This window comes from Neomonachus schauinslandi, chromosome 8 (assembly GCF_002201575.2).
Source record: "Neomonachus schauinslandi chromosome 8, ASM220157v2, whole genome shotgun sequence".
NCBI classification, from domain to species: Eukaryota; Metazoa; Chordata; class Mammalia; order Carnivora; family Phocidae; genus Neomonachus; species Neomonachus schauinslandi.
This window is the reverse complement of record NC_058410.1, coordinates 47,671,284-47,743,372: the sequence shown is the minus strand read 5'-3', so window position 1 is coordinate 47,743,372 and position 72,089 is coordinate 47,671,284. Positions and strand designations below refer to the sequence as shown.

The 72,089-nt window shown below is 37.7% G+C and overlaps 1 protein-coding gene across 1 annotated transcript; it reads right to left on the bottom strand.

Annotated features, from left to right (window-relative positions):
- Positions 1 to 27,052: 27,052 nt before the first annotated feature.
- HDAC2 (histone deacetylase 2) lies at positions 27,053 to 57,965 on the bottom strand. Its single transcript, XM_021693689.1, has 14 exons — positions 57,804 to 57,965; positions 47,834 to 47,946; positions 46,640 to 46,757; positions 43,823 to 43,897; positions 43,074 to 43,212; positions 40,891 to 41,032; positions 37,217 to 37,309; positions 37,030 to 37,138; positions 33,720 to 33,860; positions 33,390 to 33,498; positions 32,641 to 32,771; positions 31,342 to 31,497; positions 28,605 to 28,662; positions 27,053 to 27,936 (listed from the first exon to the last, which is right to left on the bottom strand). The coding sequence occupies exons 1-14, from the start codon at positions 57,853 to 57,855 to the stop codon at positions 27,906 to 27,908; spliced, it is 1,467 nt and encodes a 488-aa protein (XP_021549364.1). The 5' UTR covers positions 57,856 to 57,965; the 3' UTR covers positions 27,053 to 27,905.
- Positions 57,966 to 72,089: the final 14,124 nt, after the last annotated feature.

Here is a 72,089-nt window from a genome sequence, read left to right as displayed (position 1 = left end):
GCAGAAAGGTGATGTGATCAACATGAAAATGAGTCTGAAAGTGATGTACAAAGTCAGTTGCATTTGAAGGACATGAGGCAGGGTTGGTCAGTGGAGGTGGGGAGACCAATAAAGAAACTACCATGAAAGGGAGCCTGGGTGGCTCAGTCCGTTAAGCGTCTGCCTTGGGCTCGGGTCATGATCCCAGGGTCCTGGGATCGAGCCCCAAGTCGGGCTCCCTGCTCAGCGGGGAGTCTGCTTCTCCCTCTACCCCTCCCCCCTTGTGATCTCATTCTCTCTCTCTCTCAAATAAATAAAATCTTAAAAACAAATAAGTAAAAGAAATTAAAAAAAAAAAAAAGAAACTATCATGAAAATCCAGGGGAGAACAAAGAATCCTTAAGCCAAAGCTGTAGTAGTGAGAACAGGGTAAAGAGAATAGATTTAAGAGACATTCCAAAGATTGATATGACCCTGAAACATTACTTGTTTCACATACATGTAATGATAAAATTATTAACACAAATTCCCCCATGCCTTGAATAAGTGAAAGCAAAATAAATAATTCCACAGCTTTCGCTTTTGAAAGAAATGTGTGGTTTTTTTCCTTAAAGAAAGTATCTTTAAGAAATACTTTACGTTCTGGGAGAAAAAAGTACATTGAATCCATAAGTTAATGTATGTATGATTACAGATATTTCTTCTGAACATTTTTCGCTCAGTTCTAATATATTTACATTGATATACAATTTTTGTCACTTATTCATCCCTCTGAAACGTTAGTAGTGTAAGACACTTTCCCCCTCCCACCCCCCCAAAAAAATCAGGGCAATAGCATTACTGATTTCAAAACCCACAGTGGCCCCTGTTGGGACAATGTCGTTGCTCCAAACATTTTTTAAAGTATGAGCTCCCTCTAGTGGTCAAAATAGTCTTTACACTTGATCAAATCTGCCCCATGCATTTATATTTAAATAATTTATGTGAGTAAAGTTTAACTTCATCTGGAACTGAATTTGCACTTTAAAATTTTTCTTTGCTTTGTATTGAAGAGGATCCATAATACTCATGGTTAATCTCAACATCTACTATTATTGTGGTAATTTGTAATTATCAGTTTTCAATAGTGTGTTTATCGAGTTTCAGACCACACCAAAACACAATTATCACCTAATTAATGTAGAGCTCATTTACTCTAAATTTTCCAAGAAAGTGAAGTCATCATTTATCACTCTATACAATGTCCTCTCACAACGAGCTCAAGTTGAAACGATTCCTAAAATAAACATTTCCCATCTGAATCCCACCTGAATTCCTTCCGAAAGGGGTCGCGCTCAGCAGATTCCACTGAAATCACCTCTCACACCAAGGAGGAGGGTCGGGCAAAGCCCCCGAGAAGAAGGCATTGGCAAGGGTTGTGGGGAGAGAAAGGAAAGCCTGAGCAGCGACTCTGACAGGTAGTAGGTTTCACGTTTTACATTTGCTATTTCATTTAAAGCCCGGGAGAGATATCATTCTATTTCTCTTGTATTCAACATATTATTTTCAAACTCTTACAAGTCATAATAAGGCACCAAAGTAAAGGAGACGCCATCTCTGCCTTTCGAGGTGCTCAGAGCCCTGGAAGAACCCCAGGTGTGGCTCTCCATCCCAACTCCGGCGGGGGGCGGGGTGGGGGAAGCAACAGGGAAGGCTTGCCTTCTTGGAGGAGGGGATCCTAAGTGCAATCCTGAAGGATGCTGAGGAGCCGGACAGGCAGAGGGACAGTAAGTCCAAAGGCCCAGAGTCAGGACGGGACATTAGTTCAGGTTGGCGGACACGCAGGGAGTGGGTGAACGATTAATCTCCCATTTTCCACACGACCTATTTGACTCTGAGATGGTAATTAAGAATCCCGCTGAGACAAAAGTGGGGCCCCAGTGATTGCGTCGCTGCCTGCTGTTCACCTCGACCTTTTTTACTGAGGGAAACGACAGACCCGATCAAGGCGAATGCCAGGAGGAGTTGATGCCGAAGTAAGGAATTATGGCCCACCTCTGAAAATGCCAGAGTTGTTTGTTTTCAGCAAAAGTAGACACCAGAAGGGGTTTGGTAGCCAGTTATGATGAAAATATACAGCTAGCTTTAGGAGTGCAAAGAGCGGGTGGCTTTTCCACTCAAAGGCTGTCCAGCCTTGGATCGGGACCGTAAGTTCAGATACAGCTGCCTCGTTCCGGCGCAATGACCCCCGCAGCCGTGTCATCTGGTAGCTGGCTCCCTAAAGGGAGCAGTGTGTAGTCAAAATTACCTTTGAAATATCCATAAAATGATCCATATAAACACAGATTTGTACATACCTCCAGTACCATGAATCCTACAAACCCTGACATGTGAAGAGGACTCCTCTATACTATGAGGAGCACAAAATTAGAGCCTAGATGCAGATGTGCGGGTATTCGATCTATCCCGCCTTTAAGATAGCTGTCAAATCCCAGTGAATGGGATAATCAGTGGAAAATTCTAAATATTCCTGCTTGCCTGCATAGCTTATTTCATTCTGTATTAACACAAATCCTCTTCAACTTTGTATATTACTTTATTCAGTGTTCTAATTCAATTCTTTCCATTTAGGACAGATGAACTGTTGCTGTTGTAAGGATCAAACCAGAGGTTATAGAGGACTGTAACTTGCACATTAACTATCACATAATAGATGCTCAATAATGTTTGCTGGATTTAAGTCTGAATTTTGTTCCCTTAGGCCCATATTCACATATTCTTTGTGAAGTTGTAGAAAAGAATTTGGCCACCTTCTTCCTGTCTTCCTGGTTGGCATTTCATGGATGGTTCCCCTGCATATCAATCAACTTCATAAACTACAGCATTAATTGTCTATCTTCCTGAGTGTAGTTGGACCTACTTGCTGTTGCTAAAGTCAGCTTTAAGTTACATGGACATGTGTGGACTTTAATTATAGCTCCCTTTCTTTGAATTTAGAGGACAATTATTTAGTTATATACATATATTGATCAATGTCAATAAGCATTATCCGACACTGTAAGAGAAAGGCAGGGAGTTTAATTCTCTAATCAAGCCTTTGCCCTGCCTTTTCTAAAGTAACTACAAATACCACGGCACATTAAAATTCTATCCAACAAACTTTCTATGTCCCAAGTGCTCCCAGAAGCACAACAGGGGACAAAGAAATTAATAATAGATGGCTCTCTAACCCTAAAGAGAATATGTCTTTCTTTTTCTCCTTTTCAAACATAAAAGCAGTTATTTTTGGTAAGATGCACTCACCACAGTCTGCTTCTCTCTGCTCATTAAATTAAATAATTGATCATAAAATTATTATTGAATTAATCAACATTTCTATAACAATTCTTTTTAATTTAATGACTAGATTAAGGATATTTTTTCAATATTCTAGCTTCATGATTGCTAACATTACTAATAAAAGTTAATATAATTTAATTTATCCAGTGTTCTAGTTCATCTGTTCTAATTAAGAACATCTCACAACTCACTAATAAGGAAATCAGTTTATAGGAATTTTTATGTAAACTCTTCTATCATCTCAATACATTGTTATCACTTTATCAGGGGGAAAAATAAGAATCTATTTTTATTGAATAGAAAAGTATTAAAAAATATTTTTTTCTCTTTACACAAATCAGAAAAAGAATGATAAAGTATGGACTTTTAAGTTTTTCTCCAATCACAGAGGTGTTTAATGATATGGTTGTAATTTGTAATTCTCAGGTTACTTACATATTTTGATATCTTTCATATATTTATCAACCATTTGATTTCTCCTTTTGTGAAGAGCCTATTTAGTTCTTCTGGCCATTTCACTTATTGATTTATACTACTATTTAACATTCTGGATACCAGACTTTTTGTTATTGTTGTATGTATTCTAAATACTTTCTCCATTCTGTTTCTGTCTGTTTAGTTTTTAAAGAAATAGACATTTTTTTTTTAATTTAACATCTAAAAAAAGTTCTTAGCTTTTGTTTTAAAAGGTATCTTTGCTGGGTATAGAATTCTAGCTGGACAGTTTTTCTTTCATGTTTTAAAGATGCTGCTTCATTCTCTCCTGGCTTGCATTGTTTCTAGTGAGATGTCTACTGTCATTCTCATCTTTGTTTCTCTGTAAATAATGTGCCTTCTTTCTGTAGCTGCTTTTAAGATTTTTATCTTTCTCACTGGTTGTAATCAATCTGTTTACTATATTCCTTGGTGACCTTTTCCCCATGTTTCTTGGACTAGAGGTTTATTGAACTTCTTGGATATGTAGGTTTATAGTTTTTGTCAAAATTTAAAATTATTTTTGTCATTATTTTATTAATTATTGTTTCTACTCTCACTCTTCTCCTTCAGAGACTAGAATTACAGGTCTATTAGACCACTTAATGCAGTCCTACAGTACAGTAAAATTCTCAGTTTTCCCCACTCTTCCTCTATATTTCATTTTGAATAGTTTCTATTGCTTATCTGCAAGTTTACTAATGTCTTCATCTGCAGTGTTTAATTTGCTCTTACTCCCAGACAGTATTTTTTCATCTAAGACATTGTATTTTTTCATCTCTGGAAGTTCTACTTGCATTTTTTCCATATCTTTGATGTCCTCACAAAACATGTTCAATCCTGTTTCTACCACCTTAGACATGTGGAACATAGTTATAATAATGGTTTTAATTCCTTGTCTACATATCTAATTTTCTTATCTGTATAGTTTATGGGTCTGTCTCCAATGATTAATTTTTCTTTTCATTTTGTGTCTTTATTTTTTTATTTTATTTTTTTGCTTGCCAGACATTATGAACTGTACCTTGTTAGAGACTAGATTTTTGTGTTCCGATAAATAATCATAACTTTGCTCTGAGATGTATTTTATGGAAAAAAAAACTTGATCTTTCAAGGCTTGTTTTTCAATTTTGTTAGATGACATTGAGCAACCATTAGTCTGGAGTTGATTTTGGCCCATTACTGAGGTGATGCCCTTCTGAGAGCTTTACTTGATGCTGAATTATGTGGTTTTCTAGTCTGGCTAAAAGAAACACAAACTTTCTGCCCTGTCTGAGCTCCAAGTATTATTCTCTCTGCTTCTTTTGGAAGGTTCTTTCTCTGGTCTCAGGTATTTTCTCACAAGCATACGCTGATCAGTACTTAGCTGAAAACTTGGTGCAGATCTCTGAGGCTCTCTCTTTATACACATATACGTGTGTATATATGCTCTGTCCTGTGAACTCTAGTCATCTGACCTCCTGTCACTGCCAGCTCCATCTTTTCAACTCAGGGAGACTACTGAACTCCGCTTGTGTTTTCCCTTCCCTGGGCTGTAGCCTAAAAACTCTCTCTAGGAAGTAAATAGGGGCAATTGTGTTTATATTAATTTGCTAGGCTGCCTTAACAAAATACCACAGATTGGGTGGTTTGAACAGCAGAAATTTATTTTCTCATAATTCAGGGGCTAGAAGTCCAAATCAAGGTGCTGATAGGTTTCTCTTCAGGCATCTCTCCTTGGCTTACAGATGGCTGCCTTCTTGCTGTGTCCTCATGTAGTCTTTTCTCTCTGTTGTGTGTATGCATGATCCCGGTGTCTCTCAGTGTGTCCCAATTTTCTCTTCTTAAGGACAAGTCAGATTAAATTAGGGCCCACTCTACTTGCTTCATTTTAATCTAATCCCCCCTTTAAATAAAGGCCCTAACTTCAAATACAGTCACATTCAGAGACTCCTGAGGTTCAGACTTCAACATATGAATTTGTGGGGGCAGGGGACACAAGTTAGCCAGAGCAACATTTGTTTTCTGTCTCTCATGGATCACTCTTCTGTCTGATATCTGAAAACTGTTATTTCATATGTTTCATCCAATTTTTAACTTGTTTCAGGAGAGAGGTTAAATCTGGTACCTGTCACATCATCTTGGCTAGAAGTAAAATTTTGAAACTATTACTTTTATTTATTTTTTATTTCTTTAAGAAACTATTAATTTTTTTAAAAAGATTCTATTTATTTATTTGAGAAAGAGAGAGAGAGAACAAGAGCAGGCAGAGGGAGAAGCATGCTCCCCGCTGAGCAGGGAGCCCAATGTGGGGCTTGATCCCAGCACCCTGGGATCATGAACTGAGCCTAAGGCAGACACTTAACCAACTGAACCACCCAGATGCCCCAAGAAACTATTAATTTTAAAGTAATAAAATTCATTAATTTTTTTCTTGCTTACCCCAAGTTGTGAAAATATTCTTTTATATAGTTTTCTAAAAGGTTTATATTGTGGCCTCCCCTGTTTAAGTCTTTAATCCACCTGGAATTGATTTTTGTTTATGGTGTGAAATTGGAGTCCAATTTCCCCCATAAGGATTTCTAATTGTGTCAGCATTATTTACCAAAAAGCCCATTCTATTTCCCCCCTTGCTAAGAAGTATATTCTCATCATAAATAGTTTATAAATGTGAGAATCTGTTTCTGAGCCCTCTTCTCTGTTCCATTGGTATAATTTTTATTCTTGTACCAATCCTATATGCTCTTAATTACAACAAGTAAAAGTTTGAAAATATCAATTGTTGATGACGATGCACAGGAAAAGAAATACTCATAAATGCTATTGAGAATAGAATCAATACGATCACTGTTTTTGTTTCCTAGAGCTGCTGTAACAAATTACCACATCTGAGTGGCTTAAAATAACATTATCTCATAGTTCTGGAGGCTAGAAGTCCAAGATCAAGGTGTCAGCAAGGCCAAGCTCCTCCTAAAGGCTCTAGAGAGGACTCCTTCTATGTCTTTGCTAATTTCTTGTGGTTGCCAACAGTGTAGCTGCATCACTCCAATTTCTGCCTGTCTTCACTTGGCCAAATTCCCTCTGGGTATGTCTGCTTGTCTCCCCGTCACTCTCTCCTTATAAGGACCCTAGTCAATGGATTTAGTATCCACCCTAATCCAGTATGACCTTATCGTAACTTGATTACATCTGCAAAGACCCAGTTTTCAAATAAGGTTCCATTGACAGGTACCAGGGCTTAGCACTTCAACATATCTCTTTGGGGGACACAATTCACCCCCCCAAAATGACTTTGAAAAATAATGTGACATTTATTAATATAGTTGAATACATATATATCTATGATTAGCAGCAATTCCATTCCTAAATATATATCCTAAAGACATGATCACTATGTGCACCAGACTATAAGAATATGTTTAGTGATATCATTTATACATTACATAAAGGTGATAAGGATAAACACATTGTGACATATTTGTGTAGTGGAATACTATAATGCAATGAAAATAAACAAAAGGCACATCTATTTACCAACTTGAATGAATCTTATAAACATACTACTAGGCAAAAAATACTAGTCACAAATGAATACATATAGTGTAATCCTACCAAAATGGGCAATTTGTGCCTATATTTTGGGCCTCAAGCTTCTACATGTAAGTTAAAGAAACTCGTACAAGAATTTCGACAAGAACATGTAAGTATAAATTCTCTGCTAATTCAAGCTGTTTTGAGGGAAAAAAAGAGTTTTTCACTTTCCAAAGAGTCTGACAGGTTGGTTCATCCAAAGTAGAGCAGAGGTCAGCAAACTTTTTCTGTAAAAAACCAGTCAGAACCCGCAGCCATCGACATTACATAAGAGAATGAGCATGGCTTACTCCAATATAACTTCACTGATGAGAACAGGCGGTGGGCTGCATTTGGTCCACAGACCAGAATTAGTTGCCTCCTGATCAAAAGCACAAATCACATTACATTGCCAACAACCCATGACACCCTTTGTGCTGTTGCTCAAAAACCTTTATTTTATGTATTTATATCCTTTTTGCCAAATTAAGTCCAATCTCCTTCCGTTCCATTCACAGCACTGCAGGATTTGGGCCCCAACCTATGTCTCCAATCTCAGCTTTCTCCTCTACTCCTCAGGCACACAACTTGAATTTGAATCAAGCTGGGGTCTTAGGTATTCCCTCAGCATTGCCCCAAGATCCTGTTCCACGCTGACACTGTACCCATCCAATGGACCATTCCCATAAAAACAATTCCATGTCTACATTCCACTCTTCCTTCCAGAGTCAGCCCACATATGCCACCTCCTCAGTAACAACTTTTTAAATCATCAAGCTAACTTTCTCTTCTCGATTTCCATAACGCTTATTTCTCTCTCACCTGCTGTAAGGCTCTTTTGTCCCCCTCCTTTTTGTTGAGATATAATTTACACATAATAAAATTCACCCATTTTAAGTGCACAGTTGATGAGTTTTGACCACTACATACAACTGTATAATCACTACCACAATCAAGATATAAAACATTTCTATTATTCCCCAAAGTTTGTTTGTGCCTCTTTGAAGTCGACCCCCTCCTCCAAACTCTGGCCAAAGGCAACCTCTGGTCTTCTTGTTGTTATAGTTTTGCCTGTTCTAGAATTTCATGTAAGTGGACTCATAGAGTATGATGTCTTTTTATATGGCTTTCAATTTGGATGAAGTTTCTGAGGTTCATCCATGCTGTTTGTATCAGTATTTTGTTCCTTTTTAAAAAGATATATCACAAAATGTGCTGGTAGACAGACATTTGAATTGCTTCTGTTTTTAATTCCTATGAATAGTGTTGCAATGAACATTTGCATATAGTTCTCTGTGTAGACCTGTGTTTTCACTTTTCTTTGGTAAATACCTAGGAGTGGGATTGTTGGGTCATATGAAAATGCCACTCATCTGTTTCCCACCATCACCACATGAGAGTTCCAGTTGCTCCACATCCTCATTAGCACTTGATCATCAGTCTTTAATTTTAGCCATACTAGTGGATGTGGTGGTATCTCACTATGGTCTTCACTTGCACTTCTCTCATGACTAATTGTGTTCAGCTACTTTTCATGGTGTTTATTAGCCATCTGTATATCTTCCTTCATGAAATGCCTAAGTGCTTTACCCATTTTTTGAATTGGGTTGTTCGTCTTATTGAGTTGTAAGAGTTCTTTATAAATTCTGGATAAAAGTCCTTTGTCAGATATGCTTTGCAGATATTTTCTCCTACTCTGTGGCTTGCCTTTTTGATTCCTTAGCTGTTTTTCTCTATGAAAAAAAAGTTAAATGTAATGAATTCCATCCTCCCTGTTATTTGCAAACTCCATAAGGGTAGGGATCCTGAGTTACACATCTTGAGTGCATAGCACATCATAGGTACCTGTAAATATATGATAATAAGACTAGAAACTAATTATGTGGTGGGCACTATGATCAGTGTTTTTTATATGTTTCTTTGCATTTAATTGTCACACACCTGTAGGTGGACATTCTTTTCCTCATTTTGATGCTGAGGAAATGAAGGCACAGAGAGGTTTAGTAACTTCATCAGTTAAATGACTAGAAAGCGAGGGGGCTAGAATTCAAACCTGGGTCTGTTTGACTAAAGTCCATGTCATTAGACACATTATGATGCCCCCCTTCGTTGGATGACTAGGTAAATGAATGGATGAATACTGCCTCATTTGTTCTTAAGGATTATGTGTATGTGCACATGTGTATTAGTATTTGCCTTTCTATGCACTAAAAGCTCTGCAACAATACAAAGTTCAGAAAATAATCATTAGCCATGATGACAAGGGAAAGTTGGGGAACCGAAGTAGGAAAGAAAGTTTATGTGTTTTATATCTTTTATTTTTGAACAAGGTGAATGTATTATGTACTACATCGAAGTATTAAGTAAGAAGAAAAATGAAGCCCCATATTTAGGACAATGGTATATATTAGAAATCAATGGAAAAATAGTTTACACATTTATTAAGGAAATGGTTATTAATGATTCTGCAAAAAAGAAAGAAAAAGAAATAATTGCATTTCTGGGTCTCCAGAGTAGAGGATTCCTCTTTCAACATTTTAAAATTCAAAGCCTCTGTGACTATAGACACGCATGCAAATCTAGGCCAGGGGAGAGAGGCCATGGCTTTAGAATTCCCTCTTCATTCACTGTATCAGTTCTAATGTCCAGTAGCCAAACCCATCTGCCTGTGTACTCTTGGCCCTCAACAGGGGAAGAATCAATTACTATTGAGAGCTTTGGGTTACTAACATAGAATTTGTACCTGGAGTTGGTTGCTGCCCAGATTCACAAAAGGACAAATTATAATGAATTTTGAAAGACTCCTCTGTAGTTAATGAAAACACCAGGTGTAACAGACCTTACTGGCCTTAATGAGAAGGTCTGAGATCGATTTAATTACCCGGCCAGGCAACGCCTACCCCAGATGCTCTGTCAGTTTCACAACTTGTAAGCACCAACGTGGATTGGGTTGAGTGTGGACACGGCATCCATAAGACTCGTCGAAGCTATTCATCACTCTGAAGCTATTCATCACTCTGAAGTTTCATTAAAGCTGTGACAGCAACCACACACTCCCACAGGACTGGCTGGCTATCTCACTGTGCTCCTAAGAAGGCAGCTTCTGCAGGCCTGGGCGAGCAGGTGAAACAGTGGCCGTGTGTCTTTTGTCTTCTCTCTCCAGCTGCCTGGTGGCCTGGGTCACAGCATGCATCGTCTGTGGATCCAAGTTAAGACTCTTACCCAGAAGGCTGGGTGCAAAGGTGGATGAGGCCACAGCCAGCACCAGTGACACTGTAGAATGAGCCAGGTGGAGAGAAGCGAAGGAGGAAGGGGAGACTTAGGAGTAGGCGTAGGAAGAACAGTGGTGGGGTATTTATGCTGAAGGGATGGATAGTGAAGTCGTTATTAATGATTCTGAGAGACAAACACAGAGAGAGAGAGAGAGAAGCCACTGCAAACACCCCACCCAGGACAACCCAGGACCTGCACTGTAGAGAGCACACTCTGTAAGTACAGTACATTTCGTCGATAGGAAGCTCTGTGCAAAAGTCCCAAAGCGATTCCTTAAAAGTCGTATCTAGTCATGAGTTTAGAAAGATCTAGACATGGAAATGTGGCAATGGCTGTAATGGGTATAATAAACGCCATTGGCAGGCCTGGGTTTTAACTCCCAGCAATGGTGGTCCTCTTCAAATAAGAAGCCCTGAGCAACATTATCCCCCCCTTAAGTGTTTATAGAATTATCTTATTATAAAGTAATAATAGCTTGCATAGTACAGAAAAGAACAGTGAAAGATAAATGCCCATAAGTAGTGTGGTGCAGTAATTAAGAGTCCAGGATCTGGTAAAAATCTCAGCTCTGCGCTTTCTACCCTTAAAGCGATGGAAGCCAAGTAAACACTTTGTACTCCAATCTTCTCACCTCAAAGATAGAATAATAATGGTAATAATAGCATTTGCCTCGATAATGTTGTTGGGGAGGAGAAACAAAGTGATTATATAATGTGTTTCGCATGATCCTGGGAAATAGGTAGCCTCCAGTAAACTCCAGCTGTCTTCATGATCACCATCATTGTTGCCATCATTATTACTAATATTGTTATGACTCTAGTTTATCTTCCACTTCCCGTATTTAGTCTGTTAACAAATCACACAATACAAAATCTGATGTCCACCTTGGCTCAAATTTTTGTCATCTGGACTGAAAATACATATGCTTGTTGGTCCCCAGCCTCATTGTCCCGCATCTCAGACTTTTGACCGGGTGTATATCCGGAGGTAAGTAAGGGTATGGCAAATACACTTGTCATTTACATTATGTGACAGTGCGAGTATTTGCTTCCTAGGACCCTGATATTGAAAACGCATAGCACTGCTAAAAGCATTAAGTAAAATAAGAATTGGTACAGCTACACTAAACTGTGCTTTCTAAATTTACTGATGGAGGTGAAGAAAATAAGCTGGCATGGACTTTGTACAATTTCTGGATCGCACTAACCTAAATGCAAACAGTGTATTCAGCTAAAAATATTGTTTCCTCCCATGAGGTTCCCAATCTTGCAGAGAAAAATGCCTCTGTGAAGTACAGTACTTGAGACAGTGAGTGACCTTGCATTCTGGAGGAGAAATTACCCAGGAACGTCACCACCACCATCTCCAGAAGTAAAAATTCTCTGTCACCGAGTCAAAACCAACATGGAGTCCCCAGAAGGACAGAACAGATGGCACCAGGAGTGCAGCCAGCCTCAGGAGAGTGGACAATAGAGGGTGTCCTCGCGTGGTCAGTGTGGACTTCCGGTTGTGGCCTGGCCGACTGAGATGAGGTGACAGAAGGCAGGAAAGAAACGAGACCCACAATTGACAGATTGGCCAACGCTCCAGGGAGAAAATAACCATCTCAGAAACTTCACAGCAAATATTTGCCTCAGAGGCTCTTCCTTAGAAAGATGTTGTGAGTTGTTAAATGTGTCCTGAGTTAGGAAAATGAGAATTTTACTTTTTTCTTATACAGAAAGAAAAACCAAGAAGAAAAGCACTGCTCTTAAGAACAGTTTATTAATTATAAAAGTAGAGAACCTGTTTCTTTCCAACCCTTACATTGAACTTCATCATCTCATAGGCAACCTTGTGGATTTAAGGTTGGATTGGTATTTTAAGCCCTTGGGAATCACCTGTACACATTCTCGTGTGCTCCCTCTGTTCAACAGGAAGACATTTGAAGCCACATGTGTGTCTGCTTCACTTCTGTAGTAATGTAGGTTAGCATCACACACTTTGTAGGCGGCTCAATAGATATCGATGGAATTAACGTTTTTTTTTTTTTTTTAAAGATTTTATTTATTTATTTGAGAGAGAGAGAATGAGAGAGAGCACATGAGAGGGGGGAGGGTCAGAGGGAAAAGCAGACTCCCTGCCGAGCAGGGAGCCCGATGTGGGACTCGATCCAGGGACTCCAGGATCATGACCTGAGCCGAAGGCAGTCGCTTAACCAACTGAGCCACCCAGGCGCCCGGAATTAACGTTTTAAAATGAAACCATCAGCTCTGCTGTTACCATCATCCTTATTTCAGTTCACTGACCATTATACTGAAGCCAAATACATTATCGTCTTTACATTTTGTTAGAGCCATCTATGTAAAGTCGGCAGAAAAACCCACAGTAAACTAGAGTTAGTAATTGTCTCCACATGTATTTTGTTTTTTTAACCCCAGATCTCAAAGCATTTTAGGAAGAAACACTATTGCATCTTTTATTTTTAATGGAAAAATAAAATAACCATAAAAAATGAATGCAATCTAAATAATAGCCAGTAAAAAGTTAGTAAATGATGCTAATTGATAAAATGGTATACTATGTAGTCATTAAAATTATGATATAATTTTTATAATTTTATAATTTATAACTTTTTCTATATTAACAGAACACTTCCCTTGGACAATTTTTTATTTACAAAAATAAAAGCAACTTAAAACATGTAAAATACAATACCTTTTTTGTAAAAATAGGTATGGTTATATGCGTAAAAATATGTATTTGTATGTGTGTTTGTAAATAGGAAAGTATTTGAAAGGTATTAACCGTTGGCTTTTTACCATGCATGGGGAAAGGGGCACATTACAACTGATTCTTGTTTTTATATTTTATATATTACCACATTTTCTGTTTTGATAACAATGGAGAAGTATTACTTTACACACAGAAAAAAATATAGCCAATTTAAAAGAGTATGTAGCAACAATCCTAAAGTATTTTTTAATTATTCAAAATCTTATCACCAATAATTGTTTAAAATTTTTTTTCATGCTAGTTGTAATGTTTTGTAACAAAGCACACCAAAATTCATTGCCTTAAAATGCAGATCTATTATTATTATTATAAGTGATGAATCTGTTTGACACTTGAGGATTTCCTGATCTAGGCTGAGTTTGGTTGATGTTATGGGCTGAATTGCATCCCCTCAAAATTCATACGTTGAAGTCCTAACCCCTAGTACCTCAAAATGTGACTGTATTTGGAGAAAGACTCTTTAAAGAAGTAATTAAGTTAAAATTAGGTCATTATGGTGGGCCTAATCCAGTATGATTGGTGTCCTTACAAGAAGAGGAAATTTGGACACAGACATGCCTAGAGAGAGAATGCTATGTGAACATTAAGATGGTCAACCTACAAGTCAAGAAGAGAAGCCTCAGAAGAAACCAAATCTGTCAACCCATCTTGATCTCAGACTTCGAGACTCTGGAACTGTGAAAGAATAAATTTCTCTTGTTTAAGCCCCATAGTCTGTGGCATTCAGTTATGGCTGCTCTGGCAATAATACGATAATAATAATAAGGCTATATTATATATTGGCCAAGGCAATTCACATGACTAAGCCAAAGGTAGAGATCAAACACAATGTAAATTATAGTCAATAAGAAGTATATCTACTGTAGGAGAGCATTGCAAAGTGGCATAGCACAGAGTATGGATATGGCAGTGGGAAAGGGGGGATGGAGGGAACTGGGTCAAATAATGTAATCTATCATATCTTAGATGTTCACATATGTTTATATGATCTTAAATCGCATACTATATCTATATATTTTCAATGTTATTTAATGTTTAATCTTATTCCACATTTTTAATAGGATTAATAATTTTAAATTTCATTGGATGTATAATATACTATATTAAATCCACTCTTTTTATTAATCAGGACTATACAGGTACAGAATCAATTGAAGAGTAGGTTAGTGAGGAACTAGAATAAAGAAAAGCATATTGAAAATTTGCTTCTAACCATCAGTCTATGAAATTAATACATAAGTTAACGAATATACAAGTTTAATTCAAATTGAAAGTTCATAATAACACAGTATAATGTTTTGTACATAGTGAGCATTCAATATATATTTGCTGAGTAGATTCTTGTAAATTTATTTTGAATGTGAGAACTGTTGCTAAAACAGCACATTAAAAAATGTGAGAAATCTCACTTGTTAAATAAAGGAAAATGAAAAAAAAATACATACAAAATACCGATGACAGTATTAACTGCAAAACATTACAATTTGGTTTCCACCATCAACTTTCTGGCTAGAAATACATGGAAGCATTTTATGGACCTGCTAAAACTTTTTATTCACTTGGATGGAAGATGGACTAAAATTTAGCAATCCTGATAGCAATTATTTTTAACTACGATATTATTTTGCCCTCCAAAAACAGTCTTATGTTTATGCAAAAGGAATGCAAGAAATTATCAGAGAATTTTGTTTTCTGAAGACTAATAAGCCTTATTTTTCTAAAAGGATCAAAGAACGACAAAACTTTATTCAAGTTTCCTTTCTAAGAGAAAGTAAATCTTGGCTCCAAGTTCATTTTCCAAATCAGGAAGCAGAAAATTTTTTAGGATAGTATTGAACTTGAGAAGTAGAAAAAATTTTTTTCACACTGGTTAATTATTTTTATAATTTGGTTCTAAAAACATTACCACTATATATATTCCTAAAGAAGATTTTAGTGTCTTATGTAATCAGTAATGCAGTCACTTAAAAAGCATGTGGAAATTGCAGAGCTAAATAGCAGACATTTATTTATTACATTTGGTACATGCCCATACTCTTGGGATAGCTCAATGTGTGTCTATAGTACTCCTTTGTCTCCTCTTAGAAACCCCTCTAGAGCTCTGTTATGAATTATATTGTTTAAATATGTCCACACTGTTTCAGGAGAGTTATTCCCAAGTCACTTTCAAACTGAACACATGTTGCATCTGTTTTCTGTTTGTGAATACTGAATGCTTGGCACTTTAATTGGGATATTTTCCTTTGGAATGAAATAATTTCAAATATTCGTTTAATCAAAACATCAGTTTCCTTTTCCAGTTTCCATCATGGGCTGTTGGTAGGTTTCCCAGACCTGATCTCCCGTTCGGTGGAAAGGAACCCACCTCCTCTTGGTGTGTAGGAGGCCACAGAGGGAAGTCAGGCAATAGCCGGCCTGTTAGCTCATCCCTTCCATATCCTGCCCCTCTCTACATTCCACCTGCCTCATATTCAAATACTCTTGAGTTAGAACTGTCTCACCTTCTTCTGATAACTTATAATCTTTTTTTCTTCTTTAAAAGTTTTAATGGCAGCAAAAAAACTTTTCCCACAGGTGAAGTTCTATGAAGTCACTGGAAACTCACAGCTCCCTCTCCTGCAGATTCAATCACAAGCTTTGGGGGCCCTTGATCTTTGGGATACATGCGTGTGAGAGAAACTAGCCTGGCAGCAGGGACAAAACAGAGCTGCGTGGATCGAAAGAGACTGGAGGGAAGGAAGACAGACTGTTGCTGTTGTCCATGGGGAAAAAGAAAGGTCACTGAAGTAGAACCGAAATGTGCTTCTTGAAGCAAAGTTCAGTCACTTATGAGCCCGTTGACCCAATCTCTCTACACCTCAGTTTCTCTACTTAGAAAACAGAGGTGAAGCCAGCATTTATAATGGTTTTAAAACTAAATTATAAAGTTTTTTAAATGCTTAGTATTTAATAGAAGCTCAATGTTAATCTATGATTTTAAATGGACACATCTGAAAAAGATTGTGAAGGAAGAAACAAATAAATGCTAGCGGATTGAATACAGGAAATGAAGAAGAAAGATATACAAATATGAGAAGGTATCTAGCCCATTAACACACATTTCTCTACTTTATTGACCACAGGACACTTTTTTTTCCCACCAGGAATCTCAGAGGACACTAGTTAGAGACGTGTGAACATGATACCTCTCTGGGAGATCACCAAGCACAGCTTCGCATTCCAGGCTCTGTGCAGGAGCTCCTGAAAATAAATTTGTCAACATTTAATCTAAAGTCTTCCCCAAACTGTTTGAGCATGGAACATTTTTCTTGTTTTAGCAACTGCTAATATACCATGGGACTAGAGTCCGCAGAACAGACTATGGGGGACACGAGTTTAAATGTGGATCCTGGGGCGCCTGAGTGGTTCAGTCGGTTAAGCTGCTGCCTTCAGCTCAGGTCATGATCCCGGGGTTCTGGGATCGAGCCCCCACGTCCGGCTCCCTGCTCAGCGGAGAGCCTGCTTCTCCCTCTCCTTCTGCCTGCCACTCTGCCTATTTGTGTTCTCTCTCTATCTCTCTGTCAAGTAAATAAATAAAATCTTAAAAAAAAAAAAATCTCTTTAAATGTGGATGCTGGGCTTTGTTATGGATTTTCAGCTTGTCCTACATTGACATTCAGATCAACCAACTGGAGGGCAGCCTCTCCAAAGGCAGGTCAGTAACCCACTCTCTCCCTTTGTTCTGTGGCAAGTCTTCATGAGGCCGGCTCAGCAACAGATTCTGGGCTTTCTGTAGGTGTTCTTTTGGAGTTCTTTAAGATTCTGGTTGAAAATAAAACACAGGGCATCTCAAAGTTTGCTTCTCTGTGGGGATTTTTTTTTACCTCTAGCTTTTCCTCCATTATCTGAAAGCTAGAAAATGTTAACAATATTTCTGTGATAGAAAGTGAAATTAATCACAGCTTGCAGTCAGTGAGTTGTTTTAAGAAATTATTTTATCAAACTAATATATATTTTCATTGTAGATAAGTTCAAAAATAGAAATAAACAAAAGAAATTAAAAATCACATTAATCCCATCATACAGAAACAATCACTGTTAATATTTGGACTTTTGTCCTTCCAGATTCTGTACATGTATATTTATCACTCGAACGAAAATGTAGCGAAGTTATGTATTTGTTATGTAACCTGCTTCCCCCTCACTAATTAATATCTCTAAATATATTTTCATGTCAAGAATACAGATTTATATCATCATTTTTATGGAATAATAAATATTCCAGTGAATTAATAAACTATAATTCCTTACAGAAATTTCCAAGAATGACTATTTAGATTGTTATCATCAGCAACACTAAAATGAACATCTTGGGACTAATTTTGTCATGTTTGCCAACAATATTTTAAATCAGGCTTAAAACTACTTGTAAAAATTTACAGTTTCATACATTCTTCGTATTTACAAGCACGACTCTCTTGGAGAGCATGACACAAGAAGACCGGTTAGTCTTCACACTTCTGATCAAAGAAGGAAAAAGGATGAGCCTTCTTCTCCTGAGCTGTGTTTTCCAGGTATATTTAAGGCACTCTGGAGTCAGTATCTTAGGGGAGGATGATATATAATAGCCAAACTGTTGTCATCAAAACATTGCAGCCTGATTTCAACGTACCTTCATATCCTCATTCACTAACTCTTGTATTCCATTCCCATGTACAGTTTTAGTTGTTTATTTTTGTACCTGGAGAGTGTTTGGAGACAAGGTTATTTTAACCTATGACAAGATGTGCAAATTTCCAAATCATGATATATTTAATTTTTAAAAGTATATTCTGGCAATAATGAATCTCTACATTGGCATACTATTGAAAAATTAAGCAAACCCAGAAATCACAGAATAACCTCAACTGCCAAATTTTGTTCTGATCTATAGAGTAGAATTTAAGTAATAATAATAAGTAACATAAAAAATGAGGCCCCTGGGTGGCTCAGTCAGTTAAGAGTTTACCTTCAGCTCAGGTCGTGATCTCAGGGTCCTGGGATGGAGCCCTGCATGGGGCTCCCTGCTCAGTGAGGAGTCTGCTTCTCCCTCTGCCTCTGCTTCTACCCCTCCCCCAACTTGTACTCTCTCTCTCTCTCTCAAATAAATAAAATGTTTGTTGTTTTTTTAAAAAAAGCAAAGAATTTACTTGTTCTGAATATTTTATATAAATGCAGTCATAAAACAGGTGACTTTTTGTGTCTGGCTTCTCTAACTTGGTGTAATGTTTTCAAAGTTTGTCTGTGCTCTAGCCTGTATCGGTATTTCATTACTTTTTATGGCTGAGTAATATGTCATATATACATACGAGATGTTGGTCAATAGCTTTTTTCTTGTGGCGTCTGCATCTGGCTTTGGTATCAGGAAAAGACTGGCCTCATCAAATGAGTTAGGAAGTGCTCCTTCCTTGTCTATATTTTTGGAAGAATTTGAAGATTGGTGTCAATCCTTTAAATGATTGATAGAATTCACCAGTGAAACCATCTGGTCCTGGACTTTTCTTTGTTGGGAGGATTTTATTAAAGATTCAATCCCTTTACTTGTTATAGGTCTGTTGAGACTTTTCTATTTCTTTTCGAGTCAGCTTTGGTAATCTGTGTATTTCTAGGAATTTCTCCATTCCATCTAGGTTATCAAATTGTTGGCACACAATTCTTCGTTCTATCTCTTATATGCCTTTATTTCTGTAAGGTTGATAGTAATGTCTCCACTTCCACTGCTGATTTTACTTATTTATGTATCCTCTCTTTTTCTTAGCCTAGCTAAAATTTTGTCAGTTTTATTAATCTCTCCAAATAATTCCCAAATTTGATGGCATATATGAATCCACAAACCCATGAAGCTCAATGAACTCAAGAATTATAAATTCACGGGGCACCTGGCTGGCTCAGTCAGTGAAGTATGGGACTCTTGATCTCGGTGTTGTGGGTTCGAGACCCATGTTGAGTGTAGAGATTATTTAAAAATAAAAACTTAAAAAAAATTATGAGTTCACAAAGAGACTTACATTCAGTAGGGTCTCACAGTTTGGTGTGAAGGTTTTCATTTTCTCAATGTGTCACCTCACCTCCTGTGTCTCTAAGCCCAGAACCAATCAGGTTCAGTTTTTGCAGAGGGCAAACCTCTACTAATTGGGGTGGGGGAGGGGTGCCTGCCAGGCTTCTCAGGGTAGAGAAAGGTATCTAGGGATCTAATCGTTCCTCCTAAACACATCAACCAATCTTCCCATTTTCACCTCTAATCAGCACTGCAGCTTTCATGATGCCTCCCATTCTAAGCCTTTCCGAAGTTCTGGCAGGGAACTGACTGTTTCCTGGCTTTCACCCTTGCAAGAGTAGGTTTCAGTTACCACTTGTCTCTAGCTTTCCAAAATGATCATTTCTCTTCTCTGCTATTGTTTCCTCTTACATTCTCCTTCTGGATTTATTTTTGTTCCTTTTTAGTATACTAGTAAAGCTTTGGGGAGGACCAGAGATAGAGTCATACCTCATTTACTCTTTATGTCTACCTGAAATTGATACTATCCCCATTTTATAGAGGAGGAAACTGAGGCTCAGAGAGTTTAGAAAACTTGTCCAAAGTCACAAAGACAGTAAATGGTGGCTCCCAGTTTCAGTGGCCTTTATACAACCTTGTATAGTTTCACGAAGCAAAAGTAGACACAATCGGCTCCAGGGCCATCTGGCTTCAGCAAGTGTCTAAAACAAGTGTTTGAGAGTTCCCTATGTTCTCTAAGTAAGGTTCAACAAGTTTATCCTCCTAGTGCTCATACCTCAAGACTAGACAGGTTCAATTTTTTGACCTCCACTCATACTCAATACTCCTAGACACAGGAATCCTGTTAGGCATTTACCAGCAACGGTTCAAAAGACAGTGAAGAGGAAACCAACTGGTGGTGATATGGCTGAGAGAGATGCTCGTTGTGCAGAAAAGAAACCCCAAAACACAAAAAACAATGGTTTTACTTCTAAAGAATGGAGGGCAAGGCAAAAGTGACTCAAGTCTAGCCAACCAGAGTCCACAGAGAATGGTTGATGATTTACTACTCCGTTGCACACAACAGCTAACACCAGAGAGTCCTTTGGAAAGAGGAACAGTTATCAGTTTATTTGCCTCTCGGCTCCAAACACATCTTTCACCGCCTGCACTGCAATGTGAGAGTTCAAGCTTTTAAAGGTTTCTCTTTTGCCAGCTGGCACAATACTAAGCTCTGTCAGTAGAGGGCGCTAGAGGATGACGTGGCTTCTTTGGTTCTGGTGCGCTCTTCTCAGCAGGTCTTTGCTGGTCCACGGCTCCTCCAGGCACTGACTCCTGCTCTGGGCTCCTGCATCACCAGTCAGCTGTCTAGCCCTTGACCTCTGTAGTGTATGGTGATCAGCAGCGTCCAGCAGCTGGTAGTTTCACCTGTTCCTAGCCAGGCAGCTCAAGCAGTTTCGTGACGGAGTCCCTTCCACAAGACACCTTTCTATGAGTAGCTTCTGCTAGCACCCTACAGGGAGGATTTCTGGCAAGTTTCGAGGGTGGATTTCCAGTAAGCCCCACCTATGCGGTATCCCAGTGACGCCTCTGCCATCGAGTGAGCCGTCAGTGTGCCCTCTTCAGAGTCTTGGCTAGGGCAGGTGGCTCTTTGGGTACACTCAGCGCTAGGGAGTAGTGGCTACTCCTTACATCTGTTATTCCTGTATTTTAAAAAACATATATTCTCTTCATTTTCTTATTAGGCAATCCCTCATTACTCTAATCCTGTTATAATTAATGATAAAAGGATGGTAGAAGGGTCATTAAGAAAGCCCAATGCTTTACCATGAGATTTATGTTAATTTGATTTTCAAACAGATTTTGAAAGGGTATTCACCATTGAAGGGAATAGCACAGAAATTATACCTAAGCCTATTGCATGTAAATATTAAACTATACAAATAAATGTACCTGAAAATAATACCTTCTTCTTTTACTTCACCAAAAAGAAGTTTTGTTTGCATTTGATTGATAGGGAGGATAATAGCTAATAATGGTTTGGACTGTGGATTATAGAGAAAGTCTTTTCCTGAAAAATACTGTATGTCCTCTTCAGGCAGATCCTATGGAGATGAGAAATCCAGCCAGTTTAGAAGAGGGTAACTCCTGAAATACTGAGATGAGTGCTCCCATTCTTGCATCTAGGGGGCTGTTGCTCACTCACCACTGGAGCAGACAAGGGTGCCCTCGAGCATCTCAGTCTCACTTGCAATCTAGTCAAAGACAACAAAGTTCGAACTTTCCTGCTATCCTGCAGAATAATGAGATTTTTGAAGTCTTTCCCACTTAAAACATAGCATAAGTGCAATTAAAAAAGGCAAAGGAGAAATTCTTGTCTCTTCAAATCAAACATTCAGCTTATTGGTTGCCAGGCCATCATGACCTTTTGTTGGTATCTGTTAAGCAGAAGGCATGATCTTTTATTGATAACTTAGGAATGCCTGTCTATACTTGCCTAGACATCAGTCTATTAAGTATAGACCACATGACTGGAGGTCACCCTTGAAATGTTGATTTCTGAAGAAACAAAAAAAGGTAACTAGTTGAGAGAAGTTGGAAGCTTCTGATTTATCAATAGAACCCAAAATTCACAACCCAAAGGAATTAGAGTTTCAATCATAACTGTTGAACCCTAACACACACTACTTGTTACAAGGTGAGCCTGCCAAAAAATTTTACCTATTCAGAGTTCTATTAATAACACAATCTAACCAAGGAATCTGCTCTCCCTTATAATTTATTCCACCAGAATTTATTAATAATCCTAATCATAACTCTGTAAAGTACCAAAGATCAAAGAGGCTAGGTACATAGTTTAGAGACAGAAATTGTAGAACAAGAATCCAATGCTCCCGCCCCGCATATTACCTTCACTGTACTAAGCTGTATTTCCTAGAACTAAATTTCAATTCTCCTATATTAAATGATTAAACCCCCAGGAAAAAATAGAAAATTCTTCTTCTAATATTCATTTCTAGTCTACTTTTTACGAGAGAAGGCATGATTTACTACCAGATACATTCTCTTGTGTGTTATGGATATAAAGCTCAGGAATTAGTGTTATAATTATTACTTAAAGAAAAGCCCAAATGAGTACACCAAATTGTAGCTTAATTCAAATAGTATTCAATCCAATACTGCATCCAAAAGAACTTGTTAGTATATGTTACTCTGCTTGTTAAATGGACCAAGTGACTACAGGAGAAAAAGCACAGATAGAACAGCATTTAAACAGTGGAATATATGCCATCTTGTGGTGAGGTGAGGAAATGCAGCAATTGTTCAGCAGTTCTAAATACTGTAACTCTCCTGAGCATTATTTCTTCACATTAACATTGCTACTCATGTGAATAGCCAATAACAATATAAGTCCTATTTTTTCTATAACCCATTCACAAAAATTTTGCTTGACAGATTATCATTAAGTAAATTGTAGGGGCATTAATATCCTCCTAAATTTGCCAAATCTTGCTAGCTTCCTTGCGAAAACCAGTTCTCAAAAGATTGCTTCTTTATCCACCATGACCTAGGAGTTTTAGTAGGCATCAGACTGCACCAAAAGGCTCAAAGGCAACCTATGATGTTTAAAGAACACCTGTAGGGCGCCTGGGTGGCTCAGTCGGTTAAGCATCTGCCTTCAGCTCAGGACATGATCCCAGGGTCCTGGGATTGAGCCCCACGTCGGGCTCTCTGCTCAGCGGAGATCCTGCTTCTCCCTCTCCCTCAGCCCCTCCCCCTCCTCTCCTCCTCCTCTCTCTGTCTCTCTCTCTCTGAAATAAATAAAATCTTAAAAAAAATAAATAAATAAAGAATACCTGAAGATCCAAGACTTTTCCCCTGAATCACTTTGGCCTTATCTACCACCCTTTACCTGACATGGTAACAATAGCAGCTGACACTTACTGATTCCTGTATTTCTTTTCTTTAAGTACTCTCTACACCCAACGTGGGGCTCGAACTCACGACGCGGAGACCAAATCACATGCTCTGTGGACTGAGCCAGCCAGGCTTTAACAGCAGCAGCTAACACTTCCTGAGCATTAACTATGTATCAACTCAATCCTTCCAATAACCTTATGAGGTAAGGACGACTATCATCTTCCTCATTTAAATCAAAAAGGAATGGAGGCACTGAGGTTAGTAACTTACACAAGATTATGGTGAAGAAAAAGAGATCTTACACTATTGAAATGTACTACTTGTGATAGCACACAAATCAAAGTTTTTATTTAAAACTTGAAAACCCATGTCATTTATATCACCATATAAATAAGAAATGTTATGAATCCCAGAGAACAGAGAAGCTTCAGAAAGACTTTTACTGAAGGCACTGGAGCCGGAAGACGCAGGTAAATTACTTCAATATAAGAATGTCAGAAACTCCCTCTATTTAGACAGGATGTAGTAGCTTTGGTAGAAGGACAAAGATTAGTTATTATATAACTACCTTATAGTACCAGTGCTGACTTGGAGAAAGCATTCACCTATGTCATGAGGAAATGTGAAAAATTAAGAACAAAGCAACATCTTCATTAAATTAAAGGACCACTGTTATGCTTTTTTTTTTTTTCCCCGAGTTGAGGTCTTAATTTCAAAGTGCATTTTTAAAAAATGAAATGCTGGTGAGAGTTGATAGCTACTCTACCCTGATCAGGACCATGATTCTTCCAGATGGTTTATATAATCTCAGTTTAGGCTCAATGTCTTTAAAAGCCACATGGCACGCCTTTCTTCTCCTGCGAAGAAATGAAACTAGGATAGTCACTATTGTCTCAGCAACGGAACTGCATGAACCTGCAAGTCATTTCAAAAGATAATTTTGAGGGCGCCTGGGTGGCTCAGATGGTTAAGCGTCTGCCTTCGGCTCAGGTCATGATCTCAGGGTCCTGGGATCGAGTCCCGCATCGGGCTCCCTGCTCCTTGGGAGCCTGCTTCTCCCTCTGCCTCTCTCTCTCTCTCATGAATAAATAAATAAAATCTTTAAAAAAAAAAAAAAGATAATTTTGAGACATGGAAAAGGAAGCTGTAAGGTTGTGTAAAATTTCTATCCCTTGGACTAGAAATCATGTTTCTTTTTTAAAGATTTTATTTATTTATTTGACAGAGAGAGACACAGCAAGAGCAGGAACACAAGCAGGGGGAGTGGGAGAGGGAGAAGCAGGCTTCCCGCAGAGCAGGGAGCCCGATGCGGGGCTCAATCCCAGGACCCCGGGAGCATGACCTGAGCCGAAGGCAGACGCTTAACCGACTGAGCCACCCAGATGTCCCTGCTTGTGTTTTTTAATTAACATTTTGGGGTAATGTTCACATGGTCCAACATTCCAACATTCCAATCTCCATGAAAGCAGCCAATGCCCCAATGCTGCATTTCATTATCATCTTTCCTAGATGTTATTTGTATAATCAATTTTGTCTTTTTACGCACAAAAAAAAGGTAGTATGTCATGTATTCCACCTCTTCCTTCTTTCCCTTAATGGTAGATGTTGAGATTTTTCCATATATAGCATGTACTTCTCATACTTGCTATGGCTCTATTCTTTCAGAGCTATCATTCAACTCCTCCTCTACATAACGTTTAAGTCATTTTAATCTTTTATTTCAAACAACGTTGCATAATGAAGATTTCTGAAAGCCATTTGCACAAGTGTGTTAAATTTCTCAAAATGAAATTTTGAATCCGATTATTTGTAATTTTTAAAAAAGATTTGAGTGTGCACGAGCAAGTGCAGGGGGAAGGGCAGAGGGAGAGGGAGAGAGCATCCTGAACAGGCTCCCCGCAGAGCGCAGGGCTCAATCTCACAACCCTGACATCGTGACCTGAGCCCAAACCTAGTCAGTCACTTAACCGACTGTGCCACCCAGGCCCTCGATTTTTTTTTGAAATTTTGATATAGGATGTTAAATTGAGTCATTATAGGTTATAGTGACTCACTCACACGCTCTATTACAATGTATGACAATTTCCTCATCCTCTTGCCAACACTTGTTTTTCAAGTTTATGATAGGTTTAAAAAATGGTCAAAAAATTAAAAATCACCTTCATAGATTTTAATTTGCATTTCCTAAGTGGTTCAAGATCTTTTTATATTTAATAACTATTTGTATTTCTTTCCCAGTGTTCATATCCTTCATGCACTTTTTCAGTCCTTCTAAGTAGCTTTAGATACTAGCTTTTTGAACTGTGGCCAAATTGTAATTCTGCACACTGCTCCCTGCCGTGTTTTCCTCAACTTAAGTGTTATCAGCCTCAGTTTTTTTTTTAGTCAAATACATCAATTGTTTCGTCTATAGTTTGGAGTCAGACTTTATCTACTCCAATTACATCTTTAAGTCTCTTATAGTTTCTAGTACTTATGGTCTCACTTTCCCTTTCCAATTTAAATTCAATTCTTCTGGTGGAAGGTATAAAACTTTTCCCATAGGACTATCAATTATTCCAGCACTCCTTAAGGAATAACCCTCTTTCTTCCCTCACCAATCTGAAATATTTATCCATTATTTCCAAATGTATATTGATATCTATCTACTGTTACACTGATCTTTCTCATTATACACCAGAACTATAGCTTCTCTGTAATTTTATTTCTAGAAATTTTTGTTATTGCTATTTTGTGAACAGGGTCCTTGTTCTTTCAGCAGTTGTTTGGAGGTTGTACCAAGTCACTCAGGCTGAATGTGCTTGTTTCATAATTCTCTTGAAGCTTCAGTTATACATAATGCTTGTATTTGTAAATAGGAAAACAAAATGTAAATGTGCCCAAGGAGGTTCATTATGGTATTGAAACAGATGTTTGGTGTGTGCTTAGACACACTGAACAGTAATACATAGCAGTTAAGATGAATTACACTTGTTCAACAGGGGTAAATCACAACGTAAGAACCAAGTTACAGAAGTGTATGTATGTGATACTTCTTGTTTCAAACACTAAATGTATTTCCTTAGTCCCTGAAGGACTGAGTTAATATCAGTCATAAAGGCTTAGATCCTGACGGATTTGTAGCAAGAATAAAAACATGGATAAAATATCCATGAACTTCAGAGTAATGGTTACTTCTGAAAAGTGGGAAAGGGGAGTTAAATGGCAAAGTGTATAAAGAAGTCTTCAAACTGGTATATTTAAAGGCAAAAAAAAAAAACCACTTGAAGCAAATATGGCAAAAGTGAAAAAAAGTCTATTAAATCTGAGAGGGTACATGGCTGTTCGTTACCTAAATCCGGGTGCTTCTGTGAATGTCTGAAGTATTTCTCAACACATGGGCTTATAGAGAAACATCTTCCACATCATCATCTTCTGGAATTTTATGATTTTTATCTCAAAACAATCACTGTAGGTCTAGCAAAAAAGTAATTTCACTCATTTTGACAAGTTCCTAAAATGTTTTATTTTTTCTGTTGCATATCCTAGAGTAAGTATAAATTACCCACTTGTCTGCTTTCTACCACTAGAATGTAAGCTGTGGGTGCAGGCATTTTTCCACTACCTTCAGTTGTATACGCAAGGCATTAAAATGAACAGATACTCAATAAATTGAAAAATAAACTAATTCTTTAAGTGTTTACTTTACTTCCTTGGTTTGGAAACTTGTGTGCAATTAGTGGAACCTGGATGCTGTGTAAAATGCAGGAAAAGGACCAGGTTTTCTCTAAATAGGTTTTATTTTAGACAGACGTAATATGAATACAGGAAAATTCTGATCAAACACAACCATACAATTCCTTTTCTACTTGGTACATAGTGGGGTTAGCAACAAAGTTACATATTGCTCAGTATGGAAGACAGTTTCCTTCTCTGATTATGATTTCTTCTTTCAATTCAGAATTTTCATTTCCAATTTTTGGGAATCTTTGGTGCAGCTCAAATATAATTCCTGTATTTCAATCGCACAGCTTGTATTATTAATGTAGAGATAAATTATTATAATGAGATGCCAATCTTCACGGGTAGTGACTGGCCAAACTATAAAAAACAAGATGGTAGAACTGCAATTGCATTAAGAAATAAGTACTGTAAAATACTCTTTCCTGAACAGTAAATGGATGTCCTTGAAGTTATAATCAGTTATCTTTCACTCCTAGTGTATTCTAATTGTACAGAAAGTCATGTTATTAGCCCCCGAAAAAGGATTTCATGTCGTAATAAATAGACAAAAGACAATCCAAGTACAATTTTTTAATAAAGATAATTACAAAAGATGGAAAATCAGCTCAGAAAGGCCAATTACTTCTTTAATAGATCAGTTTTTGACATAATAACTCACATCAATTTTAAATACTATCACATAAAGCATGGTGGAGAAAAGAAATTTCGCTTCATAATTAGAAAACTCACAATAAAACTTGCCAAGAAAAACAAAAACAAAAAAAGCCATTTTGAAAATAAATACAGTCCATGCCAAAGTAGTATAAAATGAAGCCAGAAGTCTTCAAAAAGAAAAAATTTTTCTTCCCAATATTTTCTCACTCTTTTATGGTTTCTGAAATTGGTGAGACATTCAAATTCAAGGGTTGCTGAGCTGTTCTGATTTGGCTCTGTTAAAAGAGGCAACATAAAAAATATTAAGGTCCTGTAGGGTCATGCCCAGAAACACACGATAATGCCTTGTTTTTGGAGTACTAACTCCCTTAATCTTTCCAGTGATTTTACAATCTATTCCAAGTTATCCTACAAATGCTAGCACAAAATTATACGTGGTCAAGTATTTATATGCTTTCTGAGATAAAAAACTTCAATAATGATTTTGCTAAACATAACTTGCATCATGAATTGCGTTATGCTAGCCCAGTGTTTAAATTTATCCATCTCCCAACACTAAAAAAATTCACATATATAGAAATTAAAAGAACCATGAAAAGATCACATAAAGTTAAAAGCAAAAGGTCTCAGATACATTACATACAAGAGTACAAACTGATTTATGTTCAGTTATACAGTATTATTTCGAGTCTTTATCATTTTTTAAGGCAAGCTACGTAAGTAACAGATGAACAGCCAACACATAAACTGATGGTTAAGATGGCATATATTCCCTTATGCACCAATATGGACTAAAATTTAGAGCACCTCATACAACTTACTGATGCTCTCAAGCAAGTTCAGTCCAGCACTTCTCAAAAGAATACACACATACACACCCAAAGTAAATGCATTTATTATTTTTATAATATATAAAAATTACTAGATAAAGAATATACTTTACCCTTTGGTATCTGTTTTTTCACCACTACTGTCCTTGGATTTATCTTCTTCCTTAACATCTAAAAACAAAAATTGGGAAGAGATTAAAGCCTATTTTAAAATACAAAATATACACATTTTAAAATATACTTGAAATATAAAAAGCTGTCATATACAATATTACTATTCATGAGTTCAGTAACTATAGAAGCTTTGCTAAATATGACAGAGGTTCAAGGGGTCAATGTGACAACATAAGTCCTGCCCTTCTGAAGTTGTTTCCCTTATACTACAATATTACAGCTGGGATATGTGCTGTGGAGAAGTTGAGCCTACAGATATGAGCACAGCACTGAGGGAGGTTGGGAAAGGCTACCACAGCGAAGTGACATTTGTGAAGAGTCCTAAGAATGAACAGCTTTTGGGTGGGAAAAGGGATGAAGTAACCTGAACAGAAGGAAAACTTAAAAGGATTTCGAGCAAGACAGAACTTTTTAAAAAGATTTTATTTATTTATTCATGAGAGACAGACAGAGAGAAACGGAGGCAGAGGGAGAAGCAGGCTCCCAGCAGAGAAGGGAGCCCAATGCAGGACTCGATCCCAGCATCCTGGGATCACGACCTAAGCCACAGGCAGATGGTTAACCAAGACTGAGCCACCCACGCACCCCAGGCAAGACAGAGCTAACAGTTTAGAAGGAAGAACCAAAAGACCACTGGGACTGAAGTATTGTGAGAAGAGAGGAGAATTAGGTTAAGATAAGCCCAGGGGCACAGTAGAGGTTAGGGTTAGGCTAAATCCTCCTGCTTACACCACTCACTTTTAACCCAGACTCTGTAAGTCTTAACACTTTACCATTCTAATAAAAATAAATAAAATGGTAACATTAACACTACAAACTCAAGATTACTAAAACAAATTAGCCCAAATGTGCTCAATTTCTTTAAAGAAACATGAACTGAAGTTGTGAAGCAATGACCTGACAATAAAGATATCTGATTATAAACATTGTTATTAAGCATTCTACATAGACATTTCAGGGGACTGGTCTCACTTACAATACAAAAAATGTGTGTGATAATAAGGATACTATGACTTTTTTTCAACTTCTGGCTTAATTTTGGATATGTAAACTTAGTAATTTCAAAGGGCCAAAACAGAACTGGGAAAGGGAGGAAGAAAAAAGAAATGGCCCCAACTTTAGGTTCTGATTTACAGATTTTTAAAAAAAGTTTTCTATGGTAGTATTTCTTTACGTGTAAGACAAAGGATTTTAAACAAAGAAGAGCCACCACAAAATATTTTTTTTTAAATTATCATTATCAGCGGCAGCAGTTTTGAGGAGCTAAATACTAAGAGATTAATCCACTACGAGGTCATTAAGCCAGATCAAAGGGTACTCTCATTTTTAGCTAGAATAGCAATGACAGACAAGTAGCACCCTAGTGAAGGTGCTTTCCCATTTGGGGGGGGGCAAAAAAAAGCACAAAACAGCTAAAGATTTTTAAAATGAGAAGAAACTCCAAAAATGACAAGAATATGTACTGATGGTGAAAGAAATGAAAAATACTAGAAAAGCCCTACAGCTAAAGCTAAGCCCTCCTTACCTCAGACATAAGTGGAATTTCTGGATGTCAATTATAATGTATGTAGCGGATTGGAGCCTTCATTGTGATACATTCAAAAGTTAAAATTAAAAAATGGTAGAGAATGGTAGCCTACAGTGGAGTGAATCCCAAGTAAAAGAACAGAACTGGAAGTGTCAGATATGCTGGGGAATCCTAACCTCTCTAGTAAAAAAGAAAAAAACTTCAATGTGACAAATATAGGGAAAAGGATGCTGGCCAAGTATGTCTATCATCTATTAGTTTTTCCACATGCCACAGGGTCAAAATTAACAGCCAACTAAAACTCATCTTCATCACCATTACTTATATACAGGTATCAGGTATCCATTCAATCAAGAAACACACTAAGTGTTAAGAATATAGATATTTAAGATACTGTGTTCCCTAGCCACGAGGAGCTCAATCTAGCATGGAGGCACATAAAATCCTGTAACGAGGCATTATAATTTATGTTAAATAAAATGACCAAGATATGTATAAGTGCTCTGGGAACTCAGATAAAAGGTAATAGATTCTAGTAGTAAATTTACTGCCTAAAGCATCATTTTGTCATGAGACAAGCTAGCAGCATTTTTAAGTTATGTCATCAAAGTATTATACCTCGCCCCTCCAACCCAGCTTCCAAATACCTCCCTATCTTTCCTCAGAGTTTTTATGCTTTCACCAAACAATTTCTGAGCAAAGTCTACTCTCTCAGCTTTTTCACAATGGTGAAACTGGTCTAAGGTTAACTCTTCTTTTGTGTCTTATTCCCATCAAATAAACTTCAGGTAGTTGAAAACTATCTTAGAATTTGAGCTCTGCTCACAGACTACAAATGGATCTATAACCACTTTGTCTTCTTACCCAATCTGTATCACAGTGTGGTGTTTGCTATTTTATGTCTATGTCAGCAAGAGAAGGTAAGAAGGTTTTCTGTAAGAGCAAATGTGACTAGTAACATTAACAGAGCTTTAAATAAAAAATTTAGAAGGTTAAGCACTACTTACCACATGGAAAAAAGTCATCTACCTAGCATAACCATCCCTTTAATACTTGTGCAATTGACTTCAGGATTTCATAAAAAATTGCAGTGAAGCTCATCTTAAAAACTTACAATTAAAACACATTTACCAAAAAATAAATCTTACCTGCTTTTTTGTCCTCTGTTTCCTTCTTGTCTTCTTCAATTCTAGCTTTCTTTGCTCCTTTCTTATGATCAGCCACATTTCTACGTCCTCCTTCTCCTTCATCCTCAGAGTCTGAGAATTCTTCATCACAAGCTATCCGTTTGTCTGATGCTCGAACTGATTAAAGATTTTAATAAAAGTTCACAAAGGCAGTTACAGGTTTTATAATTGTTACACACTCATGTAAAATATACCAACCAATTTCCACATCTAAAAGTACAGGGTAACAGATGCTTAATAATCTTAAGATCAGAACTGAATGCATGGTTTGTTCAATACTGAAAATTTAGATTTGATCTAGGAAGAAGTATAATTCAAAGAAACATGAAAAACATTTGGGGAATCTCACCAAAAAAAATTTGGAGGGAAAAACTATTTTTTACTAACAGGAGGTAGGGATAATGCCTTTACCTAAGGAGTGACCATTTATTTCAGAGCTAAAAGGAGATGTAGATAGACAACATTAAAAATATCATTAATATCAAGTATGTTAGAAGGTCTACACCACAAGAGATACCATTGTATTACAACTCTAGCAATCAATATTAAGTGGAATGAGAGGCTAGAGAATCAAACAGGTGTTTAATGTTATTGAACTCATTCTCCTTTGGATAAATGGTATTACTTTCCAATTCATTCCCAAATATACATTAAATTTTTTTTTTTTTTGAGAGCATGCATGCACACATGCATGTGGGGGGTGGGTAGAGAGAGAGGGAGAGAGATCCCAAGCAGGCTCCAAACCCAGTACAGGGCCCAACGTGGGGCTCGATCTCCCGACACTGAAATCATGACCTGAGCCAAAAATCAACAGTCAGATGCTTAACCGACTGAGCCACCTAGGTGCTCCTATATAGAGAGTCACATGAACTAAAAAACACTGACGCTCAAATCAGGCTTTAAGGCATAAGAAAATTAAATCTAGGGGCGCCTGGGTGACTCAAGTCGTGATCCCAATCCCTGGGACTGAACCCCGCACCCCGCATCAGGATGCCTGCTCTGCGGGGAGCCTGCTTCTCCCTCTCCCTACCGCTCCCCCTGCTTGTGCTCTCTCTGTCAAATAAATAAAATCTTTAAAAAAAAAAAAAAAAGTTAAATCTATGTAAGATTAAAAATGGGAAAAAAAGGACAATAATATTAGTGTCCTCATGAAACATAACCCATAGTGAATTCCTTGGACCACTAAAACCTTTAATCTGTAGTGATATTTTTAACAAATCAGAAGAATGTAACAGAATACACATCAAGGCATTATCTTACTAGAAATTCTCTTGTCTGGATCTTCTCCATCTTCATCTCCGCTGTCTTCATGAACAGCATCTTCTGGAATAGCTTGCATCTGGACGCCAGGTGCATGAGGTAACATGCGTAAATTTTCAAATAAACGCTGTCTAAATTACACATGCAAATTTATTAGAAAAAATTCATTTCTTTTCAAGTTCCTCTTAAATGTAAGAGGAAACATTAAGCAAAAATTTCATCTTTTATCTGACTTAACCTATGAGTTGAAATAATAACATAAGAGCATGATACTTCACAGACTATCATTAACCCATCTAATCCTCAAAATTTAGAACGTAGGTTCTATTTCATCCCCCCATTTCAGTGATGAGAAAATATAACCTAAAGGCAAATTAACCTGCCAAATGTCACAAAACTACTGTGTGGCAGAGAGAGAGAGAGGACACAAACTTGGGTCTGTGTACTACAATAGCTCTCTAAACACTTTGTTCTTGGAAATAAAGCTTTTCCAAAATGTTCCGAAAACGAAAATTTCATGTAAAGCAAGAATGTATACAATTTACAGTGCCCTTTGAAACTTAAAAATCCGTAAGTAATAGAAAATGGAAATATTTTTGAGCTATGAAGCCCATACATTTTATCTCAGAAAAAAACAAAGAAATCAGTAATCTTAAGGTTTTCAAATGCTTTTGAAAAAAGACAAAGGAAACATCTGCTATATAAAAATAAAGATGAAATGTTATCAAATAATTTCAATGATCTCTTACTTTATCTTTTCCATATATTCTGGAGTGTTCTGGTTTGTCATGTTTGAAGGACTAATATGCAGTTTGAAGTCCGGGCCAAAATACTCAAAGTAATCATTATATGGCAATTCTATTAAAAACAATGAAATAAAGTGACATATTAAAAGCTCAGTTTTCACACAAACCCATGCACAAAATCCAGATTCAAGCTGTGAAATATTCCCCAAGAAAACTTTTATAAGTGACTGCTCTCCTATTTGCATGGTTTGGAATCTACTGTAATCATCCATCTGTCCACTTGTATATACTGACAGTTCCATCCAATAAAGATATCATAATAAGAACACTTACCATTGGGAATCTCACAATCAAGGGCAACTGCAGTCTCGTATGTCCAACATCGAGCAACATTACGAATTGTGTATCCACCTCCCCCAAGCATCAGTAATGGTAAATTGAAAGTTTTCACAACTTCTACACATTTAGCATGACCTGAGACAAAAAAAAAGATTTGGGTAACAACAAATCTAAATTAACAGTTTGAAAAGTAAGTTTTAAAAAGATAATAAATGCAAACAAAAAGTTTTATTCAACCAAAACGGCTTTTCTAAGTATTTAAAGAATATGTAAAAATTTCAAGAAATTTCTAGTCTAAAGTTTTTTAAATACCTTTCACACAATGATATATAAAACACAGTAAGATATAATTGGCTATTTTAACAAGTGTCCCTAATAGAAAAGTGAATTATACAACTAAATTAAGATTAAAAATATGAACAGAACACTTATCTTTATTAACATAGGAAGACATTATGTCGTATGAAGATCCTATGTTCATGTGACATTACATGGGGAAGAAAAGGTTACAACATGCACAATTTAATTTTACCACTTTTCCATATAAACATATGCAGACAAATTATGAAAAGCTATACAACAAAGTTTAACTATAGGTTATTTTCAGGTAGCAGTACTATTAGGTAATTTTCTTAACTTAGATAAGATTATAAAATTACTATCTATTACTATAAGAAATACTTCAACAACCACCTATGTGTAGAAATTTGAATAGAAAGTAAACTTAATATAAAAATGAAATATTTCCTTTGGATAAATATGATTTTTTAATAATTAATTATAAGTTAGTTACCAGTATTAGTAATATAGCAATCATTCAGGCATACAAATCAGTCTTTAAAGAAAAAAAAAAACCCTTCAATTATAGAAGAAATCCATGCTTACTGAAGAATATTTGGAAAAAAATCAAAAAAGTACAAAGAAAAAACTATTTAAAACTCCATCATCCAAAGATAGTTTTTGAAGTATTTCCTTCCAATTCCTTCTGAGTAAGATTTAATGATTTTTTTCTCATGTAATTGTATATTTGTGAGCATTTCCACTGAGTATTCTTCAACTGTTGCACTATAAAATTCATAACCTAATTTCTATTACTGCTACTAGAAAAACACGGGCTTCTTATAATAGATAAAAACCACTTCACTATTTTTAAAGACAAAATAAACAAAAAGTTAGCTTTTATAGACTTCTGAGTAAAGATAGCTAAACAAAAACACTTTCCTTCTTCTCAAAACCTGATAAAAATGAGTATAAGGGAATTTTTTAAAGGCCAAAACTGAAACCTATAAAAAATGAAGAATGGCAGAGAACATACAGTAACAACATAAATGAAGGTAGAAAAGAGATGGACAAGAGGTAACAGGTTTTAAAAGACCTGAGAAATCTAAATTGAAGCTGGCAGTAGAGAAAACAGAATCAAGTTTAAGATCTGGGATTATAAATATCCTTAGTGCTTTATACAACAGAAATTCTAACAGTTGAAACATAGATTATTATAAAACACTGCAGTTTATGATTATGAATGCTACTATTTTTAAGTATGAAAGCATCAAAGCATTCTCAAAGTGCTAGGACATGAAAACAGACAGTTAATACCCATTTTGTACATTAGGAAGATCATGTCCATTTTGAGGCCAACAGAAGGTTTTCAACACACTAAGTTCAACGATAAGAAACTGCTATTTGACCACTGTTGACCTACCAAGAAAAGGGGCAATCAAGTTTGTAGGTTCAACCTAATAAAAGCAGAACAGATTATACCATTAATTCTAATGCTAACTGGTATAGAAGCAATCATAACATTAAATAAAAGACTTTAATATCTGGATTTTGTTATTTAATTCCATTTAAGTCAACAGTCATTTTAGGAAGTTCTATTTGAGAATTCTTCACATCTTATGAGGCAATTCAATCCAAGCACATCCATTTGTTAACTGAAAATTCAAAAGCAAAACTACAAAATCATGTACAATATTCATTACTGATCCCCATATAACAAATTTTAAGAACTCACTAAAATTTCTACACTTGATCAAATTTAAATTTTTGGTGCTACACTCCTGATCCCCCAACACATCTTTTCTTAGAAAGCTATTGAGAATGTGCTCCACCAAAATGACACAAAAATTAAGAGCAAGACAGAGGAAAGAGCAATGGGGGAGGGAGGGCATATAAAAGAGAAGCAAAGAGCTCTTTTTCTACCAAGTCTATAAGGGATACTCATCCAAACAATAACAGGTCAGAAGGCTATTCTTCGAGAAAGTAAAAATGATGGAATACTTGATGCACCTCAACATTTGAAGCTATTTAGATACTGGTGGTTTAATAATGATTAAAGAGAAAGCCAAGTAATGAAAAAATTAGGCAAGAAAAACAAGTTATACAATAAAGAACAATTTGATAAGCCTTTAAAAAGTGCTTTAATGTTGATGACTTTGTAAACACTGAATGCCACACCAAAATTCTAGTATAATTACCAGATTTAAACTGTAAAAAGGAAGATACTGGAAGGGTGTATGCACGTGTTGGGGACAAAGTGGTGAAAAAGGGCTAAATCCCTCTTCTTCCATGATGGGAAGTCAATATACAAAGCTAAAATTGAAAGTAACAAAGTTTGGGGCACCTGGCTGGCTCAGTTGAAGGAGCATGCAACTCTTTTTTTTTTTTTAAGATTTTATTTATTTGAGAGAGAGAGAGAGAACATGAACAGGGGGAGGAGTAGAGGGAGAGAGACGGTCTCAAGGAGACTCCCCGCTGAGCGCAGAGCCCAATGCAGGGCTCAATCGCACGACCTTGAAAGATCATGACCTGCAATAAAATCAAGAATCAGATGCTCAACCTCCTGAGCCACCCAGGAGCCCTGAGGAACATGCAACTCTTGATCTCGGGGTTTTGAGTTCGAACCCCATGTTGGGTGCAGAGATTACTTGAAAATAAAATAACATAAAATAAAAAATAAAAATAAAATAAAATATAGTTTGCATGGTACTTGGAGAAAGATAAACACCAAAAGGAGCAACCGAAAACACTGAAAATGGCTGCCTTGGTTAGGACTGCAAGCTTTATAAAACTACTCATGTATGAATGTATCAACAAAATAAAAAACCTAGTTTACTGAAACAGCATTAATTATAGTTATAAAAATCAATTCCAAATGCATACATACATTCGACAAAAAACAATGAAAAATACAAAACGTGTTAATACAGTAGGCAAAAAATTATAATGATAATTTTTACGGGAAGTTGTCAGAAAGCAAAAAAAACAACATGTTCCTGGGACTATCACCCATTAAACTGCTTACCTTTGACCGTCAGATTGAAGCAACCAAGCCGATCACCCGACAGCGAGTCGGCTCCACACTGTAGCACCACAGCACTAGGTTGATACATCTCCATCACCTTTGAGATAATCTATTGCAAGATAACAAATGTTAATATCTGTAAAATTATTTAAAATTCCATTTTGATTTTGAAAATAATAATACTTACAGGCTTAAATATCTGCCCATAGGACTCATCATCTATACCATCTCTCATTGGAAAATTGACGGCATAGTATTTGCCTTTTCCTGCACCAATATCCTAAAACACACAAACAGTTCTTAGAAAATGTTTCATAGTAAAAATGCTTGACATGTTTATTAAATATTTTTTTACAAGATTAAAAAACTAGGTAACAATATCCAATTCTGAATTCATCTTTTAGGTGAAGAAAGGAAGTAATACAGAATAGGTAGAAATTCCAATATTAACGGATTGTTTTATTAAGCTGAACAGAACCAATTCCAATTAATGTGTAATGGTTATTTTGGGGAGAAAAGAAATTTAACAATTAAAGGCAATATTACATTAGGCCAAGAAATTAATCATGAACAGAATATGTAAAACTACAGAATATAATACTCTAAGCCAAAGAATTGTGCAGGACAACTGTCTCTATAATGCAGAATTGCTCTTGTGGCTCACATTCTGGTATAAATTTATGATGAAAGAAAAGCTCCTACTTTCCTCAAGTTTTGACAACTGCAGACTACAGCACCAAAATCTACTCTTTAATTAGGCTTGAAATAAATTTTGTTTCTATTTGTTGAATAAATTCCACTCTGGGTATTAGTACTTCCCAAAGAAGCAAGAGAAACTGAGAGCTGGGTTCAGCAATATATACACACTTATAAAATACACACACATACACACACACACTACATATATTATTTGTATATATATTATGCATGCACAGATGCATGTGTGTAAATGTACTGGAGTGCACACACACATCTAATTCCTAGAAGAAATGGTATAGCACAAAAATTGCTACAAAATAGTTCTTTACCTGCAACACCAAAGAATTGGCAGTAACTAATTCTTATGTCTTTTTTTTTTTTTTAAATATTTTATTTATTTGACAGAGACTCAGTTAGAGAGGGAAAACAAGCAGGGGGAGTGGGAGAGGGAGAAGCAGGCTACCCGCCGAGCAGGGGGCCCGATATGGGGCTCGATCCCAGGACCCTGGGCCACGACCTGAGCAGAAGGCTGACGCTTAACAACTGAGCCACCCAAGAGCCTAATTCTTATGTCTTTTAAGTTATGTCTCAATATACATGAATCTTTAGGATTACTAATGCTTTTGTACAAGTCTTCCTTTATCTCTGATTCATTTTAAAAAAGCATAGCTTATTTTTCAATATTAGAGTTATCATGACCCAACTTCCAAGGAAAAAAAAGTAAGTGGAATTACCTATCTCCCCCCCAACAATTTTTCTTGAAGAAATCTAAATGTTTATATATAACTAAATACAAACCATTCAGATGTGGATAAACTGAAGCACGGTGAATCCTTAAAATTCTGCACTAAAAACTAAACTGCTGGAATATACTCTGACATTAAGAGTTCAGAACACAGGGCGCCTGGGTGGCTCAGTTGGTTAAGCGACTGCCTTCAGCTCAGGTCATGATCCCAGGGTCCTGGGATCGAGTCCCGCATCGGGCTCCCTGCTCTGCAGGGAGCCTGCTTCTCCCTCTCCCACTCCCCCTGCTTGTGTTCCCTCTCTCGCTGTGTCTCTCTCTGTCAAATAAATAAATGAAATCTTTAAAAAAAAAAAAAAAGAGTTCAGAACACAGAAAGCTGGTCAGCACATCTCACTCTAGCCGAAAGCTGGCACCTCAGCTGCTGCCCTTGTTGCACCAAGCTTTATCCCTCCCGTATCTTATTCCTCAACTGCTCCTTTAGCATACCCTTTTTTCCTCTACTTAGACTCCTGATCTAATAAATGCAAGCAGTTTTAACAATGACCTAAGCTCAAAGTAGCTTTCTTTTCTAATTTAGAATAAATTGGTAGGTAGAAAGGGAATGTCTATTAAATTAACATCAAAGATACACATAAGTTTTATGAAATTCTAAATATAATTCCATGTATGACTGACTTTGATTTCCTTACAAAATTTTGGGGACACTTTTATAATAACCAAAGGGAAAATATTATGATGACATTTCATATAGTAAGTGTAAAATGTTTAGTGAGTAAAAGAGAAATTGAAAGTCATTCTAAAACCTTTAAAAAACACCCATTCTCCAATACTTTCTAACAACTTCAATCATAAGAATACTGTCAGAAATGAACACAGAGGCCAGTTTTACCATTTCTGAGATTAACTACGATTATATTGAAAAGAGACTTTAAGCTTAAAACTGGGAAGGCTTTGCTGAATTTTCACTGAGTACAATGGCTGTAGACCAAGGAATTCTACCGGTCTAGAGCAGTGGTTCTCTAACGTTAGTGTGCAGAACCAGTTTCAGAGGCCTGACAATATGTTCCCGGGAGCTGCTGATACTGCTAGTTTGAGGGTCATACTCTAAGAAATACTGTATGTAGGGGCGCCTGGGTGGCTCAGTCGTTAAGCGTCTGCCTTCGGCTCAGGTCATGATCCCAGAGTCCTGGGATCGAGCCCCGCATCGGGCTCCCTGCTTGGCGGGAAGCCTGCTTCTCCCTCTCCCACTCCCCCTGCTTGTGTTCCCTCTCTCGCTGTATCTCTCTCTGCCAAATAAATAAATAAAATCTTTAAAAAAAAAAAAAAAAAAAAAAAAAGAAATACTGTATGTAAGTTAAGACCAAGGGGAAAAGGCACTGAAGGAGCTAACAGGCATGGAACTGAAAATACACATTTGCAACTTTAAAAGCCACATAATTTAAACTCAAATAAATTAAACAATTGACCTTCTGTCCATTAATAAGTAAAGAAAGATTTCACATCACAACTCTTACTGAAAGAGCACCATCTTGTGGTCAAATAAAAAAACCACGCATACTTGAAAAATAAGGCCACTCTTCAAAGTTCTGGTGGCTAAGTAGCTCTAACTACATACCACAGATATGAAAAATAACCTTAATAAAATAACTTAGAATACTGAATGCCATGATAAGAAAAATTTCCCATATAATCCAGGCTGAATTAAAAAAGGCTATTTAAATTTTTGAATAAATTTCAACATGTACATAGTCTGGTTCAAGAAAAACAAGCGAAGCAAAAAAACTTCAGGAACTTTGTACAAACAAGATTTGACCAGTGATTTTCACATTCATACAATAAAAAAGCACTAAATGGAAGAAGATAACAGAAATATAAAAGAAATAAATGCACTTAATGTAACAGGCAGGCAGGATAAGCTATGGTATTCTTTCTCTCTCCAAATGATATAGACTACAAATTTCAGAAGCCTAAGGAAGAAGAGATTAAAATTAGGCCTATTAAATCAAGACTGATTATAAAAGGAGGGCAAGTACAAGAACCTAAAAGATTTAGTTATTTTCTTCCACCAATCTTTACAATCAACAGCAATGTTGGCTACTATCAAGTAGGTTTTGAAGATGCAAATAAACATCTAGAAAATTTCTTCGTGCTTCAGGGATGTTCAAAAATAATTACTCAACCAAAGAAAATGGCTGAGCAAAAAAAAAAAAGTCCTCTCAGTTATCACTAAACTTTTGCTTATAGTCAACAAAAGTGAACTCTAGCAAATGTTTTATAGCATGTAAAATGACTCAATTCTGCATACAAGTTTCAAATGAGTAACTCAAGAACAGTATTAGTTTAGATAGATTATTAGCTTCCTCAGGTCTCCTAATATTTATATCATAATTCTTATTCAGACAGAAGTTCAGTCTTACCCTCAAGTCTCCTGTTCCAGGAAAGTATTCCCCATATTTATGGAATGATACAGTCATTACACGATCTGTCGTATAAAAAGCTTCTTCAACACCATCACCATGATGGATATCAATATCAATATATAGGACTCTCTGATGATACCTGAAAATGAAGCCATCAGTTAACTTTTTAAAAGGTTTTAAAAGATGGGAAGAACCACCATGGGTTCAGAAAACCTATTTTTGAGCTCTTGCATTTCAGAATGTTTAATCCCCTTTCTTACTTTATTTCCAGCCTAAGAGACCATTCAAATATCTAAAGTTACAGGTTTGAGCCTTAGATCTTTAAGTCCTCCCTTTAGCCCCAAACTAGGTAAGAAAATGTATTTACTCTCCCTGTGAAATCTGTCCAGTTCTACATGTTTTAAAAACATACTACATGTTTCTATATATTAACAACTGAAGATTATACAGTACTTACAGGATTACTTTAAAACATCTCTCTAGTAAATTTTCAGTATTATCAAAGTGGTTGGCAATTTATGGTGCATAGCCCAAATCTGAGCAACAGAGTCTTTTTGTAAAGCCTTGAGGTAAGAATAGTTTTTACATTTTTAAATCACTGAAAAGTAAAATTAAAACAAGAGTATTTCCTATGTGACAAGGGAAATGCAAATTTCAACGTCCATAAAGAGTTACCGAAACATGGCCATGCTTATTTGTTTATAAATTATCTATGGCTTGTTTTGTGCTTTCAACTGCAAAGTAGAGTAGTTGTGACAGAAACCACAGCTGGTACTCTCATCACCTCCTCGTGCTGCCTGGAGCGCTACATACTGCTGTGATGCAGTTATAGCTTGAATGCGTTTTAAGAGCCACGTATATCACCATACTGTGACATCTTAGTACCATGTCAAAACAAGAGAAAAGGAAATGAACTTTGAATGTCACACTTTTATGGCATGGTGAACTGAGGATTATTTTGTTATTAAATTAAATGGCAGAGCTTTCTGTGTTTATTATATAAAGATACCACCACTATGTTAAAAGAAAATAATATAAACTGACATTATCAAACTAAGAACTCATTAGAATATTCTCAACCCACAGGAAAGCACCATTCAGCAGTTACGGGAAAAAAAAAAAAGGAGAATGTCTCATCATAGTAGACTTTCTTCACAAAAATAATAAAAAAGCTGTTAGCCAAGTAAGTTGCTGAGTGTTTCATAAGTGGCTTATCAATAGTCAATTAATTAAATCATGATTGATCACACCACTTAAAGAAATATGTCTAGACAAATTAAGTTAAAACGTGTTTAAGGCTATAAGCATGTGGGCAAGAACCACTTCTCAGAGATGAAAATACAAGAACCAAAATCAACAGTGAATTAAAAACCAAGGCAAATAATTTCAAGTGGTTTTCCTTGGCTCTCATTGAGTTAACTGAAACATTTTAGTTGTTTATCTGAGGAGTCAAAACCAAATTTTAAATGATGGAAAAATAAGCCTCTATAAACAGTATGCATAGAATAACTACAGGCAAGAACATTTCTGATACCGAGAAAAAACTAAGTCACTACATTCTGAAGTGGAATCTGCTAAGACATGTTACAACTGATAATGGTTAAAAAAACAAAACAAAACAAAACAAAAACTTGGTAAATTTCAATTCCTAAGTCCCTCTATAGATCTCTCTCAAACTGCAGTCAAGGAACCTTAAAACTAACTCCTTAGTAATTTAGACATAATTATACCCATTAGTAGAGAACAAAGGCCATTCCATGTGGAAACTAGGCAATTGGCTAGACTCATTCAATGAACCAATTTCCTTTAACACAAGGTTTCAAATTTTGCCTTCAAAAGTTAAAACTTACAAAATGTTAGAACATAAACTTCCAGGACCCTGTCATCTTTCATTAGTTGAAACTGTAACTCAAATCTCAATCTCCAAACTACTTCTAGTCTTTTTAAAAAGAGTATTTAATGGGAGTTTTAAACATGTATATGCACTTCTCATTCTAATTAATCCAAGGAATGGGAAAATGTCCTGTATTTCTACAACCATTTGTAATAAATCCATAGAAGACTCACCACTGAACTACTTTTAACCTACTGTTTCTCTGATATTTTTTTAAAGGTTATAGATTTATATTGTTTTAATTAAAACTTTTTCATAAGAAAAATATCAACATAAATTAACTTACTTTAGTAATTCAAGGATGGCAAGTACAATATCATTAACGTAACAGAATCCTGATGCTTCTGATTTCTTAGCATGATGTAATCCTCCAGCCCAGTTAACAGCCATATCAGTTTGTTGTCGGTTTAACTTCACAGCCCCAGCTAAAAGACAAGACAGGGTAGTCTTCCAAAGTGTTTAAAATAAAAAAATTAATACAACTAGACAAAAGCCCTATAGGAAAGAGTATGCCATGTAGAAGTAAAAGAGTTTAAAATTACAAAAAGATAAGGATCATTGTCTGGGACACTGACAACAGTTTTTCCTTGGATAAATATTATCCTATAGATGTGATCTGATTAAATAAGAGTATTTATGGAAAGTGGTAACTAGAAGAGAGGAGAGAAATCTCTAAGTGAAAATACAACAGAAGTAAGAAACAAAAAGTCCAAGTCATTATGCTCATAAAGCATGGGGTTTATTTATTTTTAAAGAAAGAAGGTTACTACTTTTATTATTTTTTTAAAAGTAAGCTCTATGCCCAATGTGGGACCTGACCTCATGATTCCTAGATCGAGTCACATGCTCTACCAACTGAGCCAGTCAGGTGCCCCAAACATGTGAATTTTTAAAGACAATTGTACTACTATAAACATACAGACTACTTTTTGTTATCAAAATCCACTACCACTAAAAACTTTTGCTTTAAACAAATAACCCAAAAGTTACACACAAGGTTTAAATCAATTTTTAAATCTGAATCAGCACACTTACCAACTGAGCCACCAGTCGAAAGCTGACAAAACTCAAAAAGTCCATCGAACACTGGACAATCCTCTCCAACATTAACTGTGAAAGATGGATTTCAGTTAGAATCCATTCTATGAATTAATGGAAGGTTTTCTTTCAAAAACGATTTTTTTTTTTTAAAGATTTTATTTATTTATTTGAGACAGAGAGAATGAGAGAGACAGAGAGCACATGAGAGGGGGGAGGGTCAGAGAGAGAAGCAGGCTCCCTGCCGAGCAGGGAGCCCGATGCGGGACTCGATCCTGGGACTCCAGGATCATGACCTGAGCCGAAGGCAGTCGCTTAACCAACTGAGCCACCAAGGCGCCCATCAAAAACGATTTCTTACAAATACTTTTTTATTTGATGCAATCATAGAACACACATCACAGAAGAAATCTAAACTTTGCTATTTAAAAATATAATTTATCATTTTATCCAAGGTAATTAAAATGTTCTATACGAAACACCACCACCAAATCCTACCAGGATTATTTATAGAATAATCTCTGCTCTATTACTAAAAAAATAGCCATCAAAATATAAAAGGCATTTGATTTAATTAAAACATGCACTTAAATTTGAGGCATTTCTCCTTAAACATACAATAAATTAATCAGGATTCTAAAAAATTTAAGCAACTTTAATTCCTTTATGATTTACTTTCTCTAAAACTTCTTAAATGCACAGAACATCCATTAACTTTGAAATGTATTTTACTGAGCACTAAAAAGATAAAGCAGCTAGTTGCCTACCCAATCTTAAAGGATGGTAGGAATTAACTAGGTTCTTAACAGCCAAGACATACAAGGAAGGGGTATATAAAGCACAAGGAAATGACACATACAGATACATGACACATCGCAATGTATTTAGTTCCTTAGTACTGACAGGATAAAAGGGACGTATTATGTACATGACCCATTCTCAGCCTCTTCCCACCCCCCAAATTATTACCTCTTAAAAAAACAGGGGTAATTATTTTACATAGCTTTGTATACCCATAATTTATTAGCACTATAATGAATGGATTTTAGTTTCTTACCGCTCAGATATAATCATAATCTTAATATAATTCAGTATTACGTATTAAATCAATCCTGTTAATTCACTTGCCCTATCTACCCATAACTTTTTTTTTTTTTTTTTAAGATTTTTTATTTATTTATTTGAGAGAGAGAATGAGAGAGAGCACATGAGAGGGGGGAGGGTCAGAGGGAGAAGCAGACTCCCCGCCGAGCAGGGAGCCCGATGCGGGACTCGATCCCGGGACTCCAGGATCATGACCTGAGCCGAAGGCAGTCGCTCAACCAACTGAGCCACCCAGGCGCCCTCTACCCATAACTTTTAATCCAAGGCTGAATCTCCAACAAAAAAACAGGGATAAGTAATACATTCTATTTACATTATAGCATTTTATTGAGTAAATGAAATAATCTGTAGTAGAAATGTATACAAAATTCTATAAATGTGTAAGATGTCTAGCAACTACACTAATTTAGTATTACTGAAATTGTTCTTTTTTAAAAAATCATCACTGAAGACTACAGAAGTCTACAGAACAGAAACACTGATGAGAATGAACTTCAGTATCAAGCTTTAAAAAAAAAAACTGTTCCAAGCATTTTATGATGACATTTTGCATTCCTTTTTCAAGCCAACCAATTGCTAACAATAAAATACTTTTTATCTATATAAAAAAGAAAACTATAGAAGAAAATCAAAAGCTTCACTAACAAAGGAAAGAAACAGATTATATATTACAATCCACATTAACTAAAGCACACAAATAGAAGATAAGAAATATATATACCAGGCTAAGGCCAGGCCAACCAAGGTATAATTACTTTTCTTTAAAAAAAAAAGCAGGGGAGTAAGGTCTCCTCACCAATATCCATTATCCCAAAGTTAACAAGGGACCAAAACAAAGAATAGAGCAACATCCAAACAGCTCTTTGGCAGTCTGGCAGACCAATAGGCTTCAGGTAGTTTTTTTTTTTAAAGATTTTATTTATTTGACAGAGAGACACAGCAAGAGAGGGAACAGAAGCAGGGAGAATGGGAGAGGGAGAAGCAGGCTTCCCGCCGAGCAGGGAGCCTGACGCGGAGCTAGCTAGATCCCAGGACCTTGGGACCATGACCCAAGCCGAAGGCAGACGCTTAACAACTGAGTCACCCAGGCACCCCTAGATTTTGTTTTTTAAAGATTTTATTTCTTTATTTATTTGAGAGGGGGGGTAGAAAGGGAGAGAGAAAATCTCAAGTTGACTCTGTGCTGAGTCCAGAGCCTAACTCAGGGCTTGATCTCAAGACCCTGAGATCAGGACCTAAGCTGAAATCAAGAGTCAGACGCTTTACCAACTGAGCCACCCAGGAGCCCGTTTTTATTTATTTATTTATTTTAATTTAAAATAGCTTTCCGAGTCGCCTGGGTGGCTCAGTTGGTTAAGTGTCTGCCTTCAGCTCAGGTCATGATCCTAGGACCCTGAGATCAAGTCCTGCATCAGGCTTCCTGCTCAGCGGGGAGTCTGCTTCTCCTTCTCCCTCTGCCTGCTGCTTCCCCTGCTTGTGCTCTCTCTCTTCTCCATCAAATAAATAAATAAAATCTTAAAAAAAATTTTTAAAAATAAATAAATAGCTTTATTAGTATTTTTACATTGACTTTTCAAACCAATAATTACTTTAAAAAAGTATTTTAGATCAGGCAGCATACCTAGATTTGGGTAACTCTAATGATAAGCTTCTAAGAATACTCGTTTATACTTATCAATACTAATATATACTTTTAACATAGAAACGTACATCTTTGCATCTGCTTACTATACTCAGACATGTTATCTGGTCTTATTGAACGTAGAAATTTGATGTACTCATCACTGTGGTATTTTGTCATTTCTTCAGCAGTGGCTTTATGGGGCCTCTGTGAAGAAAAACAAATGTCAGAATTGTGGAACTACAACTGGTTATATCAGAGTCATCAAACACAAGGTATACAATTTCCCCTAACAGTCCTCTCAAAAGAACTAGGTCTGCCAGAACAAAATAAATTCCAAAGCTAATCCAAATTTATACATGTGTGTTTCAGAAAACAGTAATCAATTCCAAAGCTAATTCCTACTCCTTTAAAAGCATTAGACAGGTATGACCCCAACTATATATAATTATATTAATTACTCCTTTTATTTTAGTGGAAATGGGTCAACGCTTATAAAGTTGAATCTGTGTTCAGAAACTCTACTTTCTCTCATTTTCCATCATAAACCTTCTGTTCTATAACCAGTGAGAATGAGACTCATTCTCAATTATAGGTCTTTGTTCATGATCTCTCTTCCTTTCCTTTGCCTATCCTTTGCCTTGTTCCCAAGAGCTCAATTTCATTCACACACTTCTCCCAAAAGGCTTCCAGGAAGACCTATCCAACTCCTCTTCTGTAAATGTTTATATTTGAAAGAAAGTAACCCACAGACACCCAATATTGCTAACTGCTTCAAGTCTTTCTTTTCTCCTCAAACAGGCAAGAATTGTTGTGTCTTGCATTTGTTTATATATACTTCCATCAGTGCAAAAACATTTAAGGCGGCTGTATCCTAAATGTTAGCTGTACTGTGTGCATGCCCACTTGACAGATTGTTCCATATGCCAATAAATATTTGTAGTTCTACATAGTTCTTTTATAATAGTCCCAGGTCAACCCTTCAGCAGCACAGCCAGGTCAACCACTACTGTAACAAAGATGTTTAGTATGCTATACTGAGTTGTTCTCCAGAATGTGAAAAGATAGGGTACGAGAAACTTAAGAAATGGTTGAGGAAGAAGGACAAGAGAGGTCATAACTCCCACACTCTATTTCTCTGAAGAATAAAACAAAAAGAGGATTTTCTGTTTTCTTCCAGGCCTTTTCATCTGCTAAATGCACTTCAAAGGGAATAATCATTTCAAAGCAGATTAAGGAAAAAAAAATATCACTGCTGAATATTTATCAAAAGGTATACTCACATATATTTCCATTTTTCTATATAAGCCATAATTTAGCAGCAAGTTATGGGTCATGCGGATCCTATGAGGTTTCATGGGATGACCCTGTCCATAATAATAATTTCCAATATCACCTAAAATAGAAAAAAGACAAACTGAACAATATAGACAAGAAAGTCTTCACAATCTAAATTTATGTATGTTCATCATTAGAAGGCACTTACCACCTAAACAAGATTTAAAACCTTAAATAAGGATTTTAGATTTTTCAACTTTCAAACTGTATTAGAAAACCAAGATACTGTGCACACGTTTACGTGTGATAACACCATTAATATATATGATGTTTATTTACAGATTAAAGCAAGCAAGCTTTTCTGATTTTCAGTTTACCAAAGTTTCGGATTAGCCCTAATAAAATACTCCATACTCACAAAAGTAGTTTTACTTACTTAAATTGATAATTATTTTTCATATTTACAGGCAAATTCAGATGCCTAAATTCTGATTATTATTTAATCACTGTTATTATTTAAAAATTTTACAGCAAATACTGCTTCTTGAATATTTACTGGCATCCCAGAAATTCTTTATAGTTGGAATTATGGGGGTTAAAACTTTCTACACATCCATCACAGTCTGTAAGAGAAAATTTTTGGTGAATGAAACTTAGATCCTAAATAGAGTTTTGCTCTGGTAAGACTCATGACGTTTTTTAAGATAGTAAGGACATTTGTCTCATTCTTCATGATTAGAAGTTGTAACTGCCAGCCTATCTTTCTATGACATCTTATATTACCAGTGTCTTAAACCAAATTTTCATCTACCGAATTTCAATGAAATCAATACTTTCAGGTAAAGACCTATTGTTTTTATAATAAAGTAAAATTAAGGAAACCCCTAGAAATATACTATTTTTTAAATGTAACAAGCACTTTTTGCAACAGCCTGTATTAAATTAGAAATTACTTTTAGTATTAATTCTAGTCTTTAAGTAATTCCAAAATTTTATTAGGACAGTCAAGCTGACTTTAACGGCTTGAAGTTAATCTTTTCAACACAGGTTTATATAAAAGTGAGGGATAAAGAATTCCATCTCCCCACCTTCAGGATCAAAAAAAAATCTTTCAAAATCCTGCCTAAATACACACTTTGTTTAATAGAAACTGAAAACTCAAAAACTTGTGTTTCTCTTTCATATATTTGATAATTGTCTAGGATGAACATTCCTACTTCATAACAGGCCTATTTTATAACCTCCCTATTTCTAAATACCACTACTGCTTGACTTTGTTGGTATGCCACTAATTTACTTAATTCTTCATTTCCAACACAAACTCTCTTCTGAAAACAATTAATATATACACAGTCATTTTAAGGGAAAGCCACCTTTCTTAAAACAAGAGCCAACAAACAAATAAGACAATACAGACAAGTAGCTAAGCAGAGCTATGGGGATGTGCAACATTCCTCTACATTTATCACAATTCAGAGGCAATGCGTGAAATAAACTACCTTTATAAGGATCGGCTGTAAAGCCCATCTCTACATGGCTGGCACTACACAGAGCTCCTTGAAAGCAGCCTGGTCTCAAATTCTTTTTTTTTAAGATTTTATTTATTTATTTGACAGAGAGGCACAGCAAGAGAGGGAACACAAGCAGGGGGAGTGGGAGAGGGAGAAGCGGGCTTCCCACGGAGCAGGGAGCCCGATGCGGGCCTGATCTCAGGGCCCTGGGATCATGACCTGAGCCCAAGGCAGACGCTTAACGACTGAGTCACCCAGGTGCCCCTGGTCTCAAATTCTTTAAGGTATGGAAAGCCCACTAGAATTACAAGGCATCGTGTACCCAAGTTAATGCAAGGGAGGTATTTCTAAGTTATGATCACTACCAGAAGAAATCACGAGAGTTGGAATAAAGAAACTACTCCTCACAGAACTTGCAAATGCTTCTGTGTAAGATTTACTAACATGAAATGTCTCTAACATCCATCACATTTTAAGATCAAATATTCTAGTTATAGACCTACTGAGAATCCAGTGGAAAGTCACAAATAATATAATAGGAAATATGTCAATAATCTACAGAACGGAGACTACAGTTGCAATTTCTCAGCAAGCCTGTTTTTTAAAAAGAAATGACGATAGCAGTAATTAACATTTTTTTCCCTGAGGAAATAAATTAATGTGCATTTGCAATAAATTTACATATATTTTGCTGGATATACAAATACTTACCAGCGATTCCCATGTATCTCTCAGATAGGTCTTTTTCTTTTTTATTATGTTATGTTAATCACCAAACATTACACCATTAGTTTTTGATGTAGTGTTCCATGATTCATTGTTTGCGTATAACACCTAGCGCTCCATTCAGTACATGCCCTCTTTTAATACCCATCACCAGGCTAACCCATCCCCTCACCCCCCCTCTAGAACCCTCAGTTTATTTCTCAGAGTCCATAGTCTCTCATGGTTCATCTCCCCCACCGATTTCCTCCCCCCTTCATTTCTCCCTTCCTACTATCTTTTTTTTAACATATAATGTATAGTAATTAACATTTATTGAGTGTTCACTAGGAGGTACTATTCTAAGCACTTCACATGTATTATCTGTTAATCTTCTCAATTAACCCTATGATGTAGGTACTATTACTACTGTTCCTATAGTAAAGAAAGGTGACATGCAGCAGAATCGGGTAACACTGCCAAAGTAACCCAACTAGCATGCCCTAGAGGAGCTAGATTCAAACATATGCAGAGCAACACAGATAATATTAAGCAGTAGCTACTAGGAAAGCAATGGCATTTTCAGTCACTAGAAAGAAATGGTAGGGGAAAGCCTGGAAAGAAAAGGATATATGTAATACAAATATTTTAACAAAGGCTTAGGATCAGAAAATGAATATAAGAAACTACCTATCCAATTCATGAAAGTAACACTTTTCTTTTTTAAACCAATTGGGTCCTCAAATTTTCTATGAATACATATAGCTTTCAACAAGTTTCTCTGCTACAATTTAGGGGTCCCATCAAAAATATGTGCACTTCCTAAATGACACAAGGGGAGCTAAGCCAAAGATAAGTGCCATTTCGTTTACTAAGAATTCCTCCAAAATGTAAGGGGGTTATAAAAGAAACATCGCCCAACACTTTCTGGCTTAATCCCATATCAAAATTCTCTACAAGGTTGCTTTGTAGCCATCCACTTTTTATTAAACCTAAAATGTCTTTTCTTAGTTTAAGAACCTACGAATTCCATTCATGATTTAAATGGTTAGTAACATAACTCAGGCATTTTAAATGTTATCTTGATTTTTATCAAAATACACAAAAATGCATTACCAATGAAGCAAACATCCAGAAAAATTAGTGCAAGGTGGTTCCTTGAATACAACAAACTTTGTCAATGTGAAGAAATTACCATAAAGAATTAGTTATCTGAAAAATTTTAGAAATTGCTCACTCTTCAAAAGAAGCTATCAGAATGAAATGGCTACTAAGGTCTACACTCTCTTATCCAAAGTACTTGGGACTGGATGTATTTCAGATTTTTTTTTTCAGGTTTTATAAATGTAGTATGTTACATCTGCTGTATATTATGTGATACCCTGGGGTCTGCACAGCATTCTATAATCAAACAATATTTTTTGCAGCAAAAATGTGTGAATATTCACAGTAAGCAGAATAAAGATTATAAATATTAATTCAGATTAAGCTTTTGATTCCAAATGAGTTACAGATTTTTCTTCCCATTTTCAGATAACTTTGAATTTTAAGATTGTAAAATGTACCTTTACCCCTAAAGATAAGCACGTTATAAAAATTATCCAGAAAAACAAAGAGAAAAACCAAAGGAAGCAAGAAAAAGCCATAGTATTATTTTCACCTTCCACACACTACTGACTTAGTCCACTACTAGCTTAAACACTCTGGCCACTGGCTTCCATAATACCACTGTCATGGACTGTATTCCTACCCCATAACCACTCTGCACCAACCTTTAAGTATCAGGAGTTTCTCATGTTCATTCATTCATTTAACAAATTAAGAGCCTACCGTGCGCTATGCACTATTCTAGGTGCTTGGATAAGTCAGTGAACAAGAGTGATGCCCTAAAAATCCTCTTCTCTCAGCAATAAGTCACCTAACTGTTCGATCTAGAAAATTAGGAGTTGTCCATCCTTCATTCTGTACCACCATCAACCAGCTCCAGCTCCATTTCTAATCCATCAACAAGTTCTTTTTGTTGTACTCCCAAAACCTCTCTTAAATGTGTCCATTTCTGTCAGCCACAACCAATATATTTTACGTGGACCAACATGCATTCAATTCTTGCTTTCAGTATTCATTCATCACTCTTCACCATCCTTTCTTCACCTGAGTTCTATTTAAAAATGCTTCCGTGGTTTTCTACTCCCTGAACCAAGTTCAAATCTCTTACTACAAAGTTTTTGTGGTCTGGCCCTTTACTACCTAGCCTGGCATCCCATAATTCCCCCATGTCTTCCGTTTTGTTTAGTGTGCCAAAACTTAACTACGTGGCCTTTGCAGTTTGCAGTATCTTACAGGAAAACTTTTTTTTTTTAAGATTTTATTTATTTATTTGACAAAGAGACAGAGAGAGAGCACAAGTAGGCAGAGAGGCAGGCAGAGGGAGAGGGAGAAGCAGGCTCTCGCTGAGCAGGAAGCCTGACGTGGGGCTCGATCCCAGGACCCCGGGCTCATGGCCTGAGCCGAAGACAGCAGCTTAACCAACTGAACCACCAAGGCGCCCCTACCGGGAAACTCTTTTAAGGCTGGTCCATTCTCTTTCTTCAGGCCTTCCTTGTCTTGAGTACGCTACAAACGTCCCCACTCTTACGATCTAGCATACAGTTTATTTCGTTCTTAGGACTTAAATATAATATTTTGTCTACCTGGCACACAGTAGGGACTTTAGGCCCATTTGGTATTTCTAAACCCAAAGTTGATTTCATGAACAAGTATAAACCAACTGTTATTAGAGAGGAATAAGACTTTTAACCAGTACAACATCCTTATACTTTAACTTTTTTTTTTAAAGATTTTATTTATTTGAGAGAGCGAGAAAGCATGAGCAGGGGGGTAGGGGAGAGAGAGAAGCAGGCTCTCCGCTGAGCAGGGAGCCCGATGTGGGGCTTGATCCCAGGACCCATGACCTGAGCCGCAAGGCAGATACTTGAAGTCAGACAACCAGCTCTGAGCCATCCAGGCGCCCCTTTATACTTTTAACTTCTAAAATGTTTCAATGCTATCATCATTCCCTAAGAGATTACCAGTTCCAACCATTTCCTTAAGTATCTGTCAACTGAATAATTTACATATTTTTGTTAGGGAAAAGAAAGAATTACTTAATACTCTTTTTTTTTTTGGTATCAATGCAAAGAGTTCCACTCTTGTGTCACCAAAAGAAGGAAGAAAAATCGTGTTAGGTGCAAGGTACTGACCTCTTCTTGGACCTTAAAACAAGTCAGTGTGGTAAAGGATAAGGAGTTTATCAAACAGGGATACTAATCTATTTTCATCTGTAAAACAGACAAAATGCCACTGATCCTACCTGTCCATAACTCAGAGTGGTTGTAAGCAGCAGAGAATGTTATATGAAAGTGCTCTATCCATAAAAATAAGGTACTAATCATTTATCACCAATAATTTAAAAAACCTTTAATTTTTATTTAGATGGTAGAGATATAGACATAAGCAAAACAGATTCTGTCCTCACGAAGCTTATATTCTAGTTAGGAGGACAAAATTTAGGTGCCAGAAATAGGATAATAGTACAAGTGATAAGGAGAAAAGCAGTAAGGAGGATTAAGGTAATAGGAAAAAAGTCTGATTAGGTGAAATCTGAAGGAAATGAATACTAAAGAATAGCTGGGGAAGAGTATAAGAAAAGCTGTTTTATTTGAGCATTACACCCTACTATGTCTAAACAATGATGTGCAATTAAGACTACTAGTATTTATGGTGGCACCTCGGTGACTCAGTTGGTTAAGGGTCAACTCTTGATTTTGGCTCAGGTCATGTCCCTCTCCCTCTGCTCCTTCCGCACCACTCGCTGGCTCTCTCTCTCTCAAATAAATAAATAAAATTTAAAAAAAAAAGACTACTGATATTTATGAACTGCTGCTGTAATTCATTCAGCACTTTGATTTGCTGATTACCTATTTTGGATGAAATGATACCTATTTTATGGATAATATTTATATTACAGCTAAGAACCCATGCAATTTATTACAGGCTATCTACCAAAAAGACTTTGGCACCACTGTTGCAAATAAAGGTCTAAGAAAATCTGTCAATTAGTTGGCTGCCAAATAAATCCTTATAATCTCCTAAACTATGAGTATACTGGGAGGCATGATCTTGGTAACTTTTATATTCTATCTTTGTATAGTGTTAAGTGCTTTTTGCTGAACCACTTGTCTCCAACATTTTGATGCACCCTATCAAAAGAGGAAAAAACAGAGCATAGAGCAGTATCTATACAATTATGTAAATTATGTTCACACACAACCCTATTATATTGTATACATTGTAAAACCGGCACCAAATGTGATTGGCCTAAAGCTTAATTCAAAACAAAGTACACTTAATATTTGTAGATAAAGTATCATAAATTATTTTTTTAATAAATATTTTATTTATTTATTTACATGAGAGAGAGAGAGCGCGCGCGCACGCAGAGGCAAGGTAAGGGGCAGAGGGAGAGAGCATCTCCAGCAGACTCTGATAAGCACGAAGCCCAATGCAGGGCTCCATCTCAAGACCCTGAGATCATGACTTGGGCTGAAACCAAGAGTCTGACACTTAAATGACTGCTCCACCCAGGCGCCCCCTAGGTAAAGTATTACAATTTTGAGTATTGTAATACCGGACTAACACAGTTGGTTTGCTAATTACATTTAAGTACAGAAACCACATCATTTTAAAGTCAGAAGGGATCTCAGCCACTAGGTATATCATTTTACAGAGTATCGATAATCACGCAATACATACAAGATGACCAAGATTTAGAATTAAGTTTTTGAAAACTTTGGACTATGGGTCAGTATCTACAATAAGAAAAGTGAACTCTTAACTTTCCTCAAAGATTTAAGGATACCTCATCCATCAATGCCTGAAGGTTTAGCTGGAACCAGCATTCCAATCATCTAAAGGGTATAATACTGAACACTGTAAAGCATACAGAGAAAAATACATGTCTTTAGAAATTCCTTTCATTTGCTAGATACTCTTTGTTGTCAAGAGTATGCCTAATGGTCCCACTAAGCCTAAAGGTAGGTTTCCTAATCTTATAGAATCCACTACTTCATTCCTGTATTCATCTTTCTTCTACTTTCTTTATCAAGTTAAAACAAGATAATTTAGGGTAGCAGATTTTTAATTCTAATCCAATCCATATTGTATACCTTCAAATCTCCCAATTCTTTGGTGCAAAAGCTGCTTTACTTGCATCTTCTTTCCTCCCCCAAAAAGAAAAAAACACCACTACCCTTTTAAGCTGACAAAATAGGGTTTTTTAAATAATGAAAAAGTAAGCTTTTGGAATTGTTGAAAGTTTAGTATATATACTATCACATACTAATAGTTAGCATAATGATACCCAACCCATTTAATAATTTCTACAAAACAATTTTATTAGCCCCCCCAAACCCAAAGAATATTTCCAAATGAAAGCAAATAAAAATTCCATTCTGAAAATGAGGCATGAGCCTTAGACGAAAGGCATATAACCTAATGAAGAGATTTCCAAATATTCAGTTATACACTGGTGTTGGCCTTAAGTAAAGCAACTAAATGGTCTATAGTAAAGTATTAAGCAACAATCATTGGACTTGAATATTTCCACCCTACCTATCAAGTCTGCATCCTGCCCTGAGCATCCCACTCCCTCAGCAAAGGCTCTTAAGGGCCCAGAAACAGCTGTTCATAAAACTGCTACTTAAGTGTACCTCCCAGCTCTACAATTCAAGTCTGGTGACAAGAAGTTACAAGCAGTTTACTTCTTCAGAGCCTATCACTGTCAGTAGCAACTAAGAGCTGCAGGAAGAGCCTTAGCACCAGTTTCCCCAACTTTTTAAACCTTCTACCTCAACTCCTGACAAGAACAAATCTCTAAACCTTAGATACAATATCATTTAAAAAATTAACTCACACACACAGTTATTTATTTTCCAATTTGATCAGGGAATGCAGGGCTTGGGTTTTACCACTGTCTCAAAATATGCATGAAAACTTAAAAGAATGATTTTAACAAATATAATCCATAAATGTACTATCTTTATTCCTCCAGGATGCCGTAATTTCGACTTGTATTACACATATATGTAGTGCTCTCAAAAAATGTTTTTAAAATACAGCTGTTAACTATTTAGTACTAGCCATCAAATAGCAAACAATTTAGATTTCTTCTTTATGATTTTAAGTTTTTCCACAAATGACACAGGTGGTCATTTTATATACTCAGGCATTAAAAGATTCATCTTTGCTAAATGAAGTAATATGGTATGGTCATTTTCAAATTAAAATCAGATTTATTCTGACCTAGACCTCTTAGGTCTTTCCACCACCTTAAGATTTTGTAATATACACATAATACACCATATACAGGACACAACTTCCAAGATTTGTATTGCTTTAGACAGATCAAGGACTTGCAGGTCATTGAGCCTAGCTTTTTGTAAAATTTTCGAAATCCTTTTCTGGAGAGTAACCCAGTAGAAATATTTACCAAATGAATGTCTTTGTGAAATCTGCAAAACAGGTTACTACTCCATTTCCACAGGAAACAGGATTCAAGAGATTTAATGTTACTGCTCAAATTTCAAATCAGAGAACCCCTAAAATTATCTGACTTTCATAATTTACTGCACCGCAAGCTCAAGCTTACCTGATTATTTAGTACTTCTGCATTACTCCAAGTTTTCCTACACCCAAACTCCCAACACCTAGAAATAGCTTTCGCAAGCAAGATGCGAATGCTCTCCTAAACCTCCCAAGCAGGGTGTATTTCCTGATCGAACAAAGAGCAACAAAGAAGTGGGTGGTAACCGCCTCCCACAGAGACAAGCCAGAACCCATCGAGTCTGATCTACAACACAAGCAGTACAGCTCCACGTTTCCCTAACACCGTCACATTTCCCGCGAAGACTGACTACCTCAAACTCGAAAACCCCAATTTTTATCGAGGAAGTGAAGCCTTTTCATTTGAATCCTGAGAAAGTGGCGCTCAAAGAAACCGGCGAACAAAGGAGAGGGATGGAGCCCAAGGCGAAACGGCAGAGTCAGTGTGTCCCAAGGAGGACGTGGGTCCCCACCCTTGGTAACTTCTTGCCAGCCCCGACCCGGTCGAGGGGTCCGGGCTGAAGCTTGGAGGCGGAGAAAAGAGCAGACGCAGCGGGCCAGCTCGAGACAGAGGAAGGGAGGGGCGGGAGCGAGCGGTGACGGGGAGAAGGGCGGGGAGAGACGGGGGCTGAGGGCGGGGCTCCAGCGGGCGCGGGGCTTTGTGTGAAGTCCGGGCCGGGGTAGATATTTTGGCCCGGGGGGAGGGTCGGGGCCGGAGCAGAGCACCCCCACACCTCCGCCCCGCAAGTGCCGAGCAGGAGAAGAGAGAGGGCAAGCCATCCCTTTGGCCGCCTCCACTTAGACGGGGTAGGCCGGCACCGTCCCACAGGCGGCTGCCTTCGGGACGGCGGACCCTACTGCCGGAGAGAGAGCGGCAGAAGAGAAAAGGGGGTGTCCACCTGGCTCCCGCCGCAGAGCCCGCGGGGGCCGCTCGCCGCGGAGGGGCTCTCCCTGACGGCGTCGGGTCGGGAATGGGTTAAGATGCGCCCAGACGTCGGTCCCTCCTCCTTCCCACCCCTCAGCACCCGCGCCCGCTCGCGTCGGCGGCTGCGGAACCCGGCGCGGCTCAGGGCCTGGCTCCCCAGCCCTGCCCACCCACCCTCCTGCCAGCCGGGCCTCTCACCATCGTAATAGTAGCAGACTTTCTTCTTGCCGCCTCCTTGACTGTACGCCATGGGCTCTCCGGCCACCGCCGCCTCCGGGCTCCGGCTCCTCCTCCTGCTGAAGCTGCTGCTGGTGCCGCCGCGGCTCGGCGGGGAGAGAAAAGGACTGGGGCGAAGATGGGGGTGGCAGTCCCGCAAGGAACGGCTGGCCGGAGGGAGGAGATGAAGGGACGCCGGGAGGACTCGGTACCGCCCGGCCGAGGGGCCGAGAGCGCGGAGCGGGGGGTGGCAGCGGCGCCAACTCGCGACACTGGGGAGGGGGGAGGGGGCAGCCAAACCACCTCCGGAGGCCGAGGGGAGGTGGGACGTGTCCACTGTGGCCTTCACGGGGGAGAAAGGGGTCCGACTAGAAAAAGAGGTCTCTTCAGTCTTGAAATAAGAGGCCTCTGCTGATGACCAACTTGCAGACGGCGACGCCAAATGCAGTCGTGAAACAAAAAAAAAAGTCAGGCTATCGCTCCGCAAGCAGATAAAAGGAGTGCGGAGCCGGGTGAACGCTCCCCCCTTTCGATCTTCGCACAGTGGTTGCGCCTATCCGGAGTCTGCGCAGTCGTATCTTCCCAACCGTAGCCTTGGCCGCCTAGACCCCCTCCGCGTCGTCCCACGCCGCTCCCCTCCCCCACTGTCGCGAAGCTCCCGCCCGAGCGGACCACGTGCTGCGAACCGGGCGGGGAGAGACCACTCTTGCACCCCTTCCGGCCTCCTCGAACACGCCACGCTGCAGCTCAGGGTTCCTGGGCTGGGTCGCTTCAGGTTTCTAGTTTATTCGTTTGTTCTTTCATTTTTTTTGCTGATAATTGCCCCGAGGTTCTGACCTGTTAAGGGGACCCATTACAGACAATAAATTGTAGAGTCCACTGCCTGGGTTTCAATGAGTATTTGTAGAACGCATTTGCGTTGGGACGTAAAGCACAGTTCTAAGCATTTGCATTTATAGTATTTTCATTGATAACTATATATCATAGATACCTGTTAACTCATTTAAAACTCTCCCAAACTCTGGGAGGTATATCTATTCCTTCTTTATAAATGGGGGCAGATTAAGGAACTTGGTCCTCTCAACTGTTGAGGACCTGGGGTTTGAATTCATTCAGTCTTTCCCCGAAATCCACACACCTTTACTCCATTATACTGCCGCTGCTGGCTGGACACTGGAAGATAGAAGCAGAAAGCGCTTTCAGAACTCATGGAAGTTAAATATATATCTATGTCTGATCAACAAGTCAACAAACATTTATCAAGCACCTGCTCTAAGCCAACCACACTGCACGTGAAGGGTGGAGGGACTGACAGTTTGCAATATAGTACTCTTTTCCCCAAATAGCCGAATACACACTCTTCCATACTCCATCCAAAAGAAAGAAAAAAGGTCTTAAGCAGGAGTCATTTGGAGCCACTACCAAAAATATCTTCTTTATTTTGCTCTTTGACTTCAAAATCCCCAAGGTGTTTATACTTACAGCAGCAGTTTTCCTGGATCTCACCCAAGAAGTTTAAGAAAGTCCAAAGTAACCCCTTTCCCCTCTCCCGCCAAGTCTTTATTTTTTTAACAAGCACCCCATGTAACTGATGGCAGTTGGTACAGGAGCAGCAGTGTGAGAAACATTGGCTTAAAGTTAATAACGAGGTATTGACTTTCACAGTTTTACTCTATCAAGTCCCAAATCAACTTGGTAGATTCTGAGAAGAAACTAATATTCTTCTCAGAACGAACATAGTGAAGTCTGAAATGAGACTTTATTTACTTCAGGAAAATTTCCCTGCCTCTGCCTACCTCCCTGCCCCCAGGTCTGTTTCCTTGTCCTTCCGGTGGTCTGTCCTTGGGACTAGTAGCGCTCCAGCTCAACACCATGTTAAGGTTGCTCACAAGTCCTCCAAACTTCTCATTACAATAGAGTTTAACAAGAGGAGGGACTATGTCTTGGATATAATTGTATCTCTATGCCTATGACACGGGGCAAGTCACTTAAACTTTTTTTGGTCTGAATTGCTTTATCTGTAAAATGAGGCAGTATTATTTGAAGACTAATTCCTCGTATGAATATTGAGTGGCTCAAATAAAATATGGAAACATTTATAAACAATGAAGAACTATGTAAACTTAAGGATTTATTATGATTATTATTACAATACTAGTAATAATAATTATTGTTTGCATCCATGGTACCTAACTTTGAACATGTGAGAAGAGCCTGGGCATATATTTTGGTTATTGTTGAACTTGTTATTTATTATTTAATAATTTTAAACTAATAGAAGCAATTATTTTACCTTTAGAAACTGGCGTTAGAGAAGGATATCTTATTGGTGATAGGAGGAGACCAAGAGAATTATGTGCCTAAACATCTATTATGAACTTTAGATTATCAGAGCTAACATACAATAAGTTATTAAAACCTATTGACAAGCTCTAATTTCATTCGCCATATTCAAACTCATCTCTATCAAACCTTTTTACCATTAGAAAAAAAGAAAGTTTTAGACAATATACAGGAGAAAGAAAGTTGAGAACATGGTTAATTCATAGAATGCATAATTGAGGATTGTCTTTATTCTTAAACTATTTTTCTTTAGTTTCTTCTCCGTCTATATGAGTTTATAATCTCGAAGATGTTCAGTGCTTTGGGATTATTCAATGAAAGGATCTGTTAAACAAATGGATTATTTAGACCATATAGAACTGATTATTTAGAAACTATTTAGAAACCGATTGCCTCAGCTTATGCTAAAAATGAAACCCTGATACCAACTGCAGCAGATAGTCTAATTTTTAGTTACTATAAAGGAATTGTTCATATAAGCTTGTTTCTACTCTAAGGAAATTTAGATTTCTTGGTGTTAAATTCTATGTAGCAATTCCATAAGGTAATACAGAAGGTAGAGAAGTACAGTAACTAACACTAGGGTATTGTCACAAACTAAACCAGCCTCAAGCTGAATTCTGATTTCCTCAGAAGCATGATTCCTATTTTTACCCAGTACTATAAGCCATTACTCATTCCTCTGAACAGTAGCACCAAACAAGAAAGGTTACAGTGCTATTTGAACTGTGCATTTGTGTAATAAAATTTAAAACTTCCAATTTTTATTAAAAACACATTTTTGGGTTTTTGTGGGGTTTTTTTAATGATTATTTGAGAGAGTGTGTGTGCACCTGCCAGGGTGGGGGGCAGGGGGTAGGGGCAGAGGGAGAGGGAATCTCAGCAGACTCTTCTGACCTGAGCTGAAATCAAGAGTCAGACACTTAACTGACTGAGCCACCCAGGCACCCCAAAAACACATTTTTGAATCATAGCTTATTTACTAAATTATTCAGTTAAATTAAATCTTTCAAGTCACCCCTGTTAGCTTGTTTAATGCTTTGTTCCTGTCCCTTAAAACAAAGTATTACTTTGATCCACACCATCTACTTAAACAAATTTTCTAGTAAAATTCTGTACCATTCTGTGTCTGGGAAAATCTACTTGCTACTGTCTCCCAGCCACACTACATATGTATCTTAATTCTTTGTCTTTCCTCTCTCAAATTTTTTAACTTTCCTTCAAATGTGATAATTACTTCTCTCAACTGAGCACCAGCACTGTACCAGTGGAGGGGGAATTTGCATGTTGGGACCATCAGGTGAAAAGCCAAATGATGAAGATGGTGGAACAGGAGGATAGGGACCTGGGTCCTTGAACACCTCATTTATATTCGCACCCGACCTGGACTGTCCACCTCTTGGACTTCTGGTTACCTGCAGAGGGAAAAAAACCAATTCAAAACAAACATTGGTTAAACCACTGTAATCAGAATTTTGTTAAATGCAGTTGAGTACAACCCTACCTCATGTGAAATAGGAACTAGAGGTTAGTGGCTTCTGGTAATTTCCACTAAGAAATTACAGATTTCTGTTGAGAGATAGCTCTCTATGGGTTTCTGAATATCTTGAGAGTGGAGGTACTGAATGCCCTTTTTTCCCAAACAGTCTATCCAAAAATGTTTGTATAGTGGACAGCTTTGGAAGATAGAGAAAATGGCTTCCTCTGTAGCAAAGTGGGGCATGCTTACTGCCCATTACAAAATATTCAGTTGTTCTAAATTCAGGGTTCATCTCTTATAATGCAATGTACTACAGTGTAGGTGTCATCTGGCCCTCTTCCTCATGACCTGTAGGAACTGGGGCTTGGCAGCCCAAAAAATAATACTCCGGTCACTGCTATTGCTGTGAATAATAAATTATCTTTGTCTTTAGCATAGGAGTCTTGTGTCTTATACCAGCGTCTGTGAAACTGTGGTTGACTAGCTTGTTAGCTTGCAAATAGGGTAAAATCTCAGACCCTTCACATTTCTTCAGTTTTTGGTGGTGAGGTTAGGATGCTGAGAAAGACATAGCTTTCTAAAACAAAGGAAAGGTAAGAGCCATGTCAACCAATGGAAGTTGAGGGAAGTCCATGGGAATTGGTGGCAAACCTGACCAGGTTGTATAATCAACTGGGAATTAAGTGGCCCTACACCGTATTGCCGGTTAATGAGGAGGAATTGAGGGGTTTCAGGCTAAATACCAGGAAATAGGTTGTTGTTGTTGTTTTTTAAGATTTATTTATTTTTAAGTGGGGGAGAGGGGCAGCGGGAGAGGGAGAGAGAATCTCAAGCAGATTCTGGGAGACGTGGGGCTCAATCTCACAACCCTGAGATCATGACCAGAGACAAAACCAAGAGTCTTACGCTTAACCGACTGCACCACCCAGGCACCCCAACCAGGAAGTAGGTTTAAAGACAGATGGCTGGGCAGTATCCTGCTTGTGTAACTTTCCTCCCAGCGGGGGGTACTTCTTCACCATGTTGGAGACACTGTCAACCTGACCTGTGCTTTGAGACTTAGGTTAGTCCCACTAGGGATCCCCAACAATTGTAATCAACACTTTCTTTCTGGGGATACCCTGTTCACTCCCAGGACTGTACTTCTTGTATGGAAGCCAGGCATTAATTTTACTGCTTCCAAGATCACAGTAACTTGCACCCTAGCTGTAGTCATAAGAGATTTTGAAGTATTTAAGGACCCACCAATAGATTGCATAGGCTCCAGATGACAGTGAAGATCTCTCTGAAACAGAGCCCACTCTTAGTTACTTGGAGGAACTCCCCAGAGGGATATCTGACTCATTTATGTGCACTCTGGTTGGTTATCCTGATGATGTGAGTCAGTTAGAAAAGATGGTAACAAGTTTGTCCCTGAGTTTAGCTACAGTGATCAGTGATGACACCTGAGCCTTTGAAGGCTTTGAAGCCTCAACTCACTGGCAGAGTTGTTATAGATAATAGAATTGCCCTAGATGGCAGATTTTGAACCATCCTTAATACATCAGCCGAACCTGGATTAATGCCTCAGAGCAGATATGAAGGTCAAATCAGAGCCATAAGGAGAAAGCCACTGACTTTCTAAGGTAGATCCTGACGGTTTATGAGATTTCAGGAACCTGGGGGCATGACTGAGGTCAATACGACAGATTGGTCTCATCCTGCCATTTGGCTATTGGTGACAGGGCCCTAATTAAATGCCGTATGAGACAAATTGAATAAAGCCTCTGTCAGTCAGATTAATCAGAGTGGTCAACAGGGTTATATATCCATGTGAAAATTTCAGTTCTGTCAAGAACGTGTAGGGTGGATTGTTAGAAGAGGCTGGTCCCTGCACATTCTTACTGAGTGTCCTGCACATTCTTGCTGAGTATGCTAGATTGCAAGGCTTCTCCGTCTCCTGAGACTGAGCAGTTTCTAAAGCTAGTCACATGGATGCCTAACTAGGAAGGTGACCATATCATGGCTAATATGTAACTACTAACTATTCACTCTCAGGGTAGGAGAGATTGGCTTCTTGCTGCTTGCTAAGAAATCTGGGCCCTTGGTCCTGGGTTTCTCTTTTGCAGTACAACCCACTCTGTGTGCACATTGTCGTCTCGGTCCATTATGTGTTCTATCTGGGACTTAAAGGGGCAAGAGCAACCGACACAAATAGGTTGATGCTCATGCAGCTTGCTATGCTGTGAGCAGTAAAGTCCTTTTTGTCTGATCCAGGAATCTCCTGACTTTAGCCAGAGTCCATGAAACTAACAGGTTAACTTAATTAGCTTGCAAGAGGGGATAAAATTGCCATGGCTTGACAGTTCATGACCATATAATGCCAAAGTGTTGTTAACAACAAGAAATTTTTCCTTATACTGTGAACCCACAGATATATCCAGCTTAGGGTGAATTCTAGATTCTTCTTCCGATCTTGAGGGAGAAATGTAAAAATTCCTAGAAAACTGCACATTAGCTTCAGATGGATTTAATTGGAAAACTGCATCAGATTGGTAATTAGCAAAGGAAAATTGATGTGCTTTTATCCCATTTGTGCTAATGTGAATACAAAGAAGTTGAGGTAATAAACAGGAGCACTTAAATAGAATCACAAATTATTGAAGATTCGGTATCTTTTTCATATGAACATGGACAGGGAATGCTAACAATCTAGAACAGATATTACATAGCAGCAGTGAAGGTTAGATTACGCCAGCTGACTTTTTCTTCACCTTCTCTTGCTCTTTTCTAACGGAACTTTTCTCTTTTTTCTAGTTTTATTGAGATATAATGGACCTTTTTCATCCAAATTTTGCCTTGCCATGCCCCAAGAGATTACCACACTTTCCTTAATATAACAGTGACCTCCACCTGAGTGTGCATAATGGCAGAGATTACTTTGTTTAGTGCTGTTCTTTTTCCTACAATGAAGTCTCATTTTCCAAAGCATTAAATTATCACTATAGACTCTGGTCTTAGTTGAGCTAGTGGCAAATTTGCTTCACAGTTGATGGCCTGGTATCAAATTTTGCCACCTTGCTTTACAGGAATAATTTGATACTAGTTTTATAGTTTATCTGTTATGATATAATAAATATTTACATTTGTTGGTATATTAATATGTTAAAAAAAAACATTCATCAGGCAAAACTTTTAAAACAGGATTTTTTTTTCCCTTCTTTTCCCTCCATTGGTTGCTTTATAATTTGCTTTTATTGCATTTCATTTGTGATGGTATGTTAATTAGCCAAACACATTTTCATTTTTTCTTAAGCTTAAGCAACCAGTATTTATATGAAGTTTGGCTCAAGAAGAGATCTTGCTTAAAAATAAGACAAATAATATCTAAATTCAGATAGCATTTTCCTAACCCTTCTTCCCTAACTCTCCACCTTTATCTTCCACCATCCTATGTGCAGTTTATATCTTAGCATCTATATTTTTTCTTATTTATATTTATCTCTCTTTACAAAATTATAAGATCCTTCAGGGCACATATATTAGTTTACTAGAGCTTCCATAACAAAATACCATGGACTAGGTGGCTTAAACAATAGAAATTTATTTTCTCACAGTTTTGGAGGCTAGAAGTCCAAGATTAAGGTGTTGGTAGGTTTGGTTTCTTCTGAAGCCTCTCTTTCGCTTGCAGATGGCCACCTTGTCGCTGTGTCCTCACATGGTCATCCCTTTGTTTTGTCCGTGTCCTAACCTCTTCTTTTGTAAGAACACTAGTCATACTGGATTAGGACCAACCCTAATAGCCCCATTTTAACTCAATCACCTCTCTAAAGGCCCTAGCTCCAAATACGGTTGCATTTAGAATTTCTAGGAGTTAGGGCTTCAACATATGAATTTTGAGGGAACACAAGTCAGTTCATAACAGGAGGGAATCTTATATGTCTTCAGGTTTTGGATGACTGATGTAAATGTACACATCATTATGTTCTAAAATTAATCCAGGCTTTGTAGTGCATCAGAATAGCCCCACTTATGCTATTAACTACTCTATAAAATATATCAAAACAATTTCCTTTGAAACTTCCTAGACAAGAGGATTACACTGGTCAGTGTTCTTGGTTGCCAGTTCTGGTTACAATAAACAAAAAGAAATGCACTAGAAGGGTAGAGGTAGTTCACAAAGTGGATGGGAAAGCCAGAGGATATGCTTGAAAAATTGACAGGAATCAACCAGTAAGACAGATGATAAAACATAGCTAAATACCTTCATGTGAGGGGTCTGGTTATGATATTGCTTCCTCAGTGGGCATTGGAAACTGTCATTGCTAGCATCACCAACCCCAGCTCAAGACCCTGGAGTCGGCTGCCACCATCATGCCAGAGGCATGCATTGCCTCTGCCTTCTCTATGTGTTTACTTCAATACAAAAGTCGTGAGGAGGAGCGTCCAATAAATGGTTCTTAGGTTATATGCTCTAGCTGTCAGGAATCAATGGGAGCGACGTGTGTCATTTTTGGTGGAAGATGGGAGCTTGGCTTCTATTAAAATGAACCAATGGCCAACTGCCCAAACATAAGAAGAGGGTCAAAATGCTGCTCAGCCCAAAAGTGTCCACCTCAGATGTTAGCCTCTTGATAAGAAATGACATATAATTAAATCCGATGGTTTTCTCGGTCTTATACTGTAGGGCTCATCTTTCTTTTCATAAAATAACTTGGAAAACCTAATTTTTCTTATATTCAATGAGAAAATGAGCCATTTGTTTAGAAACTAAAAAAAAATTACTGTTTATCTCAGACATCAGATCTAACTTAGGTCATTGTGATGGTTAATTCTGTGTGTCACCTTGGCTGGACCACAGTGCTCAGAAATGTGACCAAACAATATTCTGGTTGTTTCTGAATGATAGTTAGTTTTACATGCCAACTTAATTGGGCCACAGGGTGCCCAGATATTTGCTTAAACATTATTCTGGTCTTTCTGTGAGGGTGTTTCTAGATGGGATTAACATTTGAATCAGTCGAATTGAGGAAAGCAGATTGCCCTCCATAATGTGGGTGGGCCTCATCCAATTAGTTGAAGTTTCTAAATGGCAGTAAAGACTGACTTCCTCCTGAGCAAGAGGGAATTCTGCCAGCAGATGGCCTTTGGACTTGAACTGCAATATTGACACCTCCTGGCCTCTAGTCTGATGGCCTTTGGACTTGAAATACAGCATCAACTCTTCCCTGGGTCTCCAGGCTGCTGACCCACCCTGCAGATTTTGGGCATGCCAGCCTCCATGATTGCAGGAGCTAATTTCTTAAAATAAGTCTCTTTTTATAGATACACACATCTTATTGGTTCTGTTTCTCTGGAGAACCCTGACTGATAAAATCATAACCATAGAATGAGTACTATGTCACTGAAGAATAAGCTGTGTATTGCATGACTGAAATCTAGACGACCATAGCTCTCTTATGTTAATGCTTTCTTTCTTTTTTTTTAAAGATTTTATTTATTTATTTGACAGAGAGAGACACAGCGAGAGAGGGAACACAAGCAAGGGGAGTGGGAGAGGGAGAAGCAGGCTCCCTGCTGAGCAGGGAGCTCGATGTGGGGCTCAATCCCAGGACCCTGGGATCATGACCTGAGCTGAAGGCAATGCTTAACGACTGAGCCACCCAGGCGCCCCTGTTGATGCTTTCTTTAAGCTATTAGGACACTACTAGAGACTGAAGAAGAAAATAACTGAATAGATAATTCAATTTTTATATTTTGCTTAGTTTCCCTCTACACTATATTTCCAAGTACTTTAAAAGTACTTATAACAGGCAATAAAGTTGATGCACAAAATTTTGAATTATACAGAATATGAGCTTTGTTTTACATGTAGTTCTATAGAAAAATAAGAAAATGTAAACAGGCCAAAAAAAAAATCATCCGGCGGAGCAAGATGGTGGAGGAGTAGGAGACCTGGATTTCGTCTGGTCTCAGAAATTCAGCTGGATAGGGATCAAACCATTCTGAACACCTACAAACTCAACAGGAGATCGAAGAAAAGAATAGCAACAACTCTCTCATCAGAAAAGCGACCACTTTCTGGAAGGTAGGACGTGCGGAGAAGTGAATCCAAGGCGATATTCGGGAGGATAGACGGCGGGGGAGGGGCCTCCGTCGGCCGCTTCTGGCAAGTGATAGAGCCACGGAGCACAAAATCGGAACTTTTAGAAGTCTGCTCCACTGAGGGACGTCGCTCCGGTGGCTAAGCGGGGGGTGGAACCCTCCGGGACAGTGTGGTCTCAGGACCCTCGGGGTCACAGAAAGACCGGGGGTGCCTGAGTGTGGCAAAGCTCCCAGGTAACGGAGCAGGGAAGCTGGCTGCAGAGGCGGAGCCCAGGCGCGGGCTCTCAGCTCGGGGTTGCCATAAACCGGGATCTGCGGCACAGTCGGGCCGCTGCTCCTCCAGCAGGGACCCAACAAGTGGCAGATCCGGGGAGACTCACCTTCCTCCCCCAGGAGGAGCGGCGCGGGAGTGCACTGCAGGGATCTGCTGCGTTTGGAGACTCCACCCGGGGTCGGGTGCCAGAGATAGAAACGCGCGGTCACAGGCCAGGTGAGCACGGAGTGCGGCCGGAGACCGGGGAGACGGGAGTGACTGAGGGCTTTTCTCTGGGGGCTCACTGAGGAGTGGGGCCCCGAGTTCTCGGCTCCTCCGGGGCAGAGATTGGGAGGCCGCCATTTTCACTCTCCGCCTCCAAAGCTGTACGGAAAGCTTGCAGGGAACAAAAGCTCTGGAGAGCAAACCCGGGCAGATTACTTAGCCGGGAGGGGGCAAGGGTGGGGCAATTCTGCCTCCAGCAAAGACATTTGGAAACCATGGCAACAGGCCCCTCCCCAGAAGATCAGGGAGAACAGCCAGCCAAGACCAAGTTTACCGATCAATGAGAATGGCAGAACTCCAGTGCTAGGGGAATACTGCACATAGAATTCATGGCTTTTTTACCATGATTCTTTAGTCTTTCAAAGTTAATTTTTTTTAACTGTCTTTTCTTTTTTTTCTTTTTTTGAATTTTTCTTTTTCCCTTTTTCAACCAACATCTTATCAATCCCTTTTTTTAAAAAACATTTTTATTTTTCTTTTTTAGAGGCATATTCTATCCCTTCATAGTAGTTACCCATATTTTTGGCATATATATATAAGTTGTTCTCTCTTTAAAATTTTGAGATAGTTTCTTCTAACAGATCAAAATATACCCTAAATCTCTAGTGTATGGTTTTTTTCTACTCCCCTGCCTGATCACATTCTCTCCCTTTTTTTTTCTTTTTTTTTTAAATCCTCTTCTTTCTTTTTTCAAAAAACTTCTTATCAATTCCTTTTATAAAATTTTTTATAATTTCCATCTTTACAATCATATTCCATCCTTTCATCATATCAACCCTTATTTTTGTACATATGTAAGTTTTTCTTTCTTTAAAATTTTGGGAGGCACTTTCTTCTAACAGACCAAAATACACCCCAAATCTAGTGTGTGGCACAGATCTATATACCAGCCTGATCATATTTGATCACATTCTGGTTTTTGTTGTTGTTGTTCTGTTTTGTTTGTTTTTGTTTGTTTTTATCTTTATCTTTTTCTTTTTCTTTTTTTTCTTTTTCTTTTTTCTCTCTTTCCATTTCTTTTTCCACTGCTTCAGGTCTTTTCTGATTTGTTTAGAGTATATTTTCTGGGGACGTTGTTACTCTGCTAGCATTTTGTTCTCTCATTAATCTATTCTCCTCTGCACAAAATGACAAGACAGAAAAAATCACCTCAACAAAAAGAACAAGAGGTAGTACCGACTGCCAGGGATCTACTCAATATGGACATTAGTACGATGTCGGATCTAGAGTTCAGAATCATCACTTTAAAGATACTAGCTGGGCTTGAAAAAAATATGGAAGTTATTAGAGAAACCCTTTCTGGAGAAGTAAAAGAACTAAAATCTAACCAAGTAGAAATCAAAAAGGCTATTAATGAGGTGCAATCAAAAATGGGGGCACTAACTGCTAGGATAAATGAGGCAGAAGAGAGAATCAGTGATATAGAAGACCAAATGATGGAAAATAAAGAAGCTGAGAAAAAGAGAGATAAACAACTACTGGATCATGAGGGCAGAATTCGGGAGATAAGCGATACCATAAGACGAAACAACATTAGAATAATTGGGATCCCAGAAGAAGAAGAAAGAGAGAGAGGGGCAGAAGGTATAATGGAGCAAATTATAGCAGAGAACTTCCCTAATTTGGGGAAGGAAACAGGCATCAAAATCCAGGAAGCACAGAGAACCCCTCTCAAAATCAATAAAAATAGGTCAACACCCCGACATCTAATAGTAAAACTTATGAGTCTCATAGACAAAGAGAAAACCCTGAAAGCAGCTCAGGAGAAGAGATATGTAACCTACAATGGTAGAAACATTAGATTGGCAACAGACCTATCCACAGAGACCTGGCAGGCCAGAAAGGACTGGCAGGGTATATTCAGAGCACTAAATGAGAAAAATATGCAGCCAAGAATACTATATCCAGCTAGGCTGTCATTGAAAATTGAAGGAGAGATAAAAAGCTTCCAGGACAAACAAAAACTAAAGGAATTTGCAAACACAAGACCAGCCCTACAGGAAATCTTGAAAGGGTCCTCTAAGCAAAGAGAGACCCTAAAAGCAAGATAGACCAGAAAGGAACACAGACAATATACGGTAACAGTCACCTTACAGGCAATACAATGGCACTAAATTCCTATCTTTCAGTAGTTACCCTGAATGTAAATGGGCTCAATGCCCCAATCAAAAGACACCGGCTATCAGACTGGATTAAAAAACAAGACCCATCGATATGCTGTCCGCAAGAGACTCAATTTAGAACCAAAGACACCCCCAGATTGAAAGTGAGGGGGTGGAAAACCATTTACCATGCTAATGGACACCAAAAGAAAGCTGGGGTGGCAATCCTTATATCAGACAAATTAGATTTTAAACCAAAGACTGTATTAAGAGATGAGGAAGGACATTATATCCTATTTAAAGGATCTATCCAACAAGAAGATCTAACAATTGTAAATCTCTATGCCCCTAACATGGGAGCAGCCAATTATATAAGGCAATTAATAACAAAAGCAAAGAAACACATCAACAACAATACAATAATAGTGGGGGACTTTAACACCCCCCTCACTGAAATGGACAGATCGTCTAAGCAAAAGATCAACAAGGAAATAAAGACTTTAAATGCACACTGGACCAAATGGACTTCACAGACATATTCAGAACATTCCATCCCAAAGCAACAGAATACACATTCTTCTCTAGTCCCCATGGAACATTCTCCAGAATAGATCACATCCTAGGTCATAAATCAGGTCTCAACAGGTACCAAAAGATTGGGATCATTCCCTGCCTATTTTCAGACCACAATGCTTTGAAACTAGAACTCAATCACAAGAGGAAAGTTGGAAAGAACTCAAATACATGGAGGCTAAAGAGAATCCCACTAAAGAATGAATGGGTCAACCAGGAAATTAAAGAAGAATTAAAAAAATACATGGAAACCAATGAAAATGAAAACACAACTATTCAAAATCTTTGGGATGCAGCAAAGGCAGTCCTAAGAGGAAAGTATATAGCAATACAAGCCTTTCTCAAGAAGCAAGAAAGGTCTCAAGTACACAACCTAACCCTACACCTAAAGCAGCTGGAGAAAGAACAGCAAATAAAGCCTAAAGCCAGCAGGAGAAGAGAAATAATAAAGATCAGAGCAGAAATCAATGAAATAGAAACTAAAAGAACAGTAGAACAGATCAACAAAACTAGGAGCTGGTTCTTTGAAAGAATTAACAAGATGGATAAACCCCTGGCCAGACTTATCAAAAAGAGAAGAGAATGACCCAAATCAACAAAATCATGAATGAAAGAGGAGAGATCACAACCAACACCAAAGAAATACAAACAATTATAAGAACATATTATGAGCAACTCTATGCCAGCAAATTAGATAATCTGGAAGAAATGGATGCATTCCTAGAGATGTATCAACTACCAAAACTGAACCAGGAAGAAATAGAAAACCTGAACAGACCTATAACCACTCAGGAAATTGAAGCAGTCATCAAAAATCTCCCAAAAAGCAAAAGCCCAGGGCCAGATGGCTTCCCAGGGGAATTCTACCAAACATTTCAAGAAGAATTAGTACCTATTCTTCTGAAACTGTTCCAAAAAATAGAAATGGAAGGAATACTTCCAAACTCATTTTATGAGGCCACCATTACCTTGATCCCCAAACCAGACAAAGACCCCATTAAAAAGGAGAATTACAGACCAATATCCCTGATGAACATGGATGCAAAAATTCTCACCAAAATACTAGCCAATAGGATCCAACAGTACATTAAAAGGATTATTCACCACGACCAAGTGGGATTTATCCCTGGGCTGCAAGGTTGGTTCAA

Bases quoted from the DNA above. Each gene is read 5' to 3' on its own strand.
- HDAC2 (XM_021693689.1), bottom strand. From the start codon at position 57,855: ATGGCGTACAGTCAAGGAGGCGGCAAGAAGAAAGTCTGCTACTATTAC. The intron at 47,947-57,803 runs GTGAGAGGCCCG...TTTCTATTTTAG, and splicing joins AGTCTGCTACTATTACGATG to GTGATATTGGAAATTATTAT. The intron at 43,213-43,822 runs GTAAGTGTGCTG...CTTGTCTTTTAG, and splicing joins TTCGACTGGTGGCTCAGTTG to CTGGGGCTGTGAAGTTAAAC.